Source organism: Pristiophorus japonicus, chromosome 9 (genome assembly GCF_044704955.1).
Source record: "Pristiophorus japonicus isolate sPriJap1 chromosome 9, sPriJap1.hap1, whole genome shotgun sequence".
In the NCBI taxonomy this organism is placed as follows: Eukaryota; Metazoa; Chordata; class Chondrichthyes; family Pristiophoridae; genus Pristiophorus; species Pristiophorus japonicus.
In genome coordinates this window covers 186396252-186468340 of record NC_091985.1, presented here as the reverse complement: position 1 = coordinate 186468340, position 72089 = coordinate 186396252, and the positions used below count along the sequence as shown (strand labels likewise).

The 72089-nt window shown below is 45.9% G+C and overlaps 1 protein-coding gene across 1 annotated transcript; it reads right to left on the bottom strand.

Annotated features, from left to right (window-relative positions):
- Positions 1-48688: 48688 nt before the first annotated feature.
- Positions 48689-68416, bottom strand: LOC139273994 (zinc finger protein 79-like). The gene is made up of 3 exons (XM_070891058.1): positions 68288-68416; positions 66558-66608; positions 48689-49582 (listed from the first exon to the last, which is right to left on the bottom strand). Exons 1-3 carry the CDS (start codon positions 68414-68416, stop codon positions 48689-48691), a joined length of 1074 nt encoding a protein of 357 aa, XP_070747159.1.
- Between the last annotated feature and the right edge of the window lie 3673 nt (positions 68417-72089).

Here is a 72089-nt window from a genome sequence, read left to right as displayed (position 1 = left end):
GATAAAGAATGCCTTTTAAAACGCTCCCATTTTCCTTTGTGTAAAACCTTGACACGAAAGCTTCTAGCTCAGTAAAGAAAAAAGAGTTTTAAATTTAGAAATACCTTCAGGGATCAGGTCAAACTCCTGGGCGAGTGGTGACCTATCTGTGAAGGTGTAAAAGGGACTTTTGAAAAAGGCTAAAACAGTAAGCTTTAGCAGTTTAGAAAATGAAAAGATAAAGCAGGAAAAGGTCTCTGCCACGGGAACAGGAGGAGGCAGAAAAGGAGGACTTGCCATAATTGTGGAAAACCGGGCCATTTTGCCATGGAATGCAAAGGGAATGGCAGTGAAGAGCATTGTACGTATTGTGGTAAGAAAGGGCTTGTGGAAGCGACATGCTATGGTAAAAATGGCTATCCTAAAAAGGCAAGGACCCTGTCAGAACAGGAATACCAGCAGTGGCCAGCGTACAAAGCAACCCGGTGATGTCCGGCGGCCCCTGTACAAAGTAAAAAGGAGGGAAGGATATATGTGTCTGCACTAGTAGGGGGCCGACACTGTGAGATGCTAGTGGACACGGGAGCCTCAATATCCATTAACAATAAGCCCCTTCCCGTCACCGACAAGAAGGCGCTGATAAACGGAATAGATGGACGGCCCACACTGGCCTACCTGAGCACCACCCAATTGGTGGAAATTGATAACTTATATATACCCATGAGATTTTACGTATGCAAGAATCGTGAGGGAACAACATTGGGGAATGATGTAATGAGAGAATTTAAGGCCCTGATTGATTGCGGCAAGGGGAAACCGGCCCTCGACCTCATTGAGTGGGGCCCTGAACAAGAACAGGCATACAGTAAACTCAAGTCAGAACTAGTCTCCGCACCTGGATTGGGACTGCCTGACATGGGTAAGGATTTCCACATCCACTGTAACAATGAAGGTGGTTTCTATATGGCCGTGATCACCCAAGATCACGGGGATAAAAGAGACCTATAGCCTATTACTCTACCACCGAAAGCTCGGTGGTGACTGGGTTATCCAGATGTATAGCCACGCTAGATTGCGCAGCTTGGGCAGTAAAAATTAAGCGAGCCTGTGGTGATGACTGTAAACATCATTCTCCACACTAAACACACATTGGTAGAAATGTTAAACACAGCAAAACTGAGAACCGTATCTAATATGAGACGGGCAAAGTGGGAAGCAGTCCTCTTACCACCCAACAAAGCGGTAACCATAATTAAGGATGTAGGAAACAACCCCGCAGAAGGTATGATAGGTGAGGGAGAACCCGACTTTTGCGAAGAGGTATGTGAGGATATGGAAGAGGATAGAATAAAATATGCCCCCCTTCAAACTGCAGAACAAACCATGTTTGTGGACGGCTCACGAAAATACGTAGGGGGACTACCTCGTACCGGATGGGCCATAGTTAACCAGGATCTAGAGACAGTTGAATCAGGGCGAATTAATGGGGGGTCGTCAGCTCAAGTGGCAGAACTGGTAGTCCTCACCCGGGCACTGGAATAACGGAAAATATGATTGTTAATATCTATATGGACAGTAGATATGCATTCGGGGTAGTACACGATTATATGACAGCATGGGGGAGAAGAGGTTTTATCACAACTAACGGCCATCCCATAAAGCATCAGCTGAGAATAGAAGCTCTTTTAGCAGCCAGTAATAAACCAAAACAGGCAGCGGTTATTAAAATTAAACCCCACAGGAGGGATCCGGACCGAACCAGTCCAGATTGGCTGAGTCACCAGGGAAATAAAGCTGCAGACGTAGCTGCACAGAAGGCATTAGAACAAGAGGAGTGTGCCGAAGCCTCACTCCGTGCTGCTGGGGCCCGAGACGACCAGATAAGTATTGAGAAACTACAAAAGGACACTTCTGAGGAGGAAATAGGTATGTGGACAAAGCAGGGCGCAACGCAAGGGAAGGATAACGTTTGGAGACGAAACGACAAGGTAATGGCGCCTGAATGCATACAGAATACCTTATTGGAGTTGCATCATGGCCTGTCTCATTAGGGGAGAGCAACAGCAGCCAAGTTCATGGCATCGTGGCTGGCTGTGTTGTACAGGAGGGCATAAAAAGAGTGGGAGAGCGATAGTGATAGGGGATTCAATCATAAGGGGAATAGATAGGCGTTTCTGCGGCCGCTATCGAGAGTCCAGGATGGTCTGTTGCCTCCCTGGTGCAAGGGTCAAGGATGTCTCCGAGCGAGTGCAGGACATTCTGAGAAGGGAGGGAGAACAGTCAGTTGTCGTGGTGCACATTGGTACCAACGACATAGGTAAAAAAAGGGATAAGGTCCTGCGAGACGAATTTAAGAAGCTAGGAGTTAAATTAAAAAGTAGGACCTCCAAAATAGTAATCTCGGGGTTGCTACCAGTGCCACGTGCTAGTGAGAGTCGGAATCGCAGGACAGCACAGGTTAATACGTGGCTTGAGCAGTGGTGCAGCAGGGAGGGATTCAAATTCGTGGGGCATTGGAAGAGGTTCTGGGGGAGGTGGGACCAGTACAAACCGGACGGTCTGCACTTGGGCAGGAACGGAACCAATGTCCTCGGGGGAGTGTTTGCTCGTGCTGTTGGTGAGGAGTTAAACTAATATGGCAGGGGGATGGGAACCGATACAGGGAGACAGAGGGAAACAAAAAGGAGACAAAAACAAAAGACAGAAAAGAGATGACTAAAAGTGGAGGGCAGAGGAACCAAAGGCAAGAAACAAAAAGGACCACTGAATATAAAAGGGCTGCAGGAGGGGTAAAAACTAAAAATCATGGTTTAAAAACTAGGATGAAAACACTCGACCTAAATGCACGCAGCATTAGAAATAAAGTAAATGAGTTGACGGCACAAATCATTACAAATAGGTATGATTTGGTGGCCATTACAGAGACATGGTTGCAAGGTGGCCAGGACTGGGAATTAAATGTACAGGGGTATCTGACGATTCGGAAAGTTAGGCAGGAAGGGAAGGGAGGTGGAGTAGCTCTGTTAATAAGGGATGATATCAGGGCAGTTGTGAGGGATGATATTGGCTACAATGAACAAAATGTTGAATCATTGTGGGTGGAGATTAGAAATAGTAAGGGGAAAAAGTCACTGGTCGGCGTAGTTTAGAGGGCCCCAAATAATAACTTCATGGTGGGGCGGGCAATAATCAAGGGAATAATGGAGGCATGTGAAAAAGGAAGGACAGTAGTTATGGGGGATTTTAACCTACATATCGATTGGTCAAATCAAATCGCAGGGAGTAGCCTGGAGGAGGAATTCATAGAATGCATACGGGATTGTTTCTTAGAACAGTATGTAACTGAGCCTACAAGGGAGCAAGCAATTTTGGATCTGGTCCTGTGTAACGAGACAGGAAAAATAAAGATCTCCTCGTAAAAGATCCTCTCGGAATGAGTGATCACAATATGGTTGAATTTGTAATACAGATTGAGGATGAGGAATTTGTGTCAGACACGAGAGTACTATGCTTAAACAAAGGGGACTACAGTGGGATGAGGGCAGAGTTGGCTAAAGTAGACTGGAAACAATTACTAAACCGTGGCACAATTGCGGAACAGTGGAGGACATTTAAGGAGCTCTTTCATAATGCGCAACAAAAATATATTCCAGTGAAAAAGAAGGGCGGCAAGGGAATAGATAACCAGCCGTGGATAACCAAGGAAATAAAGGAAAGGATCAAATCAAAGACCAATACGTATAAGGTGGCCAACGTTAGTGGGAAACTAGAGGATTGGGAAGATTTTAAGCAACAGCAAAGAATGACTAAAAACGTAATAAAGAAAGGGAAGATAGATTATGAAGGTAACCTTGCGCAAAACATAAAAACAGTCTCGGAAATATTTTTCCACAACACTTTCCTTAAGGTTTCTCCAACTCTAGCCCTGAATGTGTATCTGTCTCTCGTTTCTCTGCTATCGCCCCTGATGAGCTATCCGAGATCATCTTGTCCATGAAAGTCACCTCCTGCTTTCTCGCCACTATTTCCACTAAATGGCAAATCACCCACCTTCCCTTCTTGGGCCTCACATTAGATGATATTGTTAAAGGTTACTGCTCCTCTTGCACTGACCCCTCTCCTTCAACTTTGCCTCATTACACACTCTTAAAAAAGCCCACCTTTGAAATCATAGCCCCAGCAAACTACCGCCCCATTTCCAATCCTCGTTTCCTTTCGAAAGTCCTTGAACAGTTGTCCCTTCCCAAATCCATGTACATATTTGCCGAAGCTCCATGTTTGCACCTCTGCAGTCATGTTCCTGCACTTGCCACAGCACTGAAAATGCAGTTTTCAAAGTCACAAATGATATCATATGTGACTGTGGCTGTGGAAAACTATCTCACCTCATACTTCTCGACCCGACTGCTGGCTTTGACACCACACCACCCTCCTCCAAAGTCGCTCCCCCATAGTGCAGCCGGGTGGAACTCCCCTCACCTGGTTCCATTCTTATCAATCCAGTCGTAACCAAACAATCTCTAGGTATGTGTTATCTTCCTGCTCCCGCACCATTACCTCTGGAGTGCCCCAAGGATCTATATTTAGAAACATCGAAAAATAGGTGCAGGAGTAGGCCATTCGGCCCTTCGAGCCTGCACCTCCATTCAAAAAGATCATGGCTGATCATTCACCTCAGTATCCCTTTACCGCTTTCTCTCCATACCCCTTGATCCCTTTAGCCATAAGGATCATATCTAACTCTGTCTTGAATATATCCAAGGAACTGGCATCAACAACTCTTTGCAGTAGAGAATTCCACAGGTTAACAACTCTCTCAGTGAAGAAGTTTCTCCTCATCTCTGTCCTAAATGGCTTACCCCTTATCTTTAGATTATGTCCCCTGGTTCTGGATTTCCCCAACATCGGGAACATTCTTCCTGCACCTAACCTGTCTAGTCTTATCAGAATTTCATATGTTTCTCCAAGATCCCAGCTCATCCTTCTAAACTCCAATCAATACAGGCCCAGTCAATCCAGCCTCTCCTCATATGTCGGTCCTGCCATCCAGAGAATCAGTCTGGTGAACCTTCGCTGCACTCCCTCAATAGCAAAAACGTCCTTCCTCAGATTAGGAAACTAAAACTGAACACAATATTACAGGTGAGGTCTCACTAAGGCCCTGTACATCTGCAGTAACACCTCCCTGCTCCGATACTGAAATCCCTCAGCTATGAAGGCCAACATACCATTTGCCTTCTTCACCGCCTGCTGTACATGCATGGCAACTTTCAATGACTGATGTAATATGACACCCAGGTCCCGTTGCACCTCCCCTTTTCCTAATCTGCCGCCATTCAGATAATATTCTGCCTTTGTGTTTTTGCTATCAAAGTGGATAATCTCACATTTATCCACACTTTACTGCATCTGCCACGCGTTTGCCCACTAACCTAACCTGTCCAAGTCACCCTGCAGCCTTTTAGCATCATCCTCGCAGCACACACCGCCACCCAGCTTAGTGACATCTGCAAACTTGGAGATATTACACTCAATTCCCTCATCCAAGTCATTAATGTATATTGTAAATAGTTGGGGTCCCAGCACTGAGCCCTGCGGTACCCCACTAGTCACTGCCTGCCATTCTGAAAATAACCTGTTTTCCCGATTCTCTGCTTCCCGTCTGCCAACCAGTTCTCTATCCACGTCAGTACACTACCCTCAATACCATGTACTTTAATTTTGCACACCAATCTCTTGTGTGGGACCTTGTCGAAAGCCTTTTCAAAGTCCAAATACACCACATCCTCTGGTTCTCCTTTGTCCGCTCTACCAGTTACATACTGAAAAAATTCTAGAAGATTTGTCAAGCAGGAATTCCCTTTCATAAATCCATGCTGACTTGGACCGATCCCGTCACTGCTTTCCAAATGTGCTGATATTTCATCTTTAATAATTGATTCCAGCATTTTCCCCACTACCGATGTCAGGCTAACAAGTCTATAATTAGCCGTATTCTCTCTTCCTCCTTTCTTAAAAAGTGGTGTTACATTAGCTACCCTCCAGTCCATAGGAACTGATCCAGAGTCGATAGACTGTTGGAAAATGATCGCCAAAGCATCCGCTATTTCTTGGGCGACTTCCTTTAGTACTCTGGGATGCAGACCATCAGGCCCCGGGGATTTATCGGCTTTCAATATCATCAATTTCTCTAACACAATTTCCCACCGGATAAGGATTTCCTTCAGTTCCTCCTTCTCACTACACCCTCAGTCCCCTACTATTTCAGAAAGGTAATTTGTGTCTCCCTTCGTGAGGACAGAACCAACGTATTTGTTCAACTGGTCCGCCATTTCTTTGTTCCTCATTATAAATTCACCTGAATCTGATTGCAAGGGACCTACGTTTGATTTCACCAATCTTTTTCTCTGCACATATCTATAGAAGCTTTTGCAGTCAGTTTTTATGTTGCCAGCAAGCTTCCTCTCATACTCTATTTCCCCCCTCCTAATTCAACCCTTTGTCCTCCTCTGCTGAATTCTAAATTTCTCCTAGTCCTCAGGTTTGTTGCTTTTTCTGGCCAATGTACATGCCTCTTCCTTGGATTTAACACTATCCATAATTTCCCTTGTTAGCTACGTTTGAGCTACCTTCCCCATTTTATTTTTACTCCAGACAGGGATGTAAAATTGTTCAAGTTCATCCATGTGATCTTTAAATGTTTGCCTTTCCCAGCCACTGTCAACCCTTTAACTATCACTCGCCTGTCTGTTCTAACCAATTCACGTCTCATAGCATTGAAGTTACCTTTGAAGTTACCTTTCCTTAAGTTCAGGACTCTAGTCTCTGAATTAATTGTGTTGCTCTTCATCTTAATAAAGAATTCTACAATATTATGGTCACTCTTTCCCAAGGGTCCTCGCACAACAAGATTGCTAATTAGCCGTTTCTCATTACACATCACCCAGTCAAGGAGGGCCAGCCTGCAAGTTGGTCCCTCGACATATTGGTCAAGAAAACCATCTCTGATACATTCTAGGAAATCCTCCTCTACTGCATTTCTACCAGTTTGGTTAGGTCAATCAATATTTCGATTAACATCGCCCATTATAACTGCTGTACCTTTATTGCACGCATCCCTAATTCTTGTTTAATGCTGTCCCCAACCTCACTACTACACTTTGGTGGTCTGTACACAATTCGCACCAGCGTTTTCTGCCCTTTGATATTCCGTAGCTCCACCCATACTGATTCCACATCATCCAAGATAATGTTCTTCCTTACTATTGCATTAATTTCCTCTTTAACCTGCAATGCCACGCCACATCCTTTTCCTTTCTGTTTATCCTTCCTAAATGTTGAATACCCCTGGATATTGAGTGCCCAGTCTTGTTCACCCTCGAGCCATGTCTCAGTGATGCCAATTACATCATACCCGTTAACTGCTATCTGCGCAGTTAATTTGTTCACCTTATTCCAACTACTCCTTGCGTTGAGGCACAGAGCCTTCAGGCTTGCCTTTTTAACACACTTTTCCTTTAGAATTTAGACCCTCCTATTTCATATCTACATGTTGCCCCTGGGCGACTCTATCCGAAAATACAACCTCAGGTTCCACTTGTATGCTGTCGACACCAGGCTCTCGCTCAACACTAGCTGCCTTGATACCTCCAATGCATTTGAATTTTCAAGCTACTGGGCCTAAATTAAATGTGGGAAAGACTGAAGCCATTGTCCTCGGTCCCCACCACAAACTTCATTCCTGAGCCATCGATTCCCTGCCACTCGAGAATGATTGTCCGTAGCTGAACCAGGCGGTCCACATCCTCGACGGCCTATTTGTCCCTGAGATGAGCTTTCAAATCCAATCCTATCACCAAGATCCCCGATTTCCACTTCCGTAACATCGCCCATCTCTGTCACTGTCACAGCCCATCTGCTGCTGAAACTCTCAGTAAGGCCTTTGTTACCTCCAGACTCGACTATTCCAATGCACTCCTGGACGTCCTCCTATTTTACTCCCGACATCAACCTGGATTCATCCAAAATTCTGCTGCCCGTACCCTCACTGGCACCAAGTCCCATTCACCCATCCCCCCTGTATGCGCTGAACCTACCCTTCCTCACGGTCTCACAACGACATTTAAAATTGTTATCCTTCTATTCAAATCTTTCCATGACCGCGCCGCGCCCTCTCTCTCTGGTCCTCCAAGGTATCTGCACTCCTTCAATGTGTCCTCTTGCGCATCTCCGATGTCCTTCATCACTCAGTTGATGGACATGCCATCAGCTGCGTGACACTAAGCTCTGGGATTCGCTCCCTCAACCTTTCTGCCTCTGTACTTCTCTCCTCCTCTAAGACTCTCCGAAAAAAACTACCTCGTTGATCAGGCCTAAATTCTCCTTATGCTTAAATTGTATAATACTTTCGTTAGGCCACAACTGGAGAACTGCGTGCAGTTCCGATCACTCTATTATAGGAAATACGTGATTGCACTCGGGAGGGTGCAGAGGAGATTTACTTGGATGCTGCTTGGATTGGAGAATCTTAGTTATGAGTAAAGATTGGATAGGCTAGGTTTGTTCTCATTGGAACAGAGGAGGTTGAGAGGAGACCTCATTGAGGCGTAAACAATATTGAGGGGCCTGCACATAGTAACCCTGAAGGTTTACGGTCCTAGAGCTGGTAATTGGGATTTGAAAATAAGAACATAAGAAATAGTAAGTGTTGTGTATGGCGAAAGAGTCTGACTGATCACTGTGAGCTCAAAGTAAAGTGTGACCTGAGTCTTTTATTGCAGGTCCCCAGAGTACCGCTCTAACCTGTGAAGCCTCCTTAAATACCTCTGCTCCCAATGGATTATGGGATCCATTGGGACTCCAGGGGATGAGCCCTGTGTTGGCCGTACAGAGTACATACAAGTTTACATATATAACAACACTCCTCCACAAGGTCACTAGTGTGACTATTTAAAATGTGGGTCGATCTGAGGCTCTTCTTGCCCTGGTTGATCGTCTCGGTGTGAAAGATGGGGTTGTTGAATCATTTGTTTGGCCCTTGCTGGGCTGCCTGGTGTATTGGGCCCTACTGGGCTGCTGTGGATGATAGGTTCTGCTTTGGGGTCAACCGTGGTGCCGGTTGCCACTGATGTGTATGTTGAGGATCCAAAAAGATAGGGTCCAAGGAGGGATGCTCAGGGTAGTCCATGAATCTGTGTTTCATTTGGTCCAAGTGTTTCCGGTGAATGAATCCATTTGAAAGTTGGACCCGAAGCATCCTGCTCCCCTCTTTGGCTACGATAGTGCCTGGAAGCCACTTGGGACCTTGTCCATAATTTAATACAAATACAGGATCAGTGATTTCAATTTCGCATGCCATATTTGAGCTATCATGGTATGCACTTTGTTGAAGCTGCCTACGTGCCACCTGTTCATGTAGATCAGGGTGAACTAACGATCGCCTTGTCTTAAGTGCTCTTATCATAAGCAGTTCAGCAGGTGGGGGCCCAGTAAGTGAGTGGGGTCTCGTGCGGTAGCCAAGCAGGACTCAGGATAGGCGAGTGTGCAGTGAGCCTTCAGTTACTCTCTTGAAGCGTTGCTTGATGGTTTGCACTGCTCTATCTGCCTGACCATTGGACGGTGGTTTAAACGGAGCAGATGTAACATGTTTGATCCCGTTACGGGTCATGAATTCTTTGAGCTGGATAGGCCATGTGTGGCAAACATGACCTGCAGGCTTTCAGTAATTGCAGCGGACGTGGTAGTTGACAACATCTCACACTCACTCCACTTGAAGTACCCGTCTACAATCACGAGGAATATTTTTCCCAAGAACGGGTCTGCATAGTCGACGTGTACCCTAGACTACAGTTTGGAGGGCCAAGACCATAAACTTAGCGGCACCTCCCTGGATACATTGCTTAACTGCGAGCAAGTCTTACGTCTGTGAACGCAGGACTCTAAGTCCTCATCGATACCGGGCCACCACATGTGGGACCTAGCTATCGCTTTCATCATTACACTGCCTGGGTGGGTACTGTGCAGTTCATTGATGAAGGAGTCTCTGCCCTTCTTGGGGACATAGAAACATAGAAACATAGAAAATAGGTGCAGGAGTAGGCCATTCGGTCCTTTGAGCCTGCACTGCCATTCAATGAGTTCATGGCTGTCGATGCAACTTCAGTACCTCATTCCTGCTTTCTCACCATACCCCTTGATCCTCCTAGTAGTAAGGACTTCATCTAACTCCTTTTTGAACATATTTAGTGAATTGGCCTCAACAACTTTCTGTGGTATAGAATTCCACAGGTTCACCAGTCTCTGGGTGAAGACGGTTCTGCTCATCTCGGTCCTAAATGGCTTAGCCCTTATCCTTAGACTGTGATCCCTGGTTCTGGACTTCCCCAACATTGGGAACATTCTTCCTGCATTAAACCTGTCTAAACCCGTCAGAATTTTTAACGTTTCTTTGAGATCCCCTCTCATTCTTCTGAACTCCAGTGAATACAAGCCCAGTTGATCCTGTCTTTCTTGATATGTCAGTCCCGCCATCCCGGGAATCAGTCTGGTAAACCTTTGCTGCACTCCCTCAATATCAAGAAGGTCCTTCCTCAAGTTAGGAGATCCAAACTGTACACAATATTCCAGGTGTGGCCTCATCAAGGCCCTGTACGACTGTAGTAACACCTCCCTGCGCCTGTACTCAAATCCCCTCGCTATGATGGCCAACATGCCATTTGCTTTCTTAACCGCCTGCTGTACCTGCATGCCAACCTTCAATTACTGATGTACCATGACACCCAGGTCTCGTTGGACCTTTCCTTTTCCTAAGCTGTTGAATGGCATAGATATAATTGTAAGTACTGCAGGGAATATAATATAGCCAGTGTGATCTCCTGGACTAGTTCCGATCACCTGCATGGGGCGGAGAGGAATTGTCCCAGGTTTTCGCTCCCTAAATTGGCCTGGGTTTTTATCTGGTTTTTGCTTCTCCCAGGAGATGTCATGGCTCCGGTTGGAATGGAGTGTAAAATGTTTCAATATAAGGGGTGTCGCAGTTGTGTGAGGCGGACTGGTTGGGCTGGATGCTCTTTGCCTTTCCGTCGTTGTTCATAGGTTTATATGTAACCTCTTCGGCTGCTGACTAAGTGCCGTGCGGCTCTATTTCGGCTGGCGCGGACACGATCGGCCAAAATGGCCTCCTTCTATGCTGTAAATTTCTATGATTCTACATGACTAGCTACCATATTTTGTCTGATAATTGCTCCAATAAAGCAGACGGGGACGTGTTACTTCATTAAACAAGGTATATAAATGTAATATAAAGGGAATATGCTGAAAATACTCAGTAATTCAGGGATTGACTTTGGAGAGAAAAGCAGAGTTAGGATTTCAGGTCTGTGACCATTCTTCATAATTGGAAAATGTTACAAATGGAACAGGTTTTAAACAAGTGCATGGGCAGGGAAAGTTGTGAGGTGAGGAAACAACAAAAGGGAATGTCTGTGACAGGTTGGAAGGCAGCATTGATTAAAAAGCAAAAGAGATCATTGTGCAAGGCAAAAGGAGATGCCACTTAATTACAGATTGGAAAGATTGAAACCATCGTCCTTAGAATCACTGTGCACTCTGTTCCCGAGCCACTGATTCCACGTCCCAATCCTAGCGACTGGGCGAGGGGCATTTTGCCTTGCACCATCATCCCTTTTTTAATTCAATTATTCCTCCCCTCCCATCCCCATTGCTTGCTGTTGTATTGGTTAAAACCTGGAGTAAGTCCCAGAATGTGATGTTGTATTTATAATAATATATTGAGGATTATTATTAGTATAAATAATAAACACTGTGCATTATGATTATTACTAATAGTGCTATTAATAAACGCTGGGGATTTACTCAGATTCCTGTTATTTATCTCTCTGATCCCCAGGCTCGATGCTGTCGGTCTCACAGATTGTTGTAGCAAGGATCTCGCCTCCGTTCTCAGTACAAACTGTTCACTGACAGTTCTGAACCTGAGATCAAACTCAGTCACAGATCAATTTGTCCCCGCTCTCTGCCACCTCATACTGACCTGCAGGAGTATGGACCGGATCCGATGAGTGATTGTGTTAATGTATAATGTAACAAATAAAATATAAATGGGAGTCAGTCACTATTTATGGGTAATATATGTCAGTAATTATTATTGAAATATTAACCCCAGTCTGCCTGTTATTTACACTGTTGTTCAATCTGTTTATTTCCTGCTAAATCTTTAATCTGTTGCAGGTCGGAGATGAATCAGTTCAGTTCAACTGGAAAGAGACACGTGGAGTCGCTGCGGGAATCCAGACCCAGACTGGTTCACTATATGACTATCACTGCTCCCATTGTGTGAACATTTCAATGTATGACCAACACTGCTCTCATTGTGTGAACATGTCACTGTATGACCAACACTGCTCTCATTATGTGAACATTTCACTGTATGATCATCACTGCTCTCATTGTGTGTACATTTCACTGTATGACCATCACTGCTCTCATTGTGCAACATTTCACTGTATGACCATCACTGCTCTCATTGTGTGAACATTTCACTGTATGACCATCACTGCTCTCATTGTGTGAACATTTCACTGTATGAGAATCATTGCTCTCGTTATATGAACATTTCACTTTCTGACCATCACTGCTCTCAGTGTGTGAACATGTCACTGTATGACCATCATTGCTCTCATTATATGAACATTTTGGACCGATTTCCTGCCTCTCCCCTTTAAACCCCCCGCGCTTCAGGTTTAAATCCCAGCGGCCGTTTCATGGTTTCCCGCATGAGCTGAGCAGGTGTCATCTCCAATTATGATGTCAGCGGTGCTTCTGCAGGATATCCGGGGCTGAATGTTCCCCAATGGGGCACTGGGGAAATGCACAGACAGGAAGGGCCCAGGGTGGGTCTCAATCTTGGCTGCAGTGGGACACTGAATATTGTGCTCAGTATTGCTAGGGGTGTATCGCAGTGAGGTGTCAGACTGTGTGACAAGTGTCCCTGTGCACAGTGTGTCTCCCCCAGTGAGGAGTCAGAATCTGTAACAAATGTCCCTGGGTACAGTGTGTCTCCCTCAGTGAGGTGTCAGACTCTGTAACAAGTGTCCCTGTGTACAGTATCTCTCCCAGTGAGGTGTCAAACTCTGTAACAAGTGTCCGTGTGTTCAGTGTATGTCTCACAGTGAGGAGTCAGACTCTGTAACAAGTGTCCCTGTGTACAGTGTGTCTCTCCCAGTGAGGTGTCAGACTCTGTAACAAGTGCCCCTGTGTACAGTGTATGTCTCACAGTGAGGAGTCAGACTCTGTAACAAGTGTCCCTGTGTACAGTGTGTATCTCCCAGTGAGGAGTCAGACTCTGTAACAAGTGTCCCTACAACTCTCAGAGATCCACCCAGTCCTCTGACCTATTGCGCATCCACCATTTTCATCGCTCCACTGTTGCGCCCATGTCTTCAGCAGCCAAGGTCCTAAACTCTGGAATTCCCTTCCCAAACATCTTCGTAGATCTACCTCCCTCTCCACCTTCTTGAAAAGCTTCTTAAAACCTACTTTTCACTGAGCTTTTGGTCATCCGTCTTAGCATCGCTTTATGTGGCTCAGTCTCAATTATTTCTGATAATTGCCTTGTGACATTTCATTACAGTAAAGCCGCTATATAAATGCAATTTATTGCTGTTGCGCCAGTGTTGTGTTAATAAAACCCCACCGCTTACTTCAGCTCGCATCTGGTCTCGTTATTTTCATCAAAACTGGCTTCATTGTTTTAATATATTAAATAAAGTTTCATCAAAAGTACAGCCCACCATCTCCAAAAGACACTGCAGACACGACCTGTCGTTCTATTTACTCGGGAGGGTGGATAAGTAATTTACACAAGACGCTGAGACTGAGTGCGAGCAAAAGAGTGCAGCTGGGACTCCAAAAATGCCGCCCCACAGGCAACGGAAAATGGCCCCCATGAATCTGTCGCAAAATGGTCAACGTAACCCTGCAGCAAAATGTCCCCCATGTACTTGCAACAGTCATAGAATCATACAACCCATTCGGTCCATCCTGCTTGTGCCGACTTTGTGAAAGTGCGATCCAATTATTCCCTCTCTCTCCCTGTAGCCCTGCAAACTGTTTCTTTACAAGTGTACAAGTACCAATCTGCTTTCACTCCGCTTTCAGGTCGCGTTTTACAGATCATAACTGCTCTCTGCATACAGAAACTCCTCACCTCTGCTCTGGTTCTTTTGCAAATAATTTTAAAATTTTCATTTGTTTACGCACCTTTCTGTCACTGGAAATAGAGTAAATCGGGAGAAACTATCAAAACCCATCAAATGGCCTCCATGTCCAGCAAGGTTGTTGCCTCGCCCCGAAACACAAGCATTTTTGCAAATGGCCATCCACGGGTTTCTGAATTTAATTACCTCTCAGCACCTGTTCATCATCCACTGAGTTAACACGTTTTTCTAACATTGCCAGCTGGGCTTGGTATATATTTAAGGTGGAGATACAGATTTTTGAAACATAAGGGAGTCGAGGGTTCTGGGGAGCGGAGTCTATGATCAGATCAGCCATGATCATTTTGAATTGCAAAGCAAACTCGAGGGGCCAACTGACCTATTTCTGCTCTTATTTCTTATGTGCTTGTGTATTGTCCCAATGTAACCCCAGGCTTTAACCTCTTTAAAATACAAGGGCCTCAGTTGAAAAGGAACTTGTTAACCCAAAACAATAAAACCAGGACCCAGAGTCGAAATTAAACGCCAGGTAACATACAGAACTTGAGCGGGACCCATTGGATACAACTTCTGGAGGGAGCCTCGTCAGTCCCTTCTGGAGAAGGTCTCGGTCAGTCCCTTCTAGAGGGGGTCTCGGTTAGTCCCTTCTAGAGGAGGTCTTGGTCAGTCCCCTCTGGAGGGGGTCTCGGTCAGTCCCCTCTGGAGGGGGTCTCGGTCAGTCCCCTCTGGAGGGGGTCTCGGTCAGTCTCCTCTGGAGGGGGCCTTATCAAACATGGCTATCAAAATGGACACAGCCAGGCCACATCCCGTTCAAACTGAATATGTGTGTTTAAATACACGTGCGTGTGCAAATTGGTGTGTTTGTGAGTTTATGTGCCTGTGTGTCATTGATGTGGAGTATGACAAAGACACTCAACACAGGTCTGTTGTGGAGAAAATAATTGTTTAATTGCTTGATCAAGGGAGACACGGTGTACACCAGTTCCTTAACTGGGTGCATTCCCAACCGTTCTCGTTGGAACACATTCAGAGCTGCTTCTTTATACAGAATTTTTGCAAAGCTATCATTTACGGTCTTTCTACCATGTGACATTTTTTTCACTTTGCTACAGATTGTTTAATTTTAACTTTGTTAATTGTTCCAATATCCCACTTGGGTATGAACAGTTGCATCCTGCATCCTGCCACAAACCGAAGACCCTAGATCTGAATAACAGCAACTCATTCCATTGTTGTACAATTGCACCTGATAATTTTGCTACATCGTGTTATTTTTTGATATTGACAGTACAAATCCGATTATATTCTGATGACCAGTTACACATTTACTTTTAGGAACCTTGCATGGCCGTTCGCCTGATTTCATAGGCGCCTTTTTTCCCTTTTCCTCAAGGTCCATTCCCTGAATCCATCATTGGTTATCCAATCTTGGACTTCCGCATTTTGTACCTGTTCTAAGTTATGTTCTACTGTACTTATCATCCATGCTCCATACCTCATGCACACCGCAGCGTTTCGTCCGCTTTCGCTATTGTAATTTTCGTTCATATTTATTAAGTTAATTGTCTTCGTCTGATCCCTTAGTGTGTGGGCCACTTGTAGCAATTCTCATTCAGCCCCATCTCCTATTTGGGCCTGCATCTTCTCATTATCATTTCCTCTTTCCAACAAATCTCTTACGGTATGGTGTCAACCCACTTTTATATATTCTGGAGATCTATTGTGTTTACCGTGGCTGCGCCCATCATTGCTAATTTCCCCTTTTTTCATCCAAAGTTCCCTTTTAATTGTGATAAACCTCAGAGTCTTAGAATCGGATACATCTAAGGCGTGCAGTGCCGGATGTGTGATTATATTAATCCAAAGTGTATGTGTAGGCACACATGCACAAACGCACATTATGAGAGGGCACCCTGGAGTTCTCCTCTTAGACAGGAACATAGTTCCCCTTCCTGTATGATTGTCGCAACTTGTACTTCCCTCTGGGGCTGGTGATGGGTTATTAGTTTCTTCGTTGTCCTTGTAGAATCATAAGGGTGGTGGTAATCACGTTTATATACAGTCTGTTGATAAAACACATCTTGAATATTTCAGGTTTTTAGTTAGATTCTTGCCTTTTCTAATCCTACCGGATTGTTTGCACCGTTTCTCTGTGCATGTGACCTTTCCCAGTTCCATTTTATTATATCAGGTACCCCTATTATTGCAAATATTAATCCAAGTTCCCAGAAAAATCCATCTATCAATGCATTCCTTCACTCCTTATATTCTTTTAGCTGGGACCAATGTTTCCATCGGACCCCATCTTTCATATTCACACATGCACATGTGCCTCCGTTAATCAGTACCTCATAGTGTCCGTTTCATCAAAGGGTGAATGCAGGTTTTTCTGGTAATACCCTAACCATTACCCTTGCCCCCACCTCGGGTCCTGCCTCCAGGAGTTTGGTTCCTTTATCCTCGGCTTCCTCTTCCTGTTTATCTCGCACTTTCTTTCAACTGCCTATTCAGTTCCATCACATACTTCCTAATTCTATCATATAAACGTCCTAAGTCTACTCTTCCCTCATGGAGTTTCATTGCTCGTTCAGTCATTTGTTGGTAAGGAGTGAGTCCTGCTGTACGGTTCCGTGTAGCATGCAGTCTCATCAATATGGTGGTAGGAGTTCCGGCCATGCCTGTCCAGTTCCCTGGATTGCTTTATTCAGGGAGGTTTTAAGTGTTCTATTAATTCTTTCTACCATTCGCGAACTCTGGGGATGGTAGCGGATGTGGAATTTCTGCTTAATGTTCAGCATTTTAGAAGTTTCCTTCATTAACTTTCCAGTGAAATGAGTCCCTTGGTCCGAATCTATCTGAATGGGAATCCATCTAAGAGTTACCTCTTCCGCTAATATACATGCTACTGTGGTTGAGGTGCAATTGCTGGTGACGAATGCTTCCACCCACCTTGTAAACTGGTCATTAATCACCAAGCCGTACTTCCTTCCTCTGGAGTTTATTAGGGGCCCAGTAAAATCAATCTGTATGTTTTCCCTTGGTCCCCGTGGGCGGAGTTGGTGCGCCATCCTTATTTGTATCGCTTTTCCTAGATTATGTTGGGCGCACGTAACAATGTTTAGCAACGTCGTGCCCAGTTCCCGCCCACCACCAATCCAATGAGATATTGGCTATCATGGCGTTATGCCCAGCATGGTTTATGACACGGTGCAACTCCATGAACATTTGCCAAATGCAGGAGCGGGCCAGCACCTTTCTGTCCTTTCTACAAACAGAGTATATACCAGGTGATCCTCCCTTTCTCTCCCATTCTGCTCCTTTTCCTCATTCGTACATGCGTGTAGTTTAACTATGTTTATGTCATCCTCTGTGGTAATGCTACAGCCCCACTATTTTGCTGTCTGCGGATGTGGCCGCTTCTCGAGCAGCATTGTCCGGAGCCTCATTTCCACACTGTATTTTGTCCACTACTCATTTGTGGGCCTTTACCTTTATCATTGCTGTTTAGCTGATTTGCTGGCTGCTTCTAATAGTAATTATATATGTATATTGTGTTTGATGGCCTCGCCACCAGAGATAACAAACCCTCTCCTTTCCCATGCTACCATGTCGTCATGTACTACCCCAAAGGCATACCTACTATCTCTATATATATTCACTGTCTTTCCCTCTGCCAGTAATAAGGCTTCCGTTAGCGTGGTTAATTCTGCTACTTGGGCCGAAAGGCCTCCATTAGGCGCTCCCTGCCTCACTACCTCAAGATGCTGATTTAATACCTCCCAACCTGTACGTGGGTAGCCGTCGACAGACCGTCAGGATCCGTCCACATATAACGTGACATCTGGGTGTTCGAGTGCTAACTCACTTACATTCCCTGGGGAATCTTCACATTCTAATGTGTTACACTCGTGGGGCTGCCCCCTAGTAAGTATTCTTTCTGCCGGGTTTTCTCCGGTGACTCTGACTATCTTTACTGATTCATCGAGGGACAGCAAAATGGCTTCCCACTTCACTCGGCGGACATTGGAGGCCGCCCGGAGCTTTCCAGTATTCAACATTTTGCCTGTCATCATGATAGATTCGCTGACCTTTACTTCCCATGTGGCGCAATCTAGTGCAGCCACACATCTGGACAAGCCCGCGGCTACTGGTGATTGTTGGGTTGAATAGTAAGCTATGGGTCTCATTCTGTCCCCGTGCATTACTCTCTCTCATCAGAGAACATGGCATTTTTAGATTCTTTCCAAACTTACTATTTTTAATTCCTAACTGTTTAGAATTATTTCTTTTAAAAAGGTTTCCAAACGCAAGATTTTCCAATACAACCAAAATGTTTATCAAGGAAAATATCTCAAAATCCCAATTCAAATACTGTACTGCCAATCTTTTTATTGATATGTCTTATTGAACTAGAAGCTTTCGCGTCATTTAAAATAAGATTCTACACAAAGGAAACGAGGGCGGAGCTTCCGCCAGCCTGTAGCCTCGAGAAACCCTCGCAGGATATTTTTGAAAAGACATTACACTCTCCATTCTCCTTTCTTTATCTCACTCATAGACTAAATGTATTATCTTTTAACCCAATGTAACCAATGATTACATTTTTTTTTAAAACAAGTAATTGGGCGACTCAACTTGCAATAAACAAATTGAAAAGACAACACTTTGTTTACAATTCTAATTGATTTAAAGTGAGATCACACATTTTTAATTGAAGTTTTATCCTTTGTTATACACATCCATCCTTTGTGCATTTCCGAGATCCGTAACTTATCAAAATAAATTCACATCTGTGTTTCTAACTTAAAGTGGCATTCAATTCTAGGTACACAATTCAACTTCTTCACATTTCTTAAACTTCCCACATCTAGGACAACACTACAAAGAGTTAAAAACTTTCAGCTCTCTGCCCGAAAAAGTGGGTGGAGTTAGAACAAACATACAGATGCACCAGTTTTCTTTTAAAAGACCGGTTTCCAGACAAATGGAAAATTAACCAACTCCCACCTCAAATATTCTAGTCAGGAAAACTCCCACGCAGCCACTTTCATTCAACAAAGCTTATCTTTCTCTTCTTCAGCACAAAAGCTGAAGCTTCTGTGTCGGTGTTATATTCTTCTTAGATCTACCCACTCTATCTCCTACTCTATCTCCTACTCTTAATTTGCTCAATTCCTCTAATTGAGACCTGGCCATGGCCTTATATTGGAAATATTGACTGACCACCATCAAACCTGCTGTGGCCTTCATGTTATTTGCCTTTCTCCCACGATAATGTTTGTTTTGCGGGTTCTTCTTTGGGATTCCATCCATCGCTTAACATAGTAACTATCAATTTGTTATGGTCGTCGTCAAAATACCTACTCAGCAAACCTCCCAGCCCCTAATCTAGCATATCTTTGCATGTCATCTATGTTTGTTACGTCTACCCCTCCATCGGTTCATTGTCACCTTTAACCTGGTTTCCTCGAACCTAGGGTCTGCAATTACAAACCTACGGAGCTGATCCATCTTTGAGAATTACTTTTGTGACCTCTTAACTACACTCATTCTTTTACACCATTCCAGACCTTTCTCACAAGTTCGGACACCTCAGGCGACCGACAAGTTTCGCGCCAGATAACATCGGATTTATGAGAGGTATTTAAAATATACTCAACCGTGATGGTCTGCAAACATCCGTCTGTCTTTTGCCCGGGTCCATCCTGCCCACTACGCCATTTGATGTGGAGCATGAATAACTCAACACAGGTCTGTTGTGAAGAAAATAATTGTTTAATCGCTTGATCAAAGGAGACACGGTGTACATCAGTTCCTTAACTGGGTGCCTTGCAAACTATTCTCGTTTGAACACAATCGGAGCTGATTCTTTATGCAGAATTTTTGCAAAGTCATCATTTACATTATCGTTGGTCAGTCTTTCTACCGCATGACAATATTTTTTGCATTGTTACAGATCGTTTAAGTTTAACTTTGTTAATTGTTCCAATATCCTATTAGGGTATGAACAGATGCATCCTGTATCCTGCCACTCACATGAACGTATTTCTTAGGCCGAAGACCTTAGTTATGAATAACAGGAAATCATACCATTGTTCTACAGTTGCACCTGATAATTATGCTACATCATCATATTTTATGACTGGCGAGCATAATGCGTGTTTAACTCTTTAATCGCCCCTTCAGGCATGTTACTGTAAATGTTACAGTAGACACCTCAAATCACTGGAGAAACACCACCAGCGTTGTCTCCGCAAGATCCTGCAAATCCCCTGGGAGCACAGATACACCAACGTTCGTGTCCTCGATCAAGCAAACATCCCCAGCATCGAAGCACTGACCACACTTGACCAGCTCCGTTGGGCGGGCCACATTGTTCGCCTGCCTGACACAAGAGTCCATAAAGCAAGCGCTCTACTCAGAACTCCTGCACAGCAAGCGAGCCCCAGGTGGGCAGATGAAACGTTATGAGGACACCCTAAAAGCCTCCTTGATAAAATGCAGCATCCCCACTGACACCTGGGAGTCCCTGGCCAAAGACCACCATAATTGGAGGAAGAGCATCCTGGAGGGCACTGAGCACCTCGAGTCTCATCGTCGAGAGCATGCAGAAAACAAGCACAGGCAGCGGAAGGAGCGTGCGGCAAATCAGACTTCCCACCCACCTTTTCCTTCCACGACTGCCTGTCCCACCTATGACAGAGACGATAATTTCCATATTGGACTATCAGGCACCTAAGAACTCACTTTGAGAGGAAGCAAGTCTTCCTCAATTTCGAGGGACTGCCTATGATCATGATGATGTAAATTCTAGTTCAATGTGGGTGGGACGGAGGGTAAGTGAGAGTGAGAGAGAGAGAGAGTCATTGAGAGAGAGAGAGAGTGAGAGAGAGATATAGTGAGAGAGAAAGAGAGATAGTGAGAGAGAGAGATATAGTGAGAGAGAGTGAGATAGTGAGAGAGAGAGAGAGAGAGTGAGAGAGAGAGAGGAATAGTGAGAGAGAGAGAGATAGTGAGAGAGAGAGAGATAGTGTGAGAGAGAGAGAGAGAGAGAGAGAGAGAGAGAGAGAGAGAGAGAGAGAGAGATAGTGAGAGAGAGAGAGAGAGATAGTGAGAGAGAGAGAGAGAGAGTCATGAAATCAAAAGGCAAGATGCAGAATAGAAAGCCTCTTTCTGTAGGCCACAAAGTGAAATGATAATTTACTGAAATGTGTCCATTTGGTTTTAAACTTCCAACATGGCAGTCATCCCTCTACAGGCTATCGTGTGAGTGAGTGAGTGAGTGAGTGAGTGAAAAAGCTGAAGTTTGTGTGAAAAGTGGTCAGGTGTCTTATTACCTGCTGTTATATTAAACCCGATTGATTTCATTCTGGCCTCATCCACATCTAATGCTGTTGTGTATCACTTTATTTCACATCAAGATAGGGAGTCAGTGAGATACTGAAAAATGTATTTTGTGGATGACTTTGTCCACCCCATCCAAATCCAGACAGGACAAATAACCAGTGAGAGAGAGAGAGACATGAAATCATAGGGCAAGATGCAGAATGGAAAGCCTGTTTCTGTAGGCCACAAACTGTAATGATAAGGTACTGAAACATGATTGTTTTTGATTTAAACTGCCAACCACAGCAGAGCAATGAGAGAAATCAACTTGCATCAATGCTGGCAGTGTTTGCAGGCTGGCCTGTGTGTGCGCGCGTGCGTGTGCGTGCGTGCGAGAGAGAGCAAAAGCTGGTTTGTAATCAGGGCCGCTCTGTGTCCACGTTGCCTGCCATGTGCATTGTTACTGCATCTATTTATCAAACAAAATCACTGTGTCCTCTGGTTCACGATCCGTCCGCCAATGGGAACAGTTTCTCTCTATCTACTCTGTCTAGACCCCTCATGATTTTGAACACCTCTACCAAATCTTTCCTCAAACTTCTCTGCTCCAAGGAGAACAATCCCAGACTCCCCAGTCTATCCAAGAAACTGAATTCCCTCAGCCCTGGAACAATTATTGTAAATCTTGTCTGCACCCTCTCTAAGGCCTTCACTTCCTTGTCAAGTGTGGTGCTCCGAATTGGACACAATACTCCAGTTGAGACCAAACCAGTGTTTTATAAATTTTATACATAACTCACTTGTTTCTGTACTCTATGCCTCTATTTATAAAGCCCAGGATATTGTATGCTTTTTAATCACTTTCTCAACCTTACCGGCCACCTTCAATGATTTATGCACATATATCCCGAGCTCTCTCTGTTGATACACCCACTTTAGAATTGTACCCTTTAGTTTATATTGCCTCTCCTCATTCTTTCAACCAAAATGTGCAACTTTGCAAAAGGCAAGATGCAGAATAGAAAGCCTGTTTCAATAGGCCACAAAGTGAAAAGATGAGGCTCTGAAAAGTGACTTTTTGGTTTTAAACTTCCGACACGGCAGGCATTTCTCTGCAGGCTGGTGTTAAATTTAATCTGCCACGAATAGATAAGATACTGAAAAGTGTAGTTCTGCTTTTACGCTGCCAAACAGACCAGAGCAATAAATCAACATTTTTTCATTGCTGACAATATTGTGTGGCAATTGCTCAGGCTGGCAAATTGCAGATTCTGTGAGTGTTTTTGTCACTTGTGGTCCTGAGCACCACACTCACTCACCAATCCCCAACCCACTGCACAGCCCCTTGTTGTCCTTAGCTTCACACTCACACCGTCCAATCCTCTGCCCACTCCACCAGCCGCTTGTGGTCCAGAGCTCCACACTCACCCACTCACCACTCACTCACCATTTCCCAGCCCCTTGTGGTCCTAAGCCCCACACTCACTCACCAATCCTCAGCCCCTTGATGTCCTGAGCCCATATTCACTCACTAATCCACAGCTGTACGATATCGCCTATTGACAGATATTAGAAGTTAGAATTAAGAAGCTTGTTTTACACGTCTTTGATTAATGAATAACCTTTATGTTTGTAACTTCCTTTATATGCATTGATTGTATGTAAAACTCACTTATAAATGATAGAAAATGACCGTATAACATAAATCGATTTTAAACTTGAGAAAGGCTGAGAAGCAAAGCATCATGGTAAATTGAGCTGTTATGATGTTAACCATTTTTGTAACTGCTGATACAGCTTCATTTCGAACTAGAATGATCAAGCACAAAATTATTAATCAATAAGATAAAGGTCTACAGCATGCACCATTTATCATAATTATGTAAAGCCAGGCTCAGTATAATTCTGTGAGACATGGTCTGTACAATTGTTCTCAGAGAAGTGATTCCTGTCACAGAGAGGGTGGGGAGATAGAGATAACTTAGGTCAAGGGCAGTAGTACAATATGATCTATTGTGAGGCTGAAACATCTATAGGTTCTCACAGCATTTGAATGGGAGGGAAAGGTACAAAGTAACTGCTATTCACGACAACAGGAAGAAAGAATATTCTGAAGGAAAATATGATATGGAGTCAGCACCGCAGTCAGCTTGAGAGAACGCTATCAGGGACAGGCTGTGACTATCATTTGTTAAGTACTACTTTTTGTAATAGAACATAATTGACTGATCAATCTCTGTTGTTTATACCTGTGTACCCGTATTAAAAGCATTTGTTATAATCTGAATAAGAGTCTCCTCGTTTGAATTAAATAAACCAAGAATAGTTGAATTGTTATAATTAGCAAAGTGGCAAAAAGCTGCTAAGTAGATAAACACTCCCCAGCCCCTTGTGGTCCTGAGCTCTACCCTCACTCACCAATCCCCAGCCGCTTGTGCTCCTGAGCTCCACACTCACTCACCAATCACCTCCCCACTCCCCCAGGCCCTTGTAGTCCTGAGCTCCACACTCACTCACCAATCCCCAGCACCTTGTGGTCCTGAGCTCCACACTCACTCACCAATCCCCAGCCCCTTGTGGTCCTGAGCTCCACACTCATTCACACTCACACACAGGAACTGAGCTGGTGAGCTGCAGCCCCCATTCCTTCCTCCCTGCACCATGTGCCTTTGGTGCCTGCCTGCTGCGGCCTGCCTGGATGTGTCCGTGAGCAGCAGCACAGCCTGTGAGCGGCTGCAGTCAATGGCCACACACAGCAGCCGGGCGGGAGAGACCCCGCTCTGCAACACAAGCCGCGCCCAATTAAATTCACAGTCCACCGCAAAGCGTCATTATTTTGCAAAGTGATATTCCATTGACAAATGCTATTCCAGTGAAAGGACTAATATATTGTAAAATGCTGTTCCATTGCAAATTACTTCAAGATTGAAAAGTATATTCCATTGCAAATCAATTATACAACCATAGACATTTACGGCACAGAAGAAGGCCATTCGGCCCATTCATCCCTTGCCAGCTCTTTGCAAGGGGGAGTCAGATAGTTCCACTCCCTGGTCCTTTACCCGTAGCCGTGTAATTTTTGTTTTTCCTTCAGATACTTATCTAACTCCCTTTGGAAAGTCACGATGGAATCTTCGTCCACCACATTTTCGTGTAGTACGTTTGAGATCAAACCCACTCGCAGCATAAAATAGCTTTCTCATTTCACCTTTGGATCTTCTGCCAATCACCTTAACTCTGTGTCCTCTGGTTCTCGTCCCTTCTGCCAATGGGAACAGTTTCTCGCTACTTTGTTGTGACCCCTCATTATTTTGAACATCTGCAGGGAATCTCCTCTCAATTTTTTCTACTCTGTGGAGAATAAGCCCAGCTTCTCCAGTCTATCCATGTAACTGACATCCCTCATCCCTGGAACCATTCTTATAAATCTTTTCTGCACTAAGGCCTTCACATCCTTCCTAGAGTGCGCTCCCATGAGTTGGACACAATACCCCAGTTGAAACCGAACCAGTGTTTTTTTTATAAAGGTTCATCATAACTTTCTTGCTTTGCACTCTATGCCTCGAATTTGAAGCCCAAGGTTCCGTCTACTTTTTTAACCACATTCTCAATCTATCCTGCCACCTTCAACAATATGAGCAATTATACTCCAGGTCTCTATGTGCATGCACTCCTTTAGAACTATACACTTTAGTTCATATTGCCTCTCCTTGTTCTTCCGAATAAAATGCATCACTTTGCAATGTTCAGCGTCAAATTTCATTTGCCACGTGTCTGCCCATTCCAACAGCCTTTTAATGTCCTTTTGAAATATTTAACTATACTCCTCACTGTTCATTATACCTCCAAGTTTTGTGATATCTAAAAGTGTTTTTATTGTCACTTGCACACAGTGGGTGAAGATCTGAACCAAATAGAGCAGAGGGAGGAGGAAAACTGGGGATGGAGCAAAGAAATGATGGAGGTGGTGCGATGGATTTGGATTTCAGCACAGGGAGGAGATGAGGGAATGTGTGGGTCGGAGATTTCCCGCTTTGGGGGAACAAGAGAGGAAGGAATGTTCCATAGAAACTAGAATTATCTGTCCTCAATTTCTATCCTGACTGTGGAAAAAGCTTTAATCAGTTACACAGCCTGACAAAACATCGCACCATTCACAGCAGGGAGAACCCGTACACGTGTTGTGTGTGGGGACCAGGCTTCACCTGATCGTCCAACCTGGAGAGACACAAGGACACGCACACCATGGAGAAATCATGGGAATGTGGAGACTGTGGGAAGGGATTCTAATACCCATCTCAACTGGAAATTCATCGACGCAGCCGTTCACCTGCTGAGTGTGGGAAGGGATTCACTCCTGCGACCTGCTACAACACCAGCAAGTTCACTAATTCACCCGAGCTTCTGGCTCACCAGTAAGTTCATGCCAGGGAGAGACCTTTTACCTGTTGTGTGTGTGGAATGGGATGCACTCGTTCATCCCAGCTCACTGCACATCAGCTTGTTAACGCCAATCAGACTCTGTTTAAATGTTCTGACTGTGAGAAGAGCCTTTAAAAGGACAAATGACCTGATGGAACGTCAACGAGTTCACATCGTGGAGAGGCCGCTCACCTGCTCCAAGTGTGGACATGGATTCACTCGGTCAGAGAGTTGTTGATGCCAGTTCATTGGATATATTCAAGAGGGAGTTAGATATGACCCTTACGGATAAAGGGATCAAGGGGTATGGAGAGAAAGTGGGAAAGGGTTACTGAGGTGAATTATCAGCCATTATCTTATTGAATGGTGGTGCAGGCTCGAAGGGCCGAATGACCTACTCTTGCACCTCTGTTCCAAGTTGCTATGTTTCATCCAACCTGCTGACACACCAGCAAGTTGACAAGTGACTGCAGGGGTTGGATTCTGCTGTTATTGTTGCTGTTAATCACATCCTGCACTGGACCATGTTCACTCTGACAGTTGGGCTTTGTTGCTGCTGATGTGAATAACCCCGATAACTGGTCTGGCTGGAATCATAGAGAGGTTACGGCATAGAAGGAGGCCTTTCGGCCCAACGAGCCTGTGCCAGCTCTCTGCAAGAGCACGTCAGTTAATCCCACTGCCCCGCCCTTTCCCCGCAGCACTGCAAATGTTTTCCGTCGGATACTTATCCAATTCTTTTTGAACGCCCCGATTGAATCTGCCTCCGCCACCATTTCAGGCAGTGCATTCCAGATCCTAATCACTCGCTGCATAGAAACAATTTTATTCATGTCGTCTTTGGTTCCTTAGCCAATCACCTTGAATCTGTGTCCTCTGTTTCTCGATCCTTCCACCAATGGGAACAGTTTCTCTCTATCTACTCTGTCAAGAACCCTCATGACTTTGAACACCTCGATCACATCTCACATCCTTCTCTGCTCTAAGGAGAACAACCCCAGCTTCTCCATTCTATCCACGTAACTGAAGTCCCTCATCCCTGGAAACATTCCTGTAAATCGTTCCTGCACGCTCTGTCAAACAACTGTCAAATAAATCAGCTTTGTTTCCCACATACAGTGAGTTAATTGCTTGATGTCACCAAGAGGAGAATAATTGATGTCCTGTTACCGACTGTTCCATGTTTAAACCTTTTCTCCATTGTTAAAGGAAGACTTGTATTTATGTAGTGCCTTTCACGTTCTCGGGACGTTCCAAAGCCGTTTACAGCCAATGAAGCACCTTTTACTCGCAGTCGCTGCTGTAATAGATGAAATGCCGCAAATCATGCGCACACAGCAAGCTCCCACACACATGTGATGATGACGACATAATCTGTTCAAGTGATGTTGGTTAAGTGGTAAATGTTCGCCAGGGCACCGGGGAGAACTCCCTCCTTCTTCGAATAGCGTCAGGGGATCTTTTACTCCCACTTTGAGGGTCAGCTAGGGCCTTGGTTCAACGTCTCACGTGAAAGATGGCACCTCTGACAGTGCATCGCTCCCTCTGTACTGCATTGGAATGCCGGCCTAGATTTTATGCTCAATGGACATGGACTTGAACCCAGAACCGACTGACTCAAAGACCAGATTGCTATCACTGTGCCACGACTAACGCCTCATTACTCCAGATTATTTCAGTTCGCTTAACATCGGTTACTTTCATGGACAAGTCCGAGCTCCCGTTACCTTCCAGAGTTCCTCTCCTAGCCTTGGGATCCAGGGAAGGTATTGGTAACACACCCGTGTACCTGCTCTGGGAGTGTTTGATGGGACAGTGTAGGGGGAGCTTTACTCTGTATCTACCCCGTGCCGTACCTGCCCTGGGAATGATTGATGGGACAGTGCAGGGTGAGCTTTACTCTGCATCTAACCCGTGCTGTACTTTCCGGTGGAGTGTTTGATGGCACACTGTAGATGGAGCTTTACTCAGTATGTAACCCTTGCTGTACGAGCCTGGGTGTATTTCATCGGAAAGCGCAGAGGGAATTTTACTCCGTATTAACATGTGCTCTACCCAACTGGCAACTGTTTCATGGGTTTGAGTAGAGGGAGCTTTAATCTGTATCAAACCCCGTGCTGTACTTGCCCTGGGAGTGTTTGATGGGATGGTGTAGCGGGACCATTACTCTGTATCTAACTCATGCTATACCTGTCCTGGGAGTGTATGACTGGACAGTGCATAGGATCTTTACTCTGTATCTAATCCGTGCTCTATCTGCCCTGAGAATGATTGATGGGAAAGTGTCGAGGGAGCTTTACTCTGTATCTAACCCAATCTGTCGCTTTGCTGGGTGTGTTTGATGGGACAGTGTAGAGGATCTTTACTCTGTATCTAACCCGAGATGAACTGGCCATGGGCGAGATTGATGGGACAGTGTCGAGGTAGCATTACTCTGTATTTAACCAGTGCCGTACCTGCCTGGGCATGTTTGATGGGATAGTTTACGTAAATACATATGAAATCGGATTAGGAGTAGGCCATACATCCCCTCGAGCCTGCTCCACCATTCAATAAGATCATGTCTGATCTGATCATGGACTCAGGTCCACTACTGTTATCCCCTTATCGTTCAAGAAACTTTCGATTTCTGTCTTAAAATGTATTCAATTCCACAATTTCCACAGCAGCACATTCCACAGATTTACCACGATCTGAGAGAAGAAATTCCTCCTCATCTCAGCTTTAAATGGGCGGCCCCTTATTCTAAGATTATGCCTTCTAGTTCTAGTCTCTCCCATTAGTGGAAACGTCCTCTCTGCATCCACTTTGTCAAGCCCCCTCATAATCTTATATGTTTCGATAAGATCACCTCTCATTCTTCTGAACTCCAATGAGTAGACGCTCAACCTACACAACTGTTCCTCATAAGTCAATCCCCTCATCCCCGGAATCAACCTAGTGAACCTTTTCTGAGCTGCCTCCAAAGCAAGTATATCCTTTCGTAAATATGGAAACCAAAACTGCACGCAGTATTCCAGGTGTGGCCTCACCAATACCTTATATAGCTGCAGCAAGAATTTCCTGCTATTATACTCCATCCCCTTTGCAATAAAGGCCAAGATACCATTGGCCTTCCTGATCACTTGCTGTAACTTTTGTGTTTTGTGCACAAGTACCCCCTGGCCCCGCTGTACTGAGGCACTTTGAAATATTTACCATTTAAATAAAACTTGCTCTTTGATTTTTTTCTGCCAAAGTGGATGACCTCACACTTTCCAACATTATACTCCATCTGCCAAATTTTTGCCCACTCACTTAGGCTGGCTATGTTCTTTTGCAGACTTTTTGTGTTCTCACACATTGCTTTTCCTCCCATCTTTGTATCATCAGTAAACTTGGCTACGTTACACTCTGTCCCTTCTTCCAAGTCGCTAATATCAATTGTAAACAGTTGGTCTATAATTTCTTGCTTTTTGTCTGCCTCCTTTTTTTAAATAGGGGCGTTACAATTGCAGTTTTCCAATCTGCTGGGACCTCCCCATAATCCAGGGAATTTAGGTAAGTTACAACCAATGCATCCACAATTTTTGCCGCTACTGCTCTCAAGATCCTAGGATGCAAGCCATCGGGTCCAGGGGATTTATCTGCCTTTAGTCCCATTATCTTAGTGAGTACCACCTCCTTAGTGTTTGTGATTCTGTTAAGTTCCTCCCCCGCCACCACCATAGCCCCTTGACTATCCACTGTTGGCATATTATTAGTGTCCTCTACCGTAAAGACTGATACAAAATATTTGTTCAGAGTTTCTGCCATCTTCATTTTCCCCATTACTAATTCCCCGGTCTCATCTTCTGAGGGACCAACATTTACTTTAGCCATTCTTTTCCTTTTTATATACCTACAGAAATTCTTGTTATATGTTTATATATTTTGTGCTAGTTTACTTTCATAGTCTATCTTCCCTTTCTTAATCATTTTTTTAGTCGTTCTTTGCTGGCTTTTTAAAGCTTCCCAGTCTTCTGTCCTCCCAATAGTTTTGGCCACTTTGTATGCCCTTGTTTTTAATTGGATACGGTCCTTTATTTCTTTAGTTAAGCCACGGATGGCTATCATTCCTCTTACACCCTTTCCTTCTCACTGGAATATATTTGTCTTGAGATTTGTGAAATAGCTCCTTAGAGGGAACTTGACTCTGTATCTAACCCGTGCTGTACCCGCCCTGGGAGTGTTTGATGGGACAGTGCAGTGCGAGCTTTACTCTGTATCTAACCCGTGCTGTAACTGCCCTTGGAATGTTTCATGGGACAGTGTAGAGGGAACTTGACTCTCCAACGCATGCTGTATCTGCCGTGGTAATGTTGATAGGACAGTGTAGAGGAGCTTAACTCTGTATCGAACACGTGCTCAACTCATACTTGAGTGTTTTTCTTGAGGCAGTGTAGAGGGAACTTTACTATGTATCTAACCAGTGCTGTACCTGCCCTGGGAATGATTGATGGGGATAGTGTAGGGGGAGCTTTACTCTGTACCTGCACTGGGAGTCATTGATGGGAACCTACCCGTGTCCATTCTCATTCTTGAAGAAGATGATGGATCTTCTCCCCTGTTTAGACCTTCAGCCATGATGTTGACAGGCGTTCCCAGGTTCTGATGCTCTGTAATAAATATATTAATAGGAGGGTTAGATGGAAATATTAAAATGGGAAGGAGGACGTTGCCTTGTTAAACATGATATCAAGTCCCTCCTCCCCAATCAGTACAACAGCGATTAGCTCTGGGATTGAGTCATTTACCAAGTGTTACGATCAACTCTCCACATCAGATGTGACACAGACAGCAGCCCAGTGAAATCCAGCGAGTCCCGCTAATCTCCACAACAATGTTCCAGACGGGCTCCCGTCGGCCGAGACTGCACGCTGGGAGCGCCCTTTGGCGAGATTTAATCACAGTGCAGGCCCAAACCAGCCTTATTCCTGAGGTAGAAAATATTCAGCAGGGAAATGTGGAGTAGGTAATTATTGATGAATTAAATGATCCTTCTCTCGGTTTTACACAGTCTGATGGTATTGTATTAGTTTTATTCGCAGATTTTGTTAAATATTTTTGATTTATTGAGTAGTGATATTAAATTATGGCATTTTATGAATATTATATCGATCCACATACACAATATATAGCTGGATGTGGCAGGCAATATAGCAGGCAAATCCACCAACATCAGTGTCCTCACCCAGTCTAACATCCCTAGCATTGAAGCGCTGACCACACTCGATCTGCTTCGCTGGGCAGGTCACACAGTTTGCATGCCAGACCACAAGGATCCCGAAGTAATTGCTCTATGCAGAGCTCCTTCATGGCAAACGAGCCAAAGGTGGGCAGCGGAAACGTCACAAGGACATCCTCAAAGCCTCCCTGGTAAAGTGTGACATCACCATTGACACCTGAGAGTCCCTGGTCGAAGACCGCCCGAGGTGGAGAAAGTGCATCCGGGAGAGCGTTGAGCTCTTCGAATCTCAATGCCACGAGTGTGAAGAGGTCAGGCGCAGACAGCGGAAGGAGCATGCGGCAAATCAGTCCCAGCCCCCCTTCCCCCGATGAATGTCTGTCCCACCTGTGACTGGGTCTGTGGCTCTCTCATTAGACTGTTCAGGCACCAAAGGACTCACATCAGGAGTGGAAACAAGTCTTCCGATTCCGAGGGACTGCCTATGATGATGATGATGATGATATAGCTGGAAGTAATTCCTCTGGTCTCTATGAGCCGAATTATTGACCGTGTGTTCATGCAGATGTGACCTGTTTGCTGCTTCCATTTGAATATATTGACCATATCTCTCATGGTGTCAGCACCTGACTAATGAGCACTGTAGGAGGTGAGGACATTTCCCACTATTCCACTGATATCAACAGTAGAATGAATTGTGTACCTTCAGTCAAGGGGTACATAACATTGATTTGTTTCATTAATATTAGATGTCTTACAATCTCGAAACACCATAAATAAATAATTGGTAGATTTAGCTGCTGTTTTACAATCACAATTCTCCACTTGTGCGTGTGCAGACACACATTCAGCTACGTTAACTGTCAGTCAATTCCTTTCTCCACTGTGGAAATGCAAGCGATCAGTACTTTCTCCAAACAGTAATTGAATTTATTCTTCGGCATTAATTTGTAAGGAGTTAGGAAACAGCAGCAGAGTTTTGGATGAGTGCAAGTTTACAGAGGGTGCAAGAAGGGAAACCGGCCAGGAGAATGTTGGAATAGTCAAGTCTAGAGATAACAAAGGCAGAGTTAAGGGTTGCAGCAACAGATGGTTCACCTGTTGTTGTTCTTCAGTCTGCAACCTCTGGTCACTTCCAGCTGTCGACCTTTCTCTATCGCTCCATAATTTATCTAATTATGTGAGACAGAAAATGAGATAAATATTGATGAAGTGATGTAGATTCGGACCTTCTCTGAAATGTCTCTTCAGTCTCCCAGGACCAGTGTGCTTCTGTCAATGGGACTCTCTCTGACCTTTCTCCCCAATCCATCCACAGGGTCAGTGTGTACCTGAATCAATGGAAATATCTCTTACCTTTCGACCCTGTCGATCTATGGAAGCTCTGTGAATTGGAAGAGCTCTCTCTATTTGGTGCTCTCACAATCCTGGACTGGTCCACCTGCTGTTGGTCATCAGTGTACAATCCCTGTTTACTTCATTCACCAGGATATCTAATTATGACAGGACAGTAAATGAGAACAACACTGACGGTGTGAAGTAGAATGCGACGTTAACTTACCCTGTAGTCATTGGTAGAAAAAAAACATGGAAATAAAAATAATTCCATAGTCCGCAGTTGGAGACTCCTCATATACCGACCGCACATGTTCCAGGAGTAGCTCAGATATTGGGGACTTTCTCCGCTATCTGTAATCACTGCCCATTCCTTTATATTCTTGGCTGAAGCACATCCAGGACACACCGGCCCAGTCTCCACCTGCCTTTCTTTCCCTCGTGGTTTGCTTTCTCTCAGTGACACCTCTCAGGCAGAGAGAGAGCTGACAGACAATATATTCAGCTCAGACAACTCAGCAACTTTCCTGGAGCATTGTCCAGCTTTAATGACACTGATTAACAATAGTTTTCTACCTCCCACTGTCTGGGGCTCTCTCTGTGTCCGGAGAGACAACAATGAAGATCCAAATTGCTCTCAATACCTGTCTGAGTATCCGCCACATCTGGAGAGGGACCGCCCACCTTCTCTGAGCTCAGAGCCCCGCCCACCGTGTGAGCTCAGAGCCCCGCCCACCGTGTGTGAGCTCAGAGCCCCGCCCACCGTGTGTGAGCTCAGAGCCCCGCCCCTGTAACCCGGGCAACCATCCTGTCTGTGACCGTCACACCGCCCGCGGGACACAACAGGTGGAGCCCGCCCACCTGGATACCAGCGATAGGAGGACGACAATCCCTCCGCCCCGGGCACTGCCTGGGACTCAGTGCGGGGCCTCACACCGGGAAGTGTCGCCGTGTTGGTGAGCGAGAAACCCCCAGAGGCATGAGAAGCGATCGGCCAGTAACCCGGACACTGAGCCCGCCCGCCCTCCGAGCGACCAGCGCTCTGACACGGTTCCCCCCGGTTTACCCACATTGCCCAACCGCTGTTTGCAGCAAACCGGGCTGCATCCGAGGTCTCTGGGGTGAGCGGGGCTGCAAGGAGCAAGCGCACTGCGGCCACACAGCGCGATCGCTGCGTAAATCAGTGACCCTGGCTGTGTCCTCTTGTCCTATTGGCTGCACACAGGAGAGTGATAGCCCCTTGCACCAATCCCAGTTCCGCTCGAGCTCCGCCCAGCGCGCGGAATCACGTGGTCCAGATTTGGAACCCGCGGCAGTTGAACAGTCACAGAGCGAGCCCGGCAGCGCGCGGGACATGGCCCCGCCCATCGTGTGTGAGGGCAGGGCCCCGCCCACACAGCCCCTGAGCCCAGCAGCGGGAATGCTGCAATGTGAGATAATAAAGAGAGAAGGTGCTGGAAACAGTCAGCCTGAGAGCTCAGGCAGTGTGTGTGGGGGGAGAGAGAGAGAATGGACCTGAGGGAAGCTCATTTTCATTGGCCTGACATTCAGGGGCACGGGACATTACCTGCTGCTGGGGGAAGTGCAGCTGAAAGATTGACTTACAATATACAGCACTGTTTCCTGACACAACATGTTAATGCAGTAACTGGGGAAAACCAGAGATTGGATCTGGTGTTTAGTAGTGAGCCTGACCTCGGATCAGGCCTCCGTGTGGGAAACATCTGGGCAACACTGATCACATTATACCGTCCCAATTGGCCGGGAGAACCAAAGGGACTGAGAATCTGAGACACGGGCCGCATTTCAGGGCAAACTTCTCCAAAATGGCACAGGACTTGCAACAGATAAATTGGCCAACCCTGCTTGGTGCTGATGCAACCAACGTTGAAAATAAATGGAAAGTTTTTAAGAATACGATTAAAAATGTGGTAAGCAAACATAGCCAAAATCAAAAGAAGGAAATGTGGTAAGAAAAAGCCAAGATGGCCGACTGGCTCTGTACAAAGATATAAACAGAAATGTTTAATAACTTACATAATTTAACATTCAAATAAATAGGGTTGAATACAAAGAACAACTAAAGAAAACGAAGGCTGACATTCGATCAGCAAAAAGGCTCTCGGAAAAAAGGATTGTAGATGACTGGCAGTCATGAGAAGAGCATTTTCATTGATGTGAAGAGTCAGAGAACTATCAAAGACTGTATTGGGCCACTGAAGGGTGTTCAAAGACAGGTTACAAAGGACTCACTGAGTATGGTAGAAATATTAACGCTAACATATTAGAAGTTAATAATACAAGTTTTATCAGTAACATTAACATAGATAAGCACGTTGTTTTAGAAAAAATTAACAACTTATAAATAGATATTGCAGCCGATCCGAATGATATCTACCTGGGTGTCCTCCAAGAGATGGGACATGTGCTGTGTGAGCTCCTCCGGGAGATGGGACATGTGTTGTGTGAGCCCCTCCGGGAGATGGGACATATGCTGTGCGAGCCCCTCCGGTAAATGGGACATGTGCTCTGTGAGGGTCCTCCGGGAGATGGGACATGTGCTGTGCGAGCCCTTCCGGGAGATGGGAAACGTGCTGTGTGAGGGTCCTCCGGGAGATGGGACATGTGCAGTGCGAGCCCCTCCGGGAGATGGGACACGTGCTGTGTGAGGGTCCTCCGGGAGATGGGACATGTGCTGTGTGAGGGTCCTCCGGGAAATGGGACATGTGCTGCGTGAGGATCCTCCGGGAAATGGGACATGTGCTGTGCGAGCCCCTCCGGGAGATGGGACACGTGCTGTGTGAGAGTCCTCCGGGAGATGATACATGTGCTGTGCGAGCCCCTCCGGGAAATGGGACATGTGCTGTGTAAGCCCCTCCGGGAGATGGGACATGTGCTCTGTGAGGGTCCTCCGGGAGATGCGACATGTCCTGTGCGAGCCCCTCCGGGAGATGGGACACGTGCTGTGTGAGGGTTCTCCGGGAGATGGGACATGTGCTGAGTGAGTGTCCTCCGGGAAATGGGACATGTGCAGTGTGAGCCCCTCCGGGAGATGGGACACGTGTTGTGTGAGGGTCCTCTGGGAGATGGGACATGTGCTGTGTGAGGGTCCTCCGGGAAATGGGACATGTGCTGTGCGAGCCCCTCCGGGAGATGGGGCACGTGCTGTGTGAGGGTCCTCCAGGAAATGGGACATGTGCTGTGCGATCCCCTCCGGGAGATGGGACATGTGCTGTGTGGGGGTCCTCCGGGAAATGGGACATGTGCTGTGCGAGCCCCTCCGGGAGATGGGGCACGTGCTGTGTGAGGGTCCTCCAGGAAATGGGACATGTGCTGTGCGATCCCCTCCGGGAGATGGGACATGTGCTGTGTGGGGGTCCTCCGGGAAATGGGACATGTGCTGTGTGAGCCTCTCCAGGAGATGGGACATGTGCTGTGTGAGGGTTGTCCGGGAGATGGGACATGTGCAGTGTGAGGGTCCTCCGGGAGATGGGACATATGCTGTGCGAGCCTCCCCGGGAAATGCGACATGTGCTGTGTGCGCCCCTCCGGGAGATGGAACACGTGCTGTGTGAGGTACCTCCGGGAGATGGGACATGTGCTGTGGGAGCCCCTCCGGGAGATGGGACACGTGCTGTGTGAGCCCCTCCAGTAGGTGGGACACGTGCTGTGCGAGCACATCCGGGAGATGGGACATGTGCTGTGTGAGCCGCTCCAGGAGATTGGACATGTGCTGTGTGAGGATCCTCCGGGAGATGGGACATTTGCTGAATGAGCCCCTCCCGGAGATGGGACATGTGCTATGTGAGCCCCTCCGGGAAATGGAACACGTGCTGTGTGAGGGTCCTCCGGGAGATGGGACATGTGCTGTGTGAGCCCCTCCAGGAGATGGGACATGTGCTGTGTGAACCCCTCCGAGAGATGGGACACGTGCTGTGTGAGCCCCTCCGGGAGATGGAACACGTGGTGTGTGAGGGTCCTCCGGGAGATGGGACACGTGCTGTGCAAGCCCCTCCGGGATATGGGACATGTGCTGTGTGAGCCCCTCCGGGAGATGGGACATGTGCTGTGCGAGCCCTCCGAGAGATGGGACATGTGCTGTGCGAGCCCCTCCGGGATATGGGACATGTGCTGTGTGAGCCCCTCAGGGAGATGGGACATGTGCTGTGCGAGCCCTCCGGGAGATGGGACATGTGCTGTGCGAGCCATTCCGGGAGATGGGACATGTGCTGTGTGAGCCCCTCCGGGATATGGGCTTGTGGGGAGGCCATCAAACAGGAAATTAGGGGTGCATGCAATAAAGGTGAAGCAGTGATAATGGGTGACTTTAATATGCACATAGATTGGGCTAGCCAAACTGGAAGCAATACGGTGGAGGAGGATTTCCTGGAGTGCATAAGGGATGGATTTCGAGACCAGTATGTCGAGGAACCAACTAGGGGGAAGGCCATCTTAGGCTGGGTGTTGTGTAATAAGAGAGGACTAATTAGCAATCTCATTGTGCGAGGCACCTTGGGGAAGAGTGACCATAATATGGTGGAATTCTGCATTAGGATGTAGAATGATACAGTTAATTCAGAGACCATGGTCAAGAACTTAAAGAAGGGTAACTTTTAAGGTATGAGGCGTGAATTGGCTAGGATAGATTGGCTAATGATACTTTAGGGGTTAACTTTGGATGGGCAATGGCAGACATTTAGAGACCGCAAGGATGAATTACAACAATTGTATATTCCTGTCTGGCGTAAAAATAAAAAAGGTAAGGTGGCTCAACCGTGGCTATCTAGGGAAATCAGGCATAGTATTAAAGCCAAGGAAGTGGCATACAAATTGGCCAGAAATAGCAGCGAACCTGGGGACTGGGAGAAATTTAGAACTCAGCAGAGGAGGACAAAGGGTTTGATTAGGGCAAGGAAAATGGAGTACGAGAAGAAGCTTGCAGGGAATATTAAGGCTGTTTGCTAAAGATCCGATAGGTATGTAAAGAGAAAAAGGTTAGTAAAGACAAACGTCGGTCCCCTGCAGTCAGAATCAGGGGAAGTCATAACGGGGAACAAAGAAATGGCAGCCCAATTAAACAAGTACTTTGGTTCAGTATTCACTAAGGAGGACACAAACAATCTTCCGGATATAAAAGGGGTCAGAAGGTCTAGTAGGGAGGAGGAACTGAGGGAAATCTTTATTAGTCGGGAAATTGTGTTGGGCAAATTGATGGGATTGAAGGCCGATAAATCCCCAGGGCCTGATGGACTGCATCCCAGAGTACTTAAGGAGGTGGCCTTGGAAATAGCGGCTGCATTGACAGTCATTTTCCAGCATTCCATTGACTCTGGATCAGTTCCTATCGAGTGAAGGGTAGCCAATGTAACCCCACTTTTTAAAAAATGAGGGAGAGAGAAAACAAGGAATTACAGACCGGTCAGCCTGACCTCAGTAGTGGGTAAAATGATGGAATCAGTTATTATGGAAGTCATAGCAGCGCATTTGGAAAATGGTGACGTGATAGGTCCAAGTCAGCATGGATTTGTGAAGGGGAAATCATGTTTGACAAATCTTCTGGAATTTTTTGAGGATGTTTCCAGTAAAGTGGACAAAGGAGAACCAGTTGATGTGGTATATTTGGACTTTCAGAAGGCTTTCGACAAGGTCCCACACAAGAGATTAATGTGAAAAGTTAAAGCACATGGGATTGGGGGTAGTGTGTTGACGTGGATTGAGAACTGGTTGTCAGACAGGAAGCAAAGAGTAGGAGTAAATGCGTACTTTTCAGAATGGCAGGCAGTGACTAGTGGGGTACCGCAAGGTTCTGTGCTAGGGCCCCAGCTGTTTACATTGTACATAAATGATTTAGACGAGGGGATTAAATGTAGTATCTCCAAATTTGCGGATGACACTAAGTTGGGTGGCAGTGTGAGCTGCGAGTAGGATGCTATGAGGCTGCAGAGTGACTTGCATAGGTTAGGTGAGTGGGCAAATGAATGGAAGATGAAGTATAATGTGGATAAATGTAGGTTATCCACTTCGGTGGTAAAAACAGAGTGACAGACTATTATCTGAATGGTGACAGATTAGGAAAAGGGAAGATGCAACGAGACCTGGGTGTCATGGTACATTAGTCATTGAGGTTGGCATGCAAGTACAGCAGGTGGTTAAGAAAGCAAATGGCATGTTGGCCTTCATAGCGAGGGGTTTTGAGTACAGTGGCAGGGAGGTGTTGCTACAGTTGAACAGGGCCTTGGTGAGGCCACACCTGGAGTATTGGGTACAATTTCGGTCTACTAATTTGAGGAAGGATATTCTTGCTATTGAGGGAGTGCAGCGAAGATTCACCAGACTGATTCCCTGAATGGTGGGACTGACCTATCAAGAAAGACTGGATCAACTGGGCTTCTCTTCACTGGAGTTCAGGAGAATGAGAGGGGACCTCATAGAAACGTTTAAAATCCTGACGGGTTTAGACAGGTTAGATGCAGGAAGAATGTTCCCAATGTTGGGGAAGTCCCGAACCAGGGTTCACAGTCTAAGGATAAGGGGTAAGCCATTTAGGACCGAGATGAGGAGAAACGTCTTCACCCAGATAGTGGTGAACCTGTGAAATTCTCTGCCACAGGAAGTGGTTGGGGCCAATTCACTAAATATATTCAAAAGGGAGTTAGATTAAGTCCTTACTACTCGGGGGATCAAGGGGTATGGCGAGAAAGCAGGAAGGGGGTACTGAATTTTCATGTTCAGCCATGAACTCATTGAATGGCGGTGCAGGCTAGAAGGGCTGAATGGCCTGCTCCTGCACCTATTTTCTACGTTTCTATGTTTCTATGTTCTGTGTGAGCCCCTCCGGGAGATGGGATATGTACTGTGCGAGCCCGTGGCCTGTATGTTTAACAGCTCATTTCAATCTGGAATGGTTACTAGAGATTGGAAGGAGGCTAATGTTAAAAACGGTGACAAGGCAGACCCAAGTAACGAGAGGCTCGTCAGTGTAATATCAGTAATAGGTAAGATGATTGAAAGAATCATAAGGGATGCAATATATGAATACTTGGATTAGGGACACCCAACATGGCTTCATTAAAAAAAGTTCATGTCTCACAACTCTAATTGTATTTTTTGAAGAAGTTACAAAGTTAGTTGATGAGGAAGCCCAGCAGATATTATCTACTTAGATTTCCATAAACCTTTTGACAAGTTACTGCACAAGAGGCTTATCTATAAGATCGGAGCCTGTTGTATTGATGGAAATAGATTGAGCTGGATACAGAACTGGCTGGCAGGATGCAGGTAGAGCAGTTATTGATGGATTTGGATCTGTTTGGTTTCTGGTCACCAGTGGTGTCCCGCAGGGATCAGCGTTGGGATCGTTGCTTTTGACTATTTTTATTAATCATCTGGATTTTGAGGTTGGGAGGACACAATTTGGAAATTATAGCAAGATCTGTGCAATTGGTAGAACTGTAGATGAGGCTCGTCTGATTCAGACAGATCTTAAAGTTTTGGAAGACTGGCCTCATGACTGTAAAATTACGTATAACTTAGTTAAGTTCAGTGTTATGCATATGGGCAGGGCAAATGCTCAGCATTCATACACCTTCCAGAGAAAGGCATTAAAGATGGTAGAGATAAAAAGAGATTTAGGCTTCATAATGTATACATCTTTAAAGTTACTCGAGCAATGTCATGCAACGATAGCAAGAGCAAATAGGGTGTTGAAGTGTATCCATAGGACGATTGAGTATAGGATAAGGCGTACTGTTTTGTCCGAGTACAAGACCTTAGTCAGGCCGCACTTGGAATACTGTGTTCAGTTTTGGTCTCCTCACATGGTGGGTGATATTGTGGCTCTGGAAAGGGTGCAGAAGAGGGCCGCCAGACTAATTCCAAGTCTAAAGCGTCTTAGTTATCAAGGTAGGCTAAAAGAGTTGTGACTCTTTACTTTAGAGCAGCGTAGACTTAGGGGTATATGATTGATGTTTATAAGATAATGAAGGGAATAGACAGTGTTCCAGCTGACCGTTTATTTCAATTAAATAGGTTAGGCAGGAGCAGGGGGCACAAAATTAAGTTATACAAGGCTATTTCTAGATTAGATGTCAGGAGCTGGATTTGTTTCTGGCTGCGATGGCAGGCGTGGTTCTTTTCCCAGAGAACAGTAAAGCTCTGGAACAAGCTGCCCTCTCATGCGGTGGATGCAGACTCACTGAATTCCTTCAAGCAAACGCTGGATTTGTTTCTGGCTACGGTGGAGATTAACACTTACAGAAGGTAGATACTGCAGGGAATTTAACGGCCGAGGTGATCTCCTGGACGAGTGTCGATTGCTTAGATGACGCGGAGAGAAATTTCCCAGATTTTATTTACCCAAATTGGCGTCAGTTTTTAAAAATATATTTTGTTTGCCTCTCCCAGGAGATCACATGGATTCGGGTGAAGTGGAGTGTATATGCTGTGATATATCGCAATTGTGTGGGCAGGCTTAATGGACCAGATGGTCTTTACCTGTCCATCATTTTTCATATGTAGTAAAACGCTTCCTCAACACTGTCCTATCGAACACTACCAGGGCAGGTACATCACTGATTAGATTCAAAGTAAAGCTCCCTCTACACGATCTCATCAAACCATCCCACGGCAGCTACAGCATGGCTTAGATACAGAATAAATCTCAGGCCCTGAATTAGAGCCCACATGCCCCGTGGTGATATGCCCGGGTGAGCTGGGTCACTGGCCACCATCTTGCACAGGGCGGGATCAGGGCACATGTGCTGCCATCTTGGTTCAGGTGCAGAGAGTGGGCGGGGCTTTAGGGTCTCTGTTCCCAACTGCGTCCCAGTGCCCGGGAAATGGAGCATCTTGGGCAACCGGTTTTTCATCATCTTAGAATCAGAGAGTGGTTACAGCACGGAAGGAGGCCATTTGGCCCGTCGACCCCATGCCAGCTATCTGCAAGAACTTCTGTTAATCCCACTCTATCTGCTCTGTCCAGGCCCCTCATGAGTTTGAACACCTCTGTCAAATCTCCTCTCAATCATCTCTGTTCTGAGGTGAACAACCTCAGCTTTTCCAGCCTATCCACGTAACTGAAGTCCCTCATCCCTGGAATCATTCTGGTCAATCTTTTCTGCACCCTCTCGAAGGCCTTCAATACTCCACAATACTCCAGTTGAGGCCGAACTAGTATTTTACGTGGGTTCATCATAATATCCACACTTCTGTACTCCACACCTCTAATCATGAAGCCGAGGATCCCGGAAGCCTTTGTAACTGCTTTCTCAACCTGCGCTGCCAATTTCAGCGATTGGTGCATATATTCTCCTGGGTCTCTCTGTTCACTCACCTTTTTAAAATTGTACCATTTAGTTCATATTGCCTCTCCTCTTTCTTCCGACCAAAATGTATCAACTTTGAACTTTCCCACGTTAAATTTCATCTGCCACATGTCCACCCATTCCACCAGCCTCTCTATGTCTTTCTGAAGTCTATCATTATTCTCCTCACTGTTCACTATACTTCCAAGTTTTATATCGTCTGCAAATTTGGAAATTGTGCCCTGTACACCCAAACCTATGTCATTAATATATGTCAAGAAAAGCAGTGGCCCCAGGACCGAACCCTGGGGAACACCACTTCCTCCAGTCTGAAAAACAATCGTTTACCACTACTCTGTCACTTAGCCACTTTCATATCCATGCTGCCATTGTCCCAGTTAGTCAGTGGCCTTCGATTTTGCTGGTATTGGTAACACGCCCGGGATGACGAAACACAAAACCCAGTCTGTTAATCACTTTCAGCGACTGGACTAAGCATGTACCCCAAAGCATCTCTTCTACCTTCAATATGTGTATAAAGCATCACGCCTGCAAATCTGGTTTAAGTTTATATCCATTCAGCAAATCGATTTTAAGAAAAGCCTGTAGGCCGATGAGACACTGTTAAGGTGCCAGTTTGCTGCTGGTTTACTCGGCATTTTGCCTGTAATGGACACCGTATTTTGGTCTCCGCATTTAAGGAAGGATATACTTGCATTGGAGGCTGTTCAGAGAAGGTTCACTGCGTTGATTCCGGAGATGAGGGGGTTGACTTATGAAGATAAGTTGAGTAGGTTGAGCTTATACACATTGGAGCTCAGAACAATAAGAGGTGATCTTATCGAAACATATAAGATAATGAGGGGGCTCGACAAGATGGGTGCAGAAAGGACATTTCAACTCAGGGGAATCTAAAACTAGAGGACATAGTCTTAGAATAAGGAGCCGCCCATTTGAAACTGAGATGAGGAATTTCTTCTCTCAGATGGTTGTAAATCTATGGAATCCTCTGCCCCAGAGTGCTGTGGAGGCTAGGTCTTTGAATTTAATTAAGGTGGAGATAGAAAGATGTTTGAGTGATATGGGAGTAAAGGGTCATGGGGAGCAAGCAGAGAAGTGGAGCTGAGTCCATGATCAGAGCAGCGATGATCTTATTAAATGGCAGAGCAGGATCAAGGGTCCAAATGTTCTACTCCTGCTCCTATTTCTTATGTTCCAACTGAACATTTCTCCCAGTGTAACCTTTGCTGTATTGAAATATGTGTCTTTTAATAAGCCTCGGGTCCTTGCTCATGTCTGCTGCAATTGAATAGAAAGGGTATGTGTAAAGAGATGGTCTTTTTATGGTAATGTGAAACAAGGAAACACTATCTGTGTGTGACAGTGACACAGCCTTGTGGACACAGGCAGAACAATACACCAATATCCTTGTGGTTAATGTTTGAGCAGGGTCAGTTCACCAATGCTCAAGCTAAGAGGTGGCAGGATCGGGAACAGCGGCAGTAAATAAAATCTAAATATAAATTCCAATATAGTTTATCTTCATTTATTCCTATTTTAATAGCTTTTGCTGAATGTGGCCCATGCCAAGTGCCAGGATATTGAATCAGGCCCACCATAGAAAATGAGGTTCACATCCTGGAGGTAGACAATGTCATAGAAACATAGAAACATAGAAAAATAGAAAATAGGTGCAGGAGCAGGCCATTCAGCCCTTCTAGCCTGCACCGCCATTCAAAGAGTTCATGGCTGAACATGAAACTTCACTACCCCCTTCCTTCTTTCTCTCCATACCCCTTGATCCCCCGAGTAGTAAGGACTTCATCTAACTCCCTTTTGAATATATTTAGTGAATTGGCCTCAACTATTTTCTGTGGTAGAGAATTCCACAGGTTCACCACTCTATGGGTGAAAAAGTTTCTCCTCATCTCGGTCTTAAATGGCTTACCCCTTATCCTCAGACTGTGACCCTGGTTCTGGACTTCCCCAACATTGTGAACATTCTTCCTGCATCTAACCTGTCTAAACCCGTCAGAATTTTAAACGTTTCTATGAGGTCCCCTATCATTCTTCTGAACTCCAGTGAAGAGAAGCCCAGTTGATCCAGTCTTTCTTGATAGGTCAGTCCCACCATCCCGGGAATCAGTCTCGTGAATCTTCGCTGCACTCCCTCAATAGCAAGAATGTCCTTCCTGAAGATAGGAGACCAAAACTGTACACAATACTCCAGGTGTGGCATCACCAAGGCCCTGTACAACTGTAGCTACACATCCCTGCCCCTGGACTCAAATCCCCTTGCTATGAAGGCCAACATGCCATTTGCTTTCTTAACCGCCTGCTGTACCTGCATGTCAACCTTCAATGACTGATGTACCATGACACCCAGGGCTCGTTGCACCTTCCTTTTTCAGAATCTGCCACCATTCAGATAATAGTCCGTCTCTCTGTTTTTACCACCGAAGTGGATAATCTCACATTTATCCAAATTATACTTCATCTGCCATGCATTTGCCCACTCACCTAACCTATCCATTCACTCTGCAGCCTCATAGCATCATCCTCGCAGCTCACACTGCCACCCAACTTAGTGTCATCCGCAAATTTGGAGATACTACATTTAATCCCCTCGTCTAAATCATTAATGTCCAATGTGAACAGCTGGGGCCCCAGCACAGAACCTTGCGGTACCCCACTAGTCACTGCCTGCCATTCTGAAAAGTACCCATTTACTCCTACTCTTTGCTTCCTGTCTGACAACCAGTTCTCAATCCACGTCAGCACACTACCCCCAATCCCATGTGCTTTAACTTTGCACATGAATCTCTTGTGTGGGACCTTGTCGAAAGCCTTCTGAAAGTCCAAATATACAACATCAACTGGTTCTCCTTTGTCCACTATACTAGAAACATCCTCAAAAAATAGCAGAAGATTTATCAAGCATTATTTCCCTTTCACAAATCCATGCTGACTTGGAACTATCATGTCACCATTTTCCAAATGCGCTGCTATGACATCCTTAATAATTGATTCCATCATTTTACCCACTACTGAGGTCAGGCTGACCGGTCTATAATTCCCTATTTTCTCTCTCCCTCCTTTTTTAAAAAGTGGGGTTACATTGGCTACCCTCCACTCGATAGGAACTGATCCAGAGTCAACGGAATGTTGGAAAATGACTGTCAATGCATCCGCTATTTCCAAGGCCACATCCTTAAGTACTCTGGGATGCAGTCCATCAGGCCCTAGGGTTTTATCAGCCTTCAATCCCATCAATTTCCCCAACACAATTTCCCGACTAATAAAGATTTCCCTCAGTTCCTCCTCCTTACGAGACCCTCTGACCCCTTTTATATCCGGAAGGTTGTTTGTTTCCTCCTTAGTGAATACCGAACCAAAGTACTTGTTCAATTCGTCTGCCATTTCTTTGTTCCCCGTTATGACTTCCCCTGATTCTACGTGTGTCTTTACTAACCTTTTTCTCTTTTCATACCTATAGAAACTTTTGCAATCCGCCTTAATGTTCCCTGCAAGCTTCTTCTCTACTCCATTTTCCCTGCCCTAATCAAACCCTTTGTCCTCCTCTGCTGAGTTCTAAATTTCTCCCAGTCCCCGGGTTCGCTGCTATTTCTGACCAATTTGTATGCCACTTCCTTGGCTTTAATACGATCCCTGATTTCCCGAGATAGCTACGTTTGAGCCACCTTCCCTTTTTTATTTTTACGCCAGACAGGAACGTACAATTGTTGTAATTCATCCATGCGGTCCCTAAATGTCTGCCATTGCCCATCCATAGTCAACCCCTGAAGTATCATTCGCCAATCTATCCTAGCCAATTCACGCTTCATACCTTCAAATTTACCCTTCTTTAAGTTCTGGACCATGGTCTCTGAATTAACTGTTTCATTCACCATCCTAATGCAGAATTCCACCATATTATGGGCACTCTTCCCAAAGGGGCCTTGCACAATGAGATTGCTAATTAATGCTCTCTCATTACACAACACCCAGTCTAAGATGGCCTCCACCCTAGTTGGTTCCTCGACATATTGGTCTAGAAAACCATCCCTTATGCGCTCCAGGAAATCCTCCTCCACCGTATTGCTTCCAGTTTGGCTAGCCCAATCTATGTGCATGTTAAAGTCACCCATTATAACTGCTGCACCTTTATTGCATGCACCCCTAATTTCCTGTTTGATGCCCTCCCCAACATCACTACTACTGTTTGGAGGTCTGTACACAACTCCCACTAACGTTTTTTACCTTTGGTGTTCTGCAGCTCTACCCATATAGATTCCACATCATCCATGCTAATGTCTTTCCCAACGATAGCATTAATCTCCTCTTTAACCAGCAATGCTATCCCACCTCCTTTTCCTTTTATTCTATCCTTCCTGAATGTTGAATACCCCTGGATGTTGAGTTCCCAGCCCTGATCATCCTGGAGAAACGTCTCCGTAATCCCAATCACATCATATTTGTTAACATCTATTTACACAGTTAATTCATCCACCTTATTGCGGATACTCCTTGCATTAAGACACAAAGCCTTCAGGCTTGTTTTTTTAACACCTTTGTCCTTTTAGAATTTTGCTGTACAGTGACCCTTTTTGTTCTTTGCCTTGGGTTTCTCTGCCCTTCACTTTTCCTCATCTCCTTTCTGTCTTTTGCTTTTGCCTCCTTTTTGTCTCCCTCTGTCTCCCTGCATTGGTTCCCATCCCTCTGCCATATTAGTTTAACTCCTCCCCATTAGCACTAGCAAACACTCCCCCTAGGACATTGGTTCCGGTCCTGCCCAGGTGCTGACCGTCCGGTTTGTACCGGTCCCACCTCCCCCAGAACCGGTTCCAATGCCCCAGGAATTAGAATCCCTCCCTGCTGCACCACTGCTCAAGCCACGTATTCATCTGCGCTAGCCTGCGATTCCTACTCTGTCTAGCACGTGGCACTGGTAGCAATCCCGAGATTACTACTTTTGAGGTCCTACTTTTTAATTTAGCATACCAGCTCCTTAAGTTCGTTTCGAAGGACTTCATCCTTTTTTGTACCTATGTCGTTGGTACCAATGTGCACCACGACAACTGGCTGTTCTCCCTCCCATTTCAGAATGTTCTGCACCCGCTCCGAGATATCCTTGACCCTTGCACCAGGGAGGCAACATACCATCCTGGAGTCTCGGTTGCGGCAGCAGAAACGCCTATCTATTCGCCTCACCATTGAATCCCCAATCACTATCGCGCTCCCACTCTTTTTCCTGCCCTCCTGTGCAGCAGAGCCAGCCATGGTGCCATGAATTTGGCTGCTGCTTCCCTCATCGGATGAGTCATCCCCCCCAACAGTACTCAAAGCGGTGTATCTGTTTTGCAGGGGGATGACCACAGGGGACCCCTGCACTAACTTCCTTGCACTATTCTTCCTGCTGATCTTCCATTCCCTATCTGGCTGTGGACCCTTTTCCTGCGGAAAGACCAACTCACTACACGTGATACTCACGTCATTCTCAGCATTGTGGATGCACCAGAGTGAATCCACCCTCAGTTCCAATTCCGCCCAATGCGGACCGTCAGGAGCTCGAGGCGGATACACCTCCCGCACACGTAATCGCCAGGGATACCGGAAGTGTCCCTGAGTTCCGACATGGTACAGGAGGAGCATAACACCCGACCGAGCTCTCCTGCCATGACTTAACCCTTAGATACAATTAAATTGCCAACAACAATGCTAAAAGTTACTGACTGATATAAAAAGAAAAAGAAAAACTACTCACCAATCACCATCCAATCACTTACCACCTAGGCTGTGACGTCACCTTTCTGTTTCATTCTACTTCTTTTTTGCCTTCTCTCCCCGCTGCAGCTGCACAAGTCCGCCTCACCAACGAACTACCGACGCCTGTCGCGGCCTTTTCTAGGCTTCCGACCCGAGACTCACGCCTCACCAACGAACTCCAGACGCCTCTCGCGGCCTTTTGTAGGCCTCCGACCCCGGACTCACGCCTCACCAACGAACTCCCGACGCCTCTCGCGGCCTTTTATAGGCCTCCGACCCCGGACTCACGCCACACCAACGAACTCCCGACGCCTCTCGCGGCCTTTTATAGGCCTCCGACCCCGGACTCACGCCTGTCAACGAGATTCCCCCCATCCACCAACCTAACAACTTCTTCACTAACTCAAGCTAGTTTGTAACACGTGACCTTGTTTTACGGAAGCCGTGTTCAGTATTTGTAATGGCCCCTTCCCTTTCCCCATGATCGAAAACAGCGTCTCTCAGGAGCCTTCAAGCATCTTACTGGTGATCGAAGTCAATTTAATGGGCCTCTAGTTCCCTGCCTCAGATTTGTCCCCAATTTGTAAAATGGGAACTACGTGTGCTGACTTCCAATCTCAGGGAACAATCCATGATTATTGAGCTGTTGTAGATATGGGCAAGGGACTGACAGAGCACCCGTCCCATCTCGTTAATCACCCTTGGGTGGGTATCATCTGGACCTTGCACGTATCAGAATTAACCCGCACAGCGACTTTGCTGTCGGTGAAGAGACGAGTAAGACCAAAGTGTTCTTTGCCCCTCTCAGTATGGCCCTGAAGGACTGTGTCCAGGCTGAAGTTCTGTTCCCCCATACAATCCTCCCCCCAGATTGTCCTTTCTCAGCTCCAGCCAGGTGATGCTAAGCACTCAGGTGGCAAAGACAAAAATCCACAGCAATATGTTGAAAGCAACACTAATTTACGTGTCTGTATTAAATATTAAACTCCAGTTCCGTTACAGGAATTATTAACATCAGCACTACAAGAGTTATTAACCCCAACTGTTAGAATGAACACGATTCTTTCCGGGATGTGATTAACAGCAGCAATAACAGCAGAATCCAACCCCTGCAGTCACTTGTGAACTCGCTGGTGACTCCACAGGTGGGATGACTGAGTGAATTCCTTCCCACATTCAGAGCACGTGAACGGCCTCTCCCCAGTGTGAACTGGCTGGTGCGCCAGGAGATACTGTTTGCTTTTAAAACTCTTCTCACAGGCAGAACATTTAAACGGCCTCCCCCCAGTGTGAGCTCGCTGGTGTGTCAGCAGGTCGGATGACTGAGTGAATCCCTTCCCACACTCAGAGCAGGTGAACGGCCTCTCCCCATTGTGAACTCGCTGGTGTGTCCGCAGGTTGGATGACTGAGTGAATCTCTTCCCACAGTCGGAGCAGAAGAACGGCCCCTCCCCAGTGTGAACTCGCTGGTGTTTCAGCATGTTTGATGACCAAGTGAATCCCTTCCCACATTCTGAGCAGGTGAACGGCCTCTCCCCAGTGTGAACTCGCTGGTGTGCCAGCAGGTCGAAAGATGTAGTGAATCCCTTCCCACAGTCGGAGCAGATGAACGGCCTCTCCCCAGTGTGAACGCGCTGGTATCTCAGCAGGTGCGATAACCAAATGATTCCGTTCCCACAGTTGGAGCAGATGAACGGCCTCTCACCAGTGTGAAATCGTCGATGTGTTTCTAGCTGGGATGGGTAGTTGAATCGTTTCCCACAGTCCCCACATTTAAATGGTTTCTCCCCAGTGTGACTGCGCTCGCGTCTCTCCAGGTTGGATGATTGGCTGAAGCCTTGTCCACACTCGGAGCACATGTACTGTTTCTTCCTGCTGTGAATGGCGCCTTCTGCTTCCATGCTCAAAAGCTGATGATATTCCAGTCCGGTGTATCTAGTGACTCTGTCAGATCTTGAGGTGATGTTTGGTTTGAGCTTAAAGTCTACAAATCCTCCCCTTTTAACACTCTGTAAAGTGAATTTCAAACAGGAAAAAGTGAGTGTGAGAGAGAAATCAAAGGCAAAAATCAAAAAGGGCCACATTACCACAAAATTCTAAAATGTTAAAAAAACAAGCCTGAAGGCTCTGTGTCTCAATGCAAGGAGCATTCGTAATAAGGTGGATGAATTAACTGCGCAGATAGATATATATTAACAGTAATTGGGATTACAGAGACATGGCTCCAGGGTGACCAAGGCTAGGAATTCAATATTCAGGAAGGATAGACAGAAAGGAAAAGGAGGTGGGGTAGCGTTGCTGGTTAAAGAGGAGATTAACGCAATAGTAAGGAAGGACATTAGCTTGGATGTTGTGGAATCTGTATGGGTCGAGCTTCGGAACACCAAAGGGCAGAAAACGTGAGTGGGAGTTGTTTTCCGACCACCAAATAGTAGTAGTGAGGTTGGGGATGGCATCAAACAGCAAATTAGCAATGCGTGCAATAAAGGTACAGCAGTTATCATAGGTGACTTTAACCTATATATAGATTGGGCTAACCAAACTGGTAGCAATACGGTGGAGGAGAATTTCCTGGCATATATAAGGGATGGTTTTCAAGACCAATATGTCGAGGAACCAACCAGAGAGCTAGCCATCCTAGACTGGGTGTTGTGTAATGAGAGAGGATTAATTAGCAATCTTGTTGTGCGAGGCCCCTTGGGAAAGAGTGACCATAATATGGTAGAATTCTTCATTAAGATGGAGAGTGACACAGTTAATTCAGAGACTAGGCTCCTGAAATTAAAGAAAGGTAACTTTGATGGTATGAGATGTGAATTGGCTAGTATAGACTGGCGAATTATACTTAAAGGGTTAACGGTGGATAGGCAATAGCAGATATTTAAATATCACATGGATGAACTTCAACAATTGGACATCCCTGTCTGGTGTAAAAATAACACGGGGAAAGTGGCTCAACCGTGGCTAACAAGAGAAATTAGGAAAAGTGTTGAATCTAAGGAAGAGGCATATAAATTGGCCAGAAAAAGCAGCAAACCTGAGGACTGGAAGAGATTTAGAATTTAGCATCGGAGGACAAAGGGTTTAATTAGGAGGGGGAAATTAGAGTACGAGAGTAAGCTTGCAGGGAACATAAAAACTGACTGCAAAAGCTTCTATAGATATGTGAAGAGAAAAGGATTAGCGAAGACAAATGTAAGTCCCTTGCAGTCAGAATCAGGTTAATTTATAATGGGGAACAACGAAATGGCAGACCAATTGAACAAATACTTTGGTTCTGTCTTCAGTAAGGAAGACACAAATAACCTTCCGGAAATACTAGGGCACCGAGGGTCCAGCGAGAAGGAGGAACTGAAGGAAATCCTTATTAGTAAGGAAATTGTGTTAGGGAAATTGATGGCATTGAAGGCCGATAAATCCCTAGGGCCTGATAGTCTGCATGCTAGAGTACTTAAGGAAGTGGCCCAGAAATAGTGGATGCCTTGGTGGTCATTTTCCAACATTCTATGGACTCTGGATCAGGCCCAAGTCAGCATGGATTTATGAAAGGGAAATCATACTTGACAAATCTTCTAGAGTCTTTTGAGGATGTAACTAGTAAAGTGGACAAGGGAGAACCAGTGGATGTGGTGTATTTGGACTTTCAAATGGCTTTTGACAAGGTCCCACACAAGAGAGTAGTGTGCAAAATTAAAGCATATGGTTTTGGGGGTAATGTATTGACGTAGATAGAGAATTGGTTGGCAGTTAGGAAGCAAACAGTAGGAATAAACAGGTCCTTTTCAGAATGGCAGGCAGTGACTAGTGGAGGCCTGCAAGTTTCAGTGCTGGGACCCCAGCTATTTACAAGATACATTAATGATTTGGACAAAGAAATTGAATGTAATATCCCCAGGTTTGCAGATGACACTAAGCTGAGTGGCAGCGTGAGCTGTGATGAGGATGCTAAGTGGCTGCACAGTGACTTAGACAGGTTAGGTGAGTGGACAAATGCATGGCAGATGCAGTATAATGTAGATAAATGTGAGGTTATCTACTTTGGTGGTAAAAACAGGAAAGCAAAATATTATCTGAATGGTGACAGATTAGGAAAAGGGGAGGTGCAACGAGACTTGAGTCTCATGGTACATCAGTTATTTAAAGTTGGCATGCAGGTACAGCAGGTGGTGAAGAAGGCAAAGACATGTTGGCCTTCATAGCGAGAGAATTTGTGTATTGGAACAGAAAGGACTTACTACAGTTGTACAGACCTTGGTGAGGCCACACCTTGAATACTGTGTTCAGTTTTGGTCTACTAATCTGAAGAAGGACATTCTTGCTTATGAGGGAGTGCAGCGAAGGTTCACCAGATTGATTCCCGCGATGGCAGCAGTGACATATGAAGAAAGACTGGACCGATTAGGCTTATATTCATTGGAATTTAGAAGAATGAGAGGGGATCTCATAGAAACATAAAATTCTGAAGGATTGAACAGATTAGATGCAGGAAGAATGTTCCCGATGTTGGGGAAGTCTTGAACCAAGGGTCACAGTCTATGGATAAGGGGTAAGCCATTTAGGACTGAGATGAGGAGACACTTCTTCACCCAGAGATTTGTAAATCTGTGGAATCTTCTACCACAGAAAATTGTTGAGGTCAGTTCGTTAGATATATTCAAAAGGGAGTTAGATGTGGCCTTTACGGCTAAAGGGATCAAGGGGTATGGAGAGAAAGCAAGAATGGGGTACTGAAGTTGCATGATCAGCCAGGATCATATTGAATGGTGGTGCAGGCTCGAAGGGCTGAATGGCCTACTCATGAACCTATTTTCTATGTTTCTATAACAGAAAGGCAGGTTGTGAAATTGAGCTTAATGAATCTGGTCATTTGTGGGGCAGGAACGAGAAAAAAGTGACCTGGAAAGCTGCCGGATTGCTGCAAAAGCACATCTGGGTCACTGCTGTCCTTCAGGAAGGAAACCCAACTCCCTTGACAGTTCCACATAGGAAATTGTTGGTCCAACTGGGCCAAGAAATACTGCGGGTGAAACTCAGCAGCTTCTCCCCACTCTCCACTCCAGCTCAAACTGATGCAGCAAACAGACCCACACAGAAAGCCAGGGAGGGACTTCCACACCCAGAGCCCAGCTTGATACAAAGCGGCTGGGAATTGCTGGGTCTCTGCATAAATGCAAGTTGTTGTTTTCATGGAGTGGGGGAGGGGCTTCCCCCGGGGTTTGCTGGTGCTGAGTCTGGAGACTCTGATTTGGGGCCCGGGAGCCGCACTCGGCATTGCCCGGGGGCCCCCCGGGAGCCACACTCGGCGTTGCCCGGGGGCCCCCCCGGAAGCCGCACTCGGCGTTGCCCGGGGCCGAGAGCCGCACTCGGCGTTGCCCGGGGCCCGAGAGCCGCACTCGACGTTGCCCGGGGCCCACGAGCCGCACTCGGCGTTGCCCGTGGCCCCGAGAGCCGCACTCGATGAAAAGGGAGGCAGACAAAAGCAGGAAATTATACATTAGTTAGCCTAACACCTGTGGTTTGGAAAATGTTAGAGACCATTATTAAACAAGCAGTAGCAGGACATTTGGTAAAGCATAATTCAGTCAGGCAGAGTCAGCATCGATTCATGAGGGGGAAGTCATGTTTGACGAATTTGCTGGAATTCTTTGAGGATGTAACGAAGAGGGTGGATAAAGTGCATTTGGATGTATTTGGACTTCCAGAAGGCATTTGACAAGGTGCCACATTAAAGGGTTCTGCACAAGATAAAAGTTCACAGTGTTGGGGTTATATATTAGCATGGATTAAGGATTGGGTAACGAACAAAAAAAAAAGAGAGACGGGATCAATGGTTCATTCACGGTTTGGCAATCAGAAACTACTGGGGTGCCGCAGAGATCAGTGCTGGGACCCCAACTATTTACGTCGCCAAGTTTGCTGACGATACAAAGATGGGAGGAAAAGCAATGTTTGAGGAGGACACAAAGAATTTGCAAAAGGACACAGATAGGCTCAGTGAGTGGGCATAAATTTGACAGATGGAGTATAATGTTGGAAAGTGTGAGGTCATGCACTTTGGCAGAAAAAAAATCAAGGAGCAAGTTATTATTTAAATGGAGAAAGATTGCAAAGTGCTGCAGTGCAGCGGGACCTGGGGATACTTGTGGATGACACACAAAAGGTTAGTATGCAGGTACAGCAAGTGATCAAGAAGGCCAATGGAATCTTGGCCTTTATTGCAAAGGGGATGAAAGCAGGGAAGTCTGGCTACAGTTATACAGGTTATTTGTGAGGCCACACCTGGAATACTGCATGCAGTTTTGGTTTCCATATTTATGAAAAGATATACTTGCTTTGGAGGCAGTTCAGAGAAGGTTCACTCGGTTGATTCCGGAGGTGAGGGAAATTGTGTTAGGGAAATTGATGGGATTGAAGGCCGATTAATCCCCATGGCCTGATAGGCTGCATCTCAGAGTACATCAGGAAGTGGCCCTAGAAATAGTGGATGCATTCGTGATAATTTTCCAACAGTCTGTCGATCCTGGATTAGTTCCTATGGACTGGAGGGTAGCTAATGTAACATCACTTTTTAAAAAGGGAGGGAGGGAGAAAACGGGCAATTATAGACCGGTTAGCCTGACATCAGTAGCGGGGAAAATTTTGGAATCAATTATTAAGGATCAAATAGCAGTGCATTTGGAAAGCAGTGACAGGATCAGTCCAAGTCAGCATTGATTTATGAATGGGAAATCATGCTTGACAAATCTTCTGGAATTTTTCGAGGATGTAACTAGCAGAGTGGACAAGGGAGAGCCAGTGGATGTGGTGTATTTGGACTTTCAAAAGGCTTTTGACAAGGTCCCACACAAGAGATTGGTGTGCAAAATTAAAGCACATGGTATTGGGGGTAATGTACTGACGTGGATAGAGAACTGATTGGCAGACAGGAAGCAGAGAGTCGGGATAAATGGGTCATTTTCAGAATAGCAGGCAGTGATTGTGAAGTGCCGCAGGGCACAGTGCTGGGAATCCAGCTCTTTACAATATACATGAATTATTTAGATGAAGGAATTGAGTGTAATATCTCCAAGTTTGCAGATGACACTAAATTGGGTGGCGGTGTGAGCTGTGAGGATGACGCTAAGAGGCTGCAGGGTGACTTGGACAGGTTAAGTGATTGGATAAATTCATGGCAGATGCAGTATAATGTGGATAAATGTGAGGTTATGCACTTTGGGAGAGAAACACGAAGGCAGAATAATATCTGAATGGTGACAGATTAGGAAAAGGGGAGGTGCAACGAGACCTGGGTGTCATGAAAGATCAGTCATTGAAAGTTGGCATGCAGGTACAGCAGGCAGTGAAGAAGGCAAATGGTATGTTGGTCTTCCTAGCTAGGGGATTTGAGTATCGGAGCAGGGAGGTCTTACTGCAGTTGTACAGGGCCTTGGTGAGGCCTCATCTGGAATATTGTGTTCAATTTTGGTCTCCTAATCTGAGGAAGGGCGTTCTTGCTGTTGAGGGAGTACAACGAAGGTTCACCAGATTGATTCCCGGGATGGTTGGACTGACATATGAGGAGAGACTGGATCAAATGGGCTTTTATACACTGGAGTTTAGAAGGATGCGAGGGGATCTCATAGAAACATATAAGATTATGACGGGACTAGACAGATTAGATGCGGGAAGAATGTTCCCAATGTTGGGGAAGTTCAGAACCAGGGGGCACAGTCTAAAAATAAGGGGTAGGCCATTTAGGACTGAGATGAGGAGAAACTTCTGCACTCAGAGAGTTGTTAACCTGTGGAATTCCCTGCCGCAGAGAGTTGTTGATGCCAGTTCATCGGATATATTCAAAGGGAGTTAGATATGGCCCTTACGGCTAAAGTGATCAAGGGGTATGGAGAGAAAGCAAGAAAGGGGTACTGAACGAATGATCAGCCATAATCTTATTGAATGGTGGTGCAGGTTTGAAGGGCCGAATGGCCTACTCCTGCACCTATTTTCTATGTTTTCTACATTTGACTGATGAGGAAAGGTTGAGGAGGTTGGGCCTCTACTCATTGGAATTCAGAAGAATGAGAGGTGATTTATCAAAACGTATATTATTGTAAGGGGACTTGACGCGGTGGATGCAGAGAGCATGTTTCCATTGATAAGAGAGACTAGAACTAGGGGGAATAATCTTAGAAGGGGCCGTCCATTTAAAACTGAGATTAGGAGGAATTTCTTCTCTCACAGGGTTGTAAATCTGTGGAATTCGCTTCGTCAGTGAGCTGTGGAAGCTGGGACATTGAATACATTTAAGACACAGGTAGACAGTTTCTTAACCAATAAGGGATAAGGGGTTATGGGGAGCCAGTAGGGAAGTGGAACAGAGTCGATGATGAGATCCGCCATGATCGTACTAAATGGCGAAGTTGTCTCCGCAAGATCCTGCAAATCCCCTGGGAGGACAGGCATACCAACATCAGTGTCCTCATCCAGGCTAACATCTCCAGCATTGAAGCACTGACCACACTCGATCAGCTTCGCTGGGCAGGCCACATAGTTCGCATGCCAAGTAAATCCTCTACGCGGAGCTCCTTCATGGCAAACGAGCCAAAGGTGGGCAGCGGAAACGTTACAAGGACATCCTCAAAGCCGCCCTGGTATAATGCGACATCACCACTGACACCTGGGAGTGCCTGGCCAAAGAGCGCCCTAGGTGGAGAACGTGCATCCGGGAGTGCGTTGAGCTCTCTGAATCTCAACGGCGAGAGCGTGATGAGGTCAAGTGCTGGCAGCGGAAGGAGTGTGCGGCAAACCATGCCTACCCACCCTGTCCCTCGTCTAATGTCTGTCCCACCTGTGACAGAGGCTGTGGCTCTCGTATTGGACTGTTCAGCAACCAAAGGACCCACTTCAGGAGTGGAAGCAAGTCTTCCTTGATTCCGAGGGACTGCGTCTGATGAAATGGCGAAGCAGGCTCGAGGGGCTGTATGGCCTACTCCTGCTCCTATTTCTTATGTTCTTATATTGTGGGTGTCTGGTATGGGAGTGTGGATTTGACTCTGTATCTGTCCATCTCTTGTATGTGAATGAGGGTTTTACACTGTATGTCAATTTCTGATACGAGAGCGTGGGTTTTATCCTGTACTTGTCAATTTCTGGTAATTGCCTGTGGGTTTCATTCTGTCTCTTTCCATTCATGGTGCGTGTCTTGTGCTGTATCTGTCCATTTCTTATGTGAATGTGAGCTCTACTCCATACCCGTTATTCTTCAGTATAGAAACATTGAAATTTACAGCGCAGAAGGACGCCATTTCGGCCCATCATGTCCACGCCGGCCAATAAAGAGCCGCACGGCCCTTGGTCAGCAGCCCAAAAGGTTATATATAAACCTATGAACAATGACGGAAAGGAAAATAGCAACCAGTCCGCCTTACACAACTGCAACACCTCTTATACTGAAACATTCTACACTCGACACCTAGCGAAGCCGTGTGATCTCCTGGGAGAGGCAAAAACCAGATAAAAACCCAGGCCAATTTAGGGAGAAAAAATCTGGAAAAATTCCTCTCCGACCCATCCAGGTAATCGAAACACTGGCCGTATCCGATTCCCTGCAGTACTTACCATTATATCTGCGCCGGCCAACAAAAGGTCATCCAGTCGAATCTCAATGACCAGCCCTAGGTCTGTAACCCTGCAGGTTACGGCACTTTAAGTGCCCATCCAGCCATCTCTTAAAAGTGGTGAGGGTTTCTGCATCCAGCACTCTTCAGGTCAGCGAGTTCCAGATCCCCACAACACTCTGCGTAAAGAAGCTCCCCACCCCTCCCCCCACCTTAAATCCCCTCTAAACCTTCCACTAACCACTTTAAAACTATGCCCCCTTATAATACCCTCATAAAAGACCCCTCCACCAATGGAAACAGACCCTTACTATCCACTATATCCAGGCCCCTCAATATTTTGTACACCTCAATGAGGTCTCCTCTCAACCTCCTCTGTTCCAATGAGAACAAATACAGCCTCTCCAATCTGTCCTCATAACTAAGATTCTCCATTGCAGGCAACATCCATGTAAATCTCCACTGCACCCTCTCTAGTGCAATCACATCGTTCCTATAATGCGGCGACCAGAACTGCACGCAGTACTCCAGCTGTGGCCTAACCAAAGTATTATACAATTTAAGCATAACCTCCCTGCTCTTATATTCTATGCCTCGGCCAATAAATGCAAGCATTCCGTAGGCTTTCTTAATCACTTTATCCTCCTGGCCTGCTATTTTCAGGGATCTGTGGACAAGCACTCCAAGGTCCCTTTGTTCATCTACACTATTAAGCAGCCAACGGCTTTAATGTGTATACCCATTCCTTATTTTCCCTCCCAAAGTGCATCACCTCACACTTCTCTGAATTAAATTCCATTTGCCACTACTCTGCCCACCTGACCAGTAGATTGATATCCTTCTGCAGCACATGACTTTCCTCTTCATTATCAACCACACAGCCAATTTTAGTGTCATCTGCAAACTTCTTAATCATACTCCCTATAATCAAATCTAAATCATTGCACAAAAAGCAAGGGATCCAGTACTGAGCCTTGCAGAACCCCCATCCTTCCAGTTACAAAAACATCCATCAATCATTACCCTTTGCTTCCTACCTCCAACCCAATTTTGGATCCAACTTACCACTTGGCCCTGGATCCCATGGGCTTTAATCTTCCTGATCAGTCCACCATGTGGGACCTTATCAAAAGTTTTGCTAAAGTCCATATATTGTACGTATGTTAGTATTGTTTTGTAAATTTTTGTTATGGAGGTGAGTGTTTACCCTGTATCTGTCGGTCTCTGGTAAATGAGTCTGAGTTTTACTCTGTATCTATCTGTCTCTGGTATGTGAGTGTGGGCCTTTCTCTGCATCTCCATTTCTGTTATGGGGGTCTGGGTTTTATTCTGTACCTGTCAAGTTCTGATGTGTGATTGTGGGCCTTACTCTGTGCCTGCCAGTTCCTGCTGAATTGAGAGTGGGCTTTCTATTGTACCTGTCAGTTTCTGGTATGGAAGATGGATCTTTACCCTGTACCTGTCAATTACTGGTAAGTGAGTATCTGTCAATTTATGTGATGGTAATATGGATTTTAATATTTCAGCCTCTGATGTGTGAGTGTGGGTTTTATACTGTATCTCTCATACCGGATATGCAAGTGTGTGTATTTTTCTGTACCTGTCAGGTATTGGTATGTGTGATGAGGTTTAATCTGTGCTTCTCAGTTTCTGGTACGTTAGTCTGGGTTTAAACTGTAACTATTTGTTCCTGCTATGTGATTGTATGTTTTAGACAGTACCTGTCAGTTCCTGCTATGTGAGTGTGGAATTTACTCTGTATCTGCCAGTCTCTGCTATGTGAATGTGAGAATAAATTTTACTTTTTACCTGTATTTCTCGGATATGTGAGTGAAGATTTTGCCTTCTACCTGTCATTTTTCTGATGTGTGCATGTGGGTTTTACTCTGCCCATATCAGTTTCTGCGATACAAGTAACAATTTTACTTACTGCCTTTCAGTTTTCCAATATGTGCACATGGGATTTACACTTTACCTGTCACTCTGGTATGCAAGTGCAGATTTTATTCTGTAACTGTCACTTTCATATATGTGGGTGTGTGTTGTATACTGTATCTGTCAGTCTATGGTACGGGAATGTGGGTTGTATACTGCACCTGTCATCTTCTGGTATGTTCGGGGGTTTAAATACTGAATCCATCAGATTCTGAAACATGAATATGGCTTTTGCTCTGTACCCATCAGCTTCTGATATGCGAGTGTGGTTCATACTATCTGGTTGACATTTTTTCTGATCGGTAATTGTGTATTTTATTCTCCACCTGCCAGTTTCTGGCAAGTGAGTGTGGGTGTTTCATGTACCTGTCAATGTGATCTGTTTCAATGGTGAAACAGCATCTGATTCTGCTGCTCCATGTGGCTGTAAGATTCACAATGTAACTCTGCCACTTCGGATCAATGTGGGACTGACAGCTTCTGCTGCCTGTGACAATAGGATTGAGGCCAGTTCTGTGTCTCTGCACTCTGTAAGTGATAATCTACTTACTGTGTGTGAGAAGGAGCTGTCTGCTCTGTGTTCCGGGTGGAGGAGGAAAGCTCACATTTTTCTGGCTGGTTGAAGAATTTTGCTCTGAGAATAATAATACAAGAACAATATTAGTTCTAAGATATGGATGCTGGGTAAATACACCGCCATTGAAAGGCCACGTTAGTGAAATGAGGAGGATTTATTGTGATTGAAAGGGAGCATTAGAGGGAGCAGAGTGCGGCGGCCCGGCCAGGAAATCCGCGCGGTCGAGGCCTGCAAGATCATCAGCAGGCCGCGGCCATCAGAGGAAGCAGCGTGTGGCGGCATACCACTGCAGGAGGGCGACGGCTGCGATGTCAGGTCGCTGACTGCAATGCGGGCAGGAACAGCAGGTGGGGCGAAGGAGCAAGAGTTGGTAGAAGGAAGTGACCGGGGCCCAGTAGAGACGAAGGCCCAGGGGCAGCACGGGCCAGCCCGCCTTGCTACATGTGTGCGCACTCGGTCCGTGCAGCAGAGCTGGTCTCCAATCGTCTTGGTTAACCCTTGCCACTGGACTAAGACCTAGCTCTGTCAAGCCGGTGTGGTGGCTGGTGTGCAACGGCCACCACACGTTACAAAAATTCAAGCACAGGCATCTTCCACCCTCCAAGATGTAGATCGGGATTTGGAATATTAGGTCCTTCATTGAAACAGCTGTGAACTTGGTGGCGTGGAAGCAAGTCATCCTCGCTTTGAGGGACTGCCTATGATGATGACTGGGATTGCATTGGGCACTGAACCATGTTCATTCTGATAGTTAGACTTTGTTTCTGCTGCTCGACATAACTCCGAGACCTCAGCTGGAGATTAATGTTCTCTATAAATATTGAATAAATCAGCTTGTTTCAAGCATTCTGTGTCGAATATTTGATTTCTCCATAATAAAAGGAGACTAATTAATGTTACCTCCCCTTCCATTTTATGCCTTTTCTTCGTCTAGAATATTTCACTTCTCTCGCAGTTAATTTTTTCCCACATCAAATCCAAAGCTTTTTTCGTTTCAGTATACGGCTTGTGGGTGTCATCGACTGAACCGGAGTGTCTCACTTTACAGTCATTTGATGTACCATTTAACCAAAACTTGAAAGAACCACCTTGCGTAAGACTGGAAATCTGCTAATTTTCAGTATTGTTTAAAGATTTTTGAATGTAGTTAGTAGAACTCCGCACTGTTCTGATCTTTGAAATTGTCTTTTCTAATTTTGATGGGTTAGATGATTATAATTACTTATTACTAACATGCCTTGCAGTATTTCTTGCATCAAAATAATTTTTCAAATATTTCCTTTATGAGGTCTTTAGCTCCTCCACTCATCTCTGTTTCCTCTTGTGGGGGAATCTAGAACTAGGTGGAATAGTCTGAGATTAGGGGTTCGCCCATTTAAAATGAAAATGAAGAGGAATTTCCCCTGAGGGTAGTGATTTTTTGAAATTCTCTACCCCAGACAGCAGTGGAGGATGGATCATTGAATATATCTAAGTTGGAGATAGACTGATTTTTGAAAGATAGGGGAGTCAAGATTTATGGGGAGAGCAGGGAAGTGGAATTGTGGCCAAGATCATATCAGCCAAGATCATATCAGCTAAGATCAGATCATCGATGATATTATTGAATGGCGGAGCAGGCTCAAGGGGCCAGATGGCCTACTTTTGCTCCTATTTCTTCTGCTCCTAGTCTTGGTAAGGGCTGGGTTTAGATGTAGGTTTAGATTTTAGTGGTTGTGGTTTGTGGTTAGTTTTTAGGATTGGAATTGTGGTTGGAGTAGTCAATCGAATATTTGGGTTCGGATATAGTGATTAACTTTGAAAGCACTATTGGCAATATAAGTGTCATTGGACGTGCCCTTGTCCATTTCATGTTTTTAACCTCTCAAAGACGAGTCACAAAACAGCTCACAAAGTGTTCATTCAAGGAACCTTCTTTACTACGCAAACCTAATTTCCTCTCTTCTTCCACATCTCTACATTTCTCACAGAGAAATAAATGAGTGACATTAGATTTGGCGATTTTGGGACAAGAACAGATGGATACAATTGTTGCAATGATTATATCTAATCATGAGCCTGCCTGAAAAGAGCTTCTGACAATAATCTGTCACCAGGCCCCACCAGTCACCATCTGATTCCACCATCATATCTTCATTCATTACCCACCCTTCGCCCTAACTAGAGCTCCTTTCACCAGCATGACCATTCCCGATACTGAGGCTCTCTAATTCCCGAGCACAGCATAAACAACGGCATGGACTGGTTCATCCGAATGGTCCATTTCTGTGCCTTATATGCTGTGTATTTTTGTAGTCTCAGTCTAAGTGGTCCCTGGATTTTATGACTCGGTGTTACTGCTCCCTGGATTTGTTGTCACGGTATTAGTAATCCGTCAATTGGTGTGAGGATGTAATTAATCATGGATTTGATGTCTCATTGTAACTGGTCCCTGGATTTGGTAGTTACAGTATGTGTCCCTGGATTTGTTGCCTCAGTGTAAGTGGTCCTTGTATTTCGTGTTACAGTATGTGTCCCTGGATTAGATGCCTCAGTGTAAGCGGTCCCTGGATTTGGTGTTAAAGTATGTGTCCCTGGATTTGAAGCCTCAGTGTAAGGGGTCCCTGGATTTGATGTCACAATGTAAGTGGATCCTGGATTTGGTGTCAACAGTACCTCATACCTGGGAATGAGGGGAAACCCGCAGCCCAGCAACGCAATCAGCACAGAATGATCCCACACAAATCTATTCTCAATTAACACTACCCACATTAATTCATCACAAACAGTCAGTGCCTGGAAGGAACTGCAACCCCACTTCTAACATCAGTGAAACACACGATACAAAACATTTTAAAGGAAAAATAAACCCCATCATAGTTCAACAGAGGCGATTAATGGGCAGTAAATCAACCTCACTCATACACCTCCTTCACCCCTGTTCTCGAACAACCCCTCCCCAATTAATCTTTGATCACTACTCTCGACCCCCTCACCCAACTCCTCTATCATCCGATTTCTCTCAAACCCTCACCCCAACTCCTCTTTCACCCCTACTCTCCAAACCTCTCACCCCAATATCTCCTTCACCCCGACTCTCCAAACCCTTCACCCCAACATCTCCTTTTCTCCTACTCTCCAAACACTTCACCCCAACATCTCCTTCACCCCCACTCTCAAAACCCTACACCCCAACATCTCCTTCACCCCTACTCTCCAAAACCTCACCCCAACATCTCCTTCACCGCTACTCTCCATACCCCTCACCCCAACATCTCCTTCACCCCTACTCTCCAAACCCTTCACCCCAACATCTCCTTCACCCCTACTCTCTAACCCCTCACCCCAACATCATTTCCAGCTCACATGGTTGGGTTCAGTTCTGCACCCGCTGTGGGCAAAGTGAGAATAAAATCAATGAGCTGATGATTTTCCCTGCTGTTTACTGGGCCTTATGTGTGGCCTAATAGTGTGAGCCCGGGCTGGCGCAATAGGCTGAGACCGGGTTGGCGCAATAGGGTGAGCCTGTGCTGGCCCAATAGGGTGAGCCTGCGTTGGCCCAATAGAGTGAGCATCTGCTGGCTCAATAGGGTGAGCCTGAACTGGCCAAAAAGGGTGAGCCTGGAATGGCCCAATAGGATGAGACCATGCTGGCCCGATAAGGTGAGACCCGGGCTGGATCAATATGGTGAGGCCCGGGCTGGCTCAATAGCATGAGTCTCGGGCTGGCTCAATAGCGTGAGTCCCGGGCTGGCTCAATATGGTGAGGCCCAGGCTGGCCCAATAGGGTGAGCCTGTGCTGCCCAGGGTCACCAGACTACAAGCAGCACAACAAGGCTCCCTTTCAGGGGTCACTGTGCTGGGCACAAACATCTGTCCAATCAAACTGACAGAGACTCTGAAGCCCGTCCATTTTTGTCCCTGTCCAAAAGACCGCGCATGCGCTGCAAGACCCATCTTGACCAAGATGGCGGCCGGTGAGCTCTCTGCCCCGCAAAACAGTTTCCGCCACGAAAGGCGCCAAGAAAGTAATCACGAAACCCCACTGAATAGCGGCAAGAAGCGCAGAAAGTCGAGGAAGGAGAGTTACTCCATCTACATCTAAAAAGTGATGAAGCAGGTTCACCCCGACACCGGCATCTCCTCCAAGGCCATGGGCATCATGAACTCGGCTGTGAACGATATTTTGGAGTGCATAGCGGGTGAGACTTCCCGCCTGGCTTATTGCAACTAGCGCTGCACCATCAGCTCCAGGGAGATCCAGACGGCCGTGCGCCTGCTGCTGCCCGGGGAGCTGGCCAAGCACACCGTGTCGGAAGGGACAAATGTGGTGACCAAGATTACCAGCTCTAAGTGAATCTGCGCGCTGTCCTGAGAGAAAAACCCAGACACAACGGCTCTTTTAAGAGCCACCCACAACCTCTCTGAATGAGATGAACAAACGCATCACCCTTTGGACTCAAATCACTAATTATTTCCTGAAAAAGTGTGTGCGAACCTTTGCACTTCGAGCTGCAGATTTCGTTTAGAATTCTCCGATAAGCAGCTTCACTGTCCGGTTCGACCTCAGTGTCGCTGGAATTTCCCGCCCACAAATTACAAACACGGTCCCTGCTCGCTGTTTCCCTTTGCTCTCAGACCCGTTCATTTACACCGCCTGCCGAATTAAGAGCTTGGTTAGGGGCTGAGACTCGGGTTTCAATCACACATTCTCTCTTGCAAGCTCTTTTCAAGTTTATTTTTCAATTCCTGTTGCCGGTCAGTCCGTTTATTAACCCGACACTCCCCGTAGTGTAACAATCCAGAATGGGAGTTTTTACAGAGACCAGAACCTGGACAGTTTGAACACTCTGTCCCTCTTCTCTTTTCACAGAGGGACTCCCAGTTCTGGTCTCACTGCCGCCTTTGCGGGGGATCGATCGATAATCTATGAAAACCAACTTTTACAAAGATTGAGTTGGAATGTATCTCGTTACAGAATCAGTGGCGATTGATTATCCCCCGTTACAGACAATTTGAAATAGAATTTAATCTTGACTGTAACAGCCTGTGATATGTGGAATAAGACAAAATAAATTAAAACGTGTTGGCAAATCTTTGACTAATGGTGAATTTATTAACATAATCCGCTAGTTTTAAAATTATTGGCGTGGGTTTTGAATTAAAAAGTCATTATTCTGACTGTTGGAGACAGTAACTTCGGCCTTACTTTCAGTGGTGGGCTGAACAGACTGTGATTGGTTATTGGAAAAGACCAATGAAATGCACCACAGAGCAACCAATTACAAATTCGCTCCCTGCATTCTCCAGACACACACACACACACAAAAAGACAGATGTGGGAGGACTTTCTCATTCTTTCTCTGAACCCGTCGATTGTGAAAATGTCTCGAAGAAGAAAAAGTGACGGTACAGATCGGACCAAGACCAAGTCTCCTCCTTCTGGGCCGGAGTGCAGTTCCCTGTGGGCCGTGTTCACAGGCTCCTGCGGAAGGGGAACTACGCTGAGCATAACTTAACATAAGAACATAATAATTAAGAACACGAGTAGGCCATCTAGCCCCTCGAGCCTGCTCCGCCATTCAATAAGATCATGGCTGATCTGGTCGTGGACTCAGCTCCACTTACCCGCCCGCTCCCTGTAACCCTTAATTTCCTTATTGGTTAAAAACCTATCTATCTGTGACTTGAATACATTCAATGAGCTTGCCTCAACTGCTTCCTTGGGCAGAGTATTCCACAGATTCACCACCCTCTGGGAGAAGAAATTCCTTCTCAACTCCGTTTTAAATTGGCTCCCCCGTATTTTGAGGCTGTGCCCCTAGTTCTAGTCTCCCCGACCAGTGGAAACAACCTCTCCGCCTCTATCTTGTCTATCCCATTCATTATTTTAAATGTTTCGATAAGATCACCCCTCATCCTTCTGAACTGCAACAGTAAAGACCCAGTCTACTCAATCGATCATCATAAGGTAACCCCCTCATCTCCGGAATCAGCCTAATGAATCGTCTCTGTACCCCCGCCAAAGCTAGTATATCCTTCCTTAATTAAGGTGACCCAAACTGCACGCAGTACTCCAGGTGCGGCCTTATCAGCGGGTGGGTGCCGGAGCCCCGGTCTACATGGCTGCTGTGCTCGAGTATCTGACCGCTGAAATCTTGGAGCTGGCCGGCAACGCGGCCCGCAACAAGAAGAAGACCCGCATCATCCCCAGACACCCGCAGCTGGCCATCGGCAACAAGGAGGAGCTCAACAAGCTGCTGAGAAAAATAACCATCGCTCACGGCGGGGCACTGCCTAATATCCAGGCTGTGCTGCTGCCCAAGAAAACCACCAGTGCGTCTAAGCGCAAGTAAAGCGGACATGATTTAATCTAATAACCCAAAGGCACTTTTCAGAGCCACCCACAGTTTCTGTGACAGGACTGGTTACTGTCCTATGGATCACAATTAACATTGAATCTCTGCAATTAAGCTGTTAGTTTGCTGATCAGAAATGACCCTCAGACATTCTTGGTTATAAACTGGTCACTGTCGACGAACAGTGCAACAGGTTTGCTGTTATAAGATCCTACTGCAAGGTACCATAAATCATTTCAGGTCTGCGAGGCGTGCTAAATTTAGTTTGATTGCGATGGCGGTGAATCGAAGCTTGGAAGGCAGCTCACCACTCACGATACACCATCGCTCACATATCTTCACATTTTATAAAGTGACAGGAATCCCAATCTCACATTCCAGAAACTGACAGTTGCAGAATAAAACCCACACTGTCATATCCAACACTGACATGTGCAGAATAAAACCTGAACTCACACAACGGAAGCCAACAGGTACAGAATCAATCACATACTCACATACCAGAAACTGACAGGCACTGATTCAAATCCACACTTACCGACCTGGGGCTGATATGATAAGAGTAAAACCCACAATCACACATCAGAAGCTGAAATATAGAATACATCCACATTCACATATTAGAAAAATGATATGCACACAACAGAGAAATGACAGGTACAAAATAAAATCCACATTTACAAAAGAACATGAGGAATTAGAGCAGGAGCAAAGGTCCAGTAATGCTCCAATGACCCACCCATGACCAGTGCTCTGTACATAGAGAAGCGCAGAGTTTGGACAGAGCACGATGGTGGTATAGTGGTGAACAGAGCTGTCTTCCAAACACCTGTCTCGGGTTCGATACCTGCCATTGCAACCAGGCTGGTTTTAAATATAATGGTCACACGATGGTGATTTTGAACCAAACTAAGTGCCTTCCAGCAGGATGATGTCGCACAAATTAATCAAAAGACCGTGCAACTTTAAAAATTTACAAAAAATATTCCTCATATCTGTTGATTATTTTTTCAGCTAAAAGGGCTTTAAACTAATAAATGGGGTGTGGGCTCATCCTAAGCAAGTTAACTATTCAGAGTAACCATTTTTAATTGGAGGGAAAGTGTTCAAGCATCGTGCTTCGATTCTGATTACTGAACATAGTATTTGTCCCACTTAAGAGCCACAAGACCTAGTTAGTCGTAAATACAACACATCTCGTGTAGGCGATGGTGGTATAGCGGTGAGCATAGCTGCCTTCCAAGCAATCAACCAGGGTTCGATTCCTGGTCATCTTCAACCGCTGTCACATTAATACCCCTGTCAGGTCAGAAATGATTTATGTGAGTTTGTAACAGTGGCCCCAGGGGGAGATCGTCGGAGCTCCACGTGTTTCTTCTCGGCACCACGTCCATGGAATGATTCTGGCAGAGGGCGGGGCTTGTCGCATGTCTGTCAAAGAAGTGCGGGGGGCGGGGCTTCACAGATGCCTGTCTTACAATTATTTGCATTGCACTTTGTTTGACAATGAAATGAATGTTGACGAACATCATTCATGTGATTCCCCCATGGAATTAAAACGGACTTGAACCAACAAATGAATTCTCAGTCAGAAACGTTGGGCCCATCAATCGCTCATTCCCATTGAACTGGGTTCTTAACATCCGTTTATATTCGGCTCACACAACGTGTTCACTGAAGGCCGGTCTCACGTTCAGGTTCCATCTGTTTTGCATTTCTCTGAAGTAAGTCTCTCTCGATATTGAACCATTGATGGGAATATCCGCTGACAGCAAACCTGTGGCAGTGTTTGGTGATCTAGATTTCTACATGTTCGACAGAGAGTTACATGTTTATAACCGAGATCAGGAAACGCTCAGCTTCATTGCCGAAATTCAATACGTTAAATTAGATCTGGGATAATTATGATCCATATATCCACGGACAAATGAGAACCATCGAACGTTAAGCATCCCTTTCAGATACTGCGGGTGGCTCTGAAAAGAGCTGTTCGGTTCTTAAATTACATCCTATCCGTTTACTTGCTCATGGACGCACTGGTGGTTTTCTTGGGCAGCAGCACAGCCTGGAAATTAGGCAGCACCCCGCCCTCAGCGATGGTCACCTATCCCAGCAGCTTGTTCAGCTCCTGGTCGTTGCGGATGGCCAGCTGCAGGTGTCTGGGGATGATGCGGGTCTTCTTGTTGTCGCGTTGCCAGCCAGCTCCAGGATTTCAGCGGTCAGATACTCAAACACAGCAGCCATGTAGACTGGGACTCCGGCACCCACCTGCTCAGCGTCGTTCCGTTTCCGCAGGAGCCTGTGAACACGGCTCACAGGGAACAGCATTCCGGCCCGGGAGGAGCGAGATTTGGCCTTGGCCGGAGCTTTACCGCCGCTTTTTCCTCTTCCAGACATTTCCACAATCGACACATTCAGAGAAAGAATGAGAAACTCCTCCCACATCTGCCTTTTTCCCTTCTGGAGGAATGCAGGGAGCGAATTTGTAATTGGGCGCTTTGTGGTGAATTTCATTGGTCTTTTCCGATGTCCAATCAAAGTCTTTGTAGCCCGCCAAGGAATCCAGGGATGAAATTACTCTTCTGAAAAGTCAGTCCTCCAACGATTCAGAACGTCAAAAATCCTCCAATAATTGTTAAAATTGCGGATTATGTTAAAAACTTCAACATTAGCCAAAAATTTCCAAATACGTTTTGTTTCCTTTTATCATATTCCATATTTCTCGAGCAAGTTCCAATCTGTTACAATCAGGATTAAATTCAGGTTCAGTTTTAAACTGAATCACCAATGATTCTGTAACGGCACACATTCCAGCCCAAGCTTTGTAAAACTGGGTATTCCTAGATTATAGAGTATTGGCTAACGAACAGAAAACAGAGCGTTGGGATAAATGGTTCATTCTCGGGTTGGCAATCAGTAACTAGCAGAGATCAGTGCTGGGACCTCAACTATTTACAATCTATATTAACGACTTGGAAGAAGGGACCGAGTGTAACTTAACCAAGTTTGCTGACGATATCAAAATGGGAGCAAAAGCAATGTGTGTAGGATCCAAATAATCTGCAAAAGGACATTAGCAGGCTAAGTGAGTGGCAAAACTTTGGCAGATGCAGTATAATGTTGGAAATTGTGAGGTCATGCACTTTGGCAGAAAAAATCTAAGAGCAAGTTATTATTTAAATGGAGAAAGATAGCAAAATGCCGTAGTACAGCGGAATCTGGGGGTACTTGTGCGTGAAACACAAAAGGATAGTATGCAGGTACAGCAAGTGATCAGGGAGGCCAATGGTATCTTGACCTTTATGGCAAAGGGGATGGAGAATAGAAGCTGCGAAGTTTTGCTACAGCTATATAAGGTATTGGTGAGGCCACACCTGGAATACTGCGTGCAGCTTTCGTTTCCATATTTACGAAAGGGTATACTTGCCTTTGGGGGGCAGTTCAGAGAAGGTTCACTAGGTTGATTCCGGAGATGAGGGGGTTGACATGAGAAAAGGTTGAGTAGGTTGGGCCTCTGCTCAATGGAATTCAGTAGAATGAGAGGTGATCTTATCGAAATGTATAATATTTTGAGGGGATTTGACAAGGTGGATGCAGAGAGGATGCAGAGAGTGCATCATCTTAGAATAAGGGGCCACCCATTTAAAGCAGGGCTGAGGAGACATTTCTTCTTTTGGAGGGTTGTAAAGCTGTGGAATTCGTTGTTTCAGAGAGCTGTGGAAGCTGGGACATTGAATAAATTGAAGACATTAATAGACAGTTTCTTAAATGATAAGAGGATGAGGGGTTATGGCGAACGGGCGGGGAAGTGGTGCTGAGTCCATGATCAGATCAGCCATGATCTTAATGAATGGCAGAGCAGGATCGAGTGGCCGTATGGCCTCCTCCTGCTCCGAATTCTTTTGTTCTTATTATCGATCGATCCCCCGCACAGGCAGCAGTGAGACCAGAACTGGGAGTCCTTCTGTGAAAACCGAAGAAGGACAGAGTGTTCAGACTGCTCCCGTTTTGCTCTCTGTAAGATCTTCCATTCTGGGTTGTTACACTCGGACTCTCAGGTTAATAAACGGTTTGACCACGAACTAGAACTTTTTTTCAATTGGAAAGGCCACGAAAGGGAATGCGGTGGCTAATATGTGAGTCTCAGCCCTAAAACAAGCCCTTCATTTGTCGGCAGGTGCCATAAATCAACGGGTGATAGCAAAGAGAAAGAGCAACCAGGTACCGTGTTTGTAGTTTGGCGGGAAATTCAATCGCGATGCTACGGACGAACTGGACAGTGAAGCTGCTTATCTGAGAAATCAAAACTAAATCTATAGTTGGAACTTCAAAGGTTGTCAGGAAATAAGTACAGGAAACACAAAAAGTTAGTATGCAGGTACAGCAAGTAATCAGGAAGGCCAATGGGATGTTAACCTTTATTGCAAGGGGGATAGAGTGTAAAAGTAGTGAAATCCTGCTACAACTGTACAGGGTATTGGTGAGGCCACACCTGGAGTACTGCGTACAGTTTTGGTCTCCGTATTTAAGGAATGTTATGGTTGCATTGGCGGCTGTTCAGAGAAGGTTCACTAGGTTGATTCCGGAGATAATGGGGTTGACATGAAGATAGGTGGAGTAGGTTAGGGTTCAGAAGAATTTAAGGTTATCTTATTGAAAATTATAAGATAATGAGGGGGCTCGACAAGGTGGATCCACAAAGGATCTTTCCACTCATAGGTGGAACTAAAACTAGGGGATATAGTCTGAGAATAAGGAGCTACCCATATAAAATTGAAATGAGGAGAAATTTCTTCTCTCAGAGGGTTGTAAATCTATGGAATTCTCTGCCCAGAGAGCTGTGGAGACTGGGTTATTAAATATATAGAAGGTGGAGATAGACATATTTATAAGCAATACGGGAGTAAAGGGTTCTGGGGAGTGGGCATGGAAGTGGAGTTGTGTCCATAATCAGATCAGCCATGATCTTATTGAATGGCACAGCAGGTTCGTGTGGACAAATGGACTACTTTGCTCCTGTTTCTTAAATGATGATGGGTTAGTGCAGCTCGTTCAAAGAGGCTGTGGGTGGCGCTTAAATGAGCCGTTGTGCTTGGGTTTGTTCTCTCAGGACAGCGCACAGTTTTACTTGGAGCTGGTGTACTTGGTCACCGCCGTTGTCCCTTCTGACACAGCATGCTAGGCCAGCTCCCCGGGCAGCAGCAGGAGAATGGCGGTCTGGATCTCCTGGGAGCTGATGGTGCGGCGCTTGTTGTAATGGGCCACGCGGGAAGCCTCACCTGCGATGCACTCCAAAATATCGTTTACGAATGAGTTCATGATGCCCATGGCCTTGGAGGAGATGCCGGTTTCGGGGTGAACCTGCTTTATCACTTTGTAGATTTAGATGGAGTAACTCTCCTTCCTCGACTTTCTGCGCTGCTTGTCGATCTTCGCTGGGGGTTCAGGGACCCTTTTCTTCGCGGCTTTCTTGTTGGTAACTGTTTTACTGTTTTCCCCGGCGGGGGGGCGGGCGGGCGGTGGGGGGGGGGGGGGGTGCTGGGGGAGCAGGTTCAGCGGCCACCATCTCAGTCAGGACAGGTATCATGGCACATGCGCGGCCTTTTAGGCAGGGACAATGTGTGGGCGGAGCTTCAGGGTGTCTGTCAGTTTGATTGGTCACATGTTTGTCACCAGGTCAGTGGCCCCTGAAAGGGAACTTTGTTGTTCTGATTTTCGTCTGGTGACCCTGGGCCCGAGCTCATCCTATTGGACCAGCCCAGGCTCACCTTATTGGGCCAGCACAGGCTCATGCTATTGGGCCAGCACAGCCCAGGCTAACTCTATTGGGCCAGCCCAGGATCACCCTATTGGGCCAGCAGAGCCCAAGCTAACGCTATTGGGCTAGCCCAGGCTCACCCTATTGGGCCAACCCAGGCTCACCCTATTGGGCCAGCCCGGGCTCGCCCTATTGGGCCAGCAAGGCTCACCCTATTGAGCCAGCCCAGCCCAAGCTAACCATATTGGTCCAGCCCAGGCTCACCCTATTTGGCCAACACAGGATCACCCTATTGGGCTAACCAGGCTCACC

Bases quoted from the DNA above. Each gene is read 5' to 3' on its own strand.
- LOC139273994 (XM_070891058.1), bottom strand. From the start codon at position 68,416: ATGTCTGGAAGAGGAAAAAGCGGCGGTAAAGCTCCGGCCAAGGCCAAA. The intron at 66,609-68,287 runs GTGGGTGCCGGA...TCTATATTTCAG, and splicing joins AACGGAACGACGCTGAGCAG to CTTCTGATGTGTGATTGTGG. The intron at 49,583-66,557 runs GTAAGTGTGGAT...TTCACTTTACAG, and splicing joins ATCATATCAGCCCCAGGTCG to AGTGTTAAAAGGGGAGGATT.